This window comes from Eleginops maclovinus, chromosome 12, assembly GCF_036324505.1.
Source record: "Eleginops maclovinus isolate JMC-PN-2008 ecotype Puerto Natales chromosome 12, JC_Emac_rtc_rv5, whole genome shotgun sequence".
Classification (NCBI taxonomy): Eukaryota; Metazoa; Chordata; class Actinopteri; order Perciformes; family Eleginopidae; genus Eleginops; species Eleginops maclovinus.
In genome coordinates this window covers 28,135,162-28,196,109 of record NC_086360.1, presented here as the reverse complement: position 1 = coordinate 28,196,109, position 60,948 = coordinate 28,135,162, and the positions used below count along the sequence as shown (strand labels likewise).

At 41.5% G+C, this 60,948-nt stretch overlaps 4 protein-coding genes across 4 annotated transcripts in view; all 4 read left to right on the top strand.

The window, feature by feature from the left end:
• The first annotated feature begins 6,463 nt into the window (after window positions 1–6,463).
• Window positions 6,464–16,360, top strand: ncaph (non-SMC condensin I complex, subunit H). The gene is made up of 18 exons (XM_063896547.1): window positions 6,464–6,564; window positions 7,643–7,865; window positions 8,016–8,106; window positions 8,411–8,503; window positions 10,376–10,493; window positions 10,615–10,745; window positions 10,898–11,087; window positions 11,750–11,832; window positions 11,921–12,102; window positions 12,194–12,339; window positions 13,432–13,538; window positions 13,647–13,766; window positions 13,992–14,099; window positions 14,204–14,338; window positions 14,642–14,752; window positions 14,883–14,959; window positions 15,569–15,644; window positions 16,043–16,360. Exons 2-18 carry the CDS (start codon window positions 7,648–7,650, stop codon window positions 16,100–16,102), a joined length of 2,046 nt encoding a protein of 681 aa, XP_063752617.1. The 5' UTR covers window positions 6,464–6,564; window positions 7,643–7,647; the 3' UTR covers window positions 16,103–16,360.
• A 1,864-nt stretch (window positions 16,361–18,224) lies between these two features.
• Window positions 18,225–25,902, top strand: vamp8 (vesicle-associated membrane protein 8 (endobrevin)). The gene is made up of 3 exons (XM_063897121.1): window positions 18,225–18,448; window positions 22,471–22,638; window positions 23,466–25,902. The coding sequence occupies exons 1-3, from the start codon at window positions 18,434–18,436 to the stop codon at window positions 23,649–23,651; spliced, it is 369 nt and encodes a 122-aa protein (XP_063753191.1). The 5' UTR covers window positions 18,225–18,433; the 3' UTR covers window positions 23,652–25,902.
• An 8,125-nt stretch (window positions 25,903–34,027) lies between these two features.
• On the top strand, window positions 34,028–41,525 carry vamp5 (vesicle-associated membrane protein 5). Its single transcript, XM_063897571.1, has 3 exons — window positions 34,028–34,344; window positions 37,277–37,420; window positions 39,916–41,525. The coding sequence occupies exons 1-3, from the start codon at window positions 34,342–34,344 to the stop codon at window positions 40,054–40,056; spliced, it is 288 nt and encodes a 95-aa protein (XP_063753641.1). The 5' UTR covers window positions 34,028–34,341; the 3' UTR covers window positions 40,057–41,525.
• A 1,588-nt stretch (window positions 41,526–43,113) lies between these two features.
• gcn1 (GCN1 activator of EIF2AK4) overlaps window positions 43,114–60,948 on the top strand; it is a 30,744-nt gene continuing 12,909 nt past the window's right edge. The window contains exons 1-42 of the mRNA XM_063897960.1: window positions 43,114–43,200; window positions 44,782–44,884; window positions 44,976–45,039; window positions 45,665–45,796; window positions 45,962–46,070; window positions 46,156–46,254; window positions 46,896–47,030; window positions 47,124–47,301; window positions 48,042–48,116; window positions 48,695–48,823; window positions 49,322–49,372; window positions 49,459–49,557; window positions 49,805–49,978; window positions 50,066–50,218; window positions 50,786–50,878; window positions 50,966–51,041; window positions 51,477–51,636; window positions 52,003–52,192; window positions 52,422–52,546; window positions 52,668–52,846; window positions 53,559–53,652; window positions 53,770–53,883; window positions 53,973–54,171; window positions 54,248–54,400; window positions 54,511–54,692; window positions 54,808–54,888; window positions 55,098–55,241; window positions 55,362–55,486; window positions 55,577–55,766; window positions 55,856–55,926; window positions 56,068–56,233; window positions 56,482–56,676; window positions 56,840–57,086; window positions 57,233–57,354; window positions 57,821–57,935; window positions 58,186–58,365; window positions 58,655–58,875; window positions 58,956–59,024; window positions 59,724–59,862; window positions 59,994–60,190; window positions 60,281–60,423; window positions 60,690–60,807. Coding sequence (XP_063754030.1) covers window positions 43,183–43,200; window positions 44,782–44,884; window positions 44,976–45,039; window positions 45,665–45,796; window positions 45,962–46,070; window positions 46,156–46,254; window positions 46,896–47,030; window positions 47,124–47,301; window positions 48,042–48,116; window positions 48,695–48,823; window positions 49,322–49,372; window positions 49,459–49,557; window positions 49,805–49,978; window positions 50,066–50,218; window positions 50,786–50,878; window positions 50,966–51,041; window positions 51,477–51,636; window positions 52,003–52,192; window positions 52,422–52,546; window positions 52,668–52,846; window positions 53,559–53,652; window positions 53,770–53,883; window positions 53,973–54,171; window positions 54,248–54,400; window positions 54,511–54,692; window positions 54,808–54,888; window positions 55,098–55,241; window positions 55,362–55,486; window positions 55,577–55,766; window positions 55,856–55,926; window positions 56,068–56,233; window positions 56,482–56,676; window positions 56,840–57,086; window positions 57,233–57,354; window positions 57,821–57,935; window positions 58,186–58,365; window positions 58,655–58,875; window positions 58,956–59,024; window positions 59,724–59,862; window positions 59,994–60,190; window positions 60,281–60,423; window positions 60,690–60,807 — 5,607 coding nt within the window. The 5' untranslated portion in view covers window positions 43,114–43,182. The remainder of the gene's footprint in view (window positions 43,201–44,781; window positions 44,885–44,975; window positions 45,040–45,664; window positions 45,797–45,961; window positions 46,071–46,155; window positions 46,255–46,895; window positions 47,031–47,123; window positions 47,302–48,041; window positions 48,117–48,694; window positions 48,824–49,321; window positions 49,373–49,458; window positions 49,558–49,804; window positions 49,979–50,065; window positions 50,219–50,785; window positions 50,879–50,965; window positions 51,042–51,476; window positions 51,637–52,002; window positions 52,193–52,421; window positions 52,547–52,667; window positions 52,847–53,558; window positions 53,653–53,769; window positions 53,884–53,972; window positions 54,172–54,247; window positions 54,401–54,510; window positions 54,693–54,807; window positions 54,889–55,097; window positions 55,242–55,361; window positions 55,487–55,576; window positions 55,767–55,855; window positions 55,927–56,067; window positions 56,234–56,481; window positions 56,677–56,839; window positions 57,087–57,232; window positions 57,355–57,820; window positions 57,936–58,185; window positions 58,366–58,654; window positions 58,876–58,955; window positions 59,025–59,723; window positions 59,863–59,993; window positions 60,191–60,280; window positions 60,424–60,689; window positions 60,808–60,948) is intronic.

Here is a 60,948-nt window from a genome sequence, read left to right as displayed (position 1 = left end):
AGACACCCAACAGACAGGATGCAACCCATGTTTCTGGAGGGACCGATTTCACCTGCGCACCTCTAATCAAGCATGGGTATAAAATGTTTGGAGTTAGCTCAGCGAGCCCTCATTGCTCGGTCTCCTCAGCCTACTGGCAGCTCATGTTCAACCACAGACGCAACTGGTATAGACTTCAAATATTTAGTTTGAAAGAATCATTTGTTTGCTGTTTTCTGTTTGAGTTTGATCTGTTTTGAATTTAAATGAGATGTTTAGTTTAATGATCAGGATTGATGCGTACTGATGTGGAATGTAATTTGCCCTTTTGTTTCTTAAAGGTTATCAACCTATTCTTCCTCTGGAATTTCACTTTGTGCCATCAATCTGAAAGAAAACAAATCACCAGAACGGAACAGAGTTGTCCCCTTGCATCATTTGTGTTGAACAAGCCGTTTTCAAGTTTGGGCTGAATCTGAATCTTAACATCTGGATAACTTGACTGTTACTATTTCATCTTATTCTACAAAATGTTGTTGCAGCAGTATAAACCAATGTTGCACATAGAAATAAGCAGTGCTTTATTTTCCCTCTCACTCTGTTGCTGCTTTAACTCCTGAATTTACCCACGGGGAGAAATAAAGGTCCGTCTTTAATGCATCACTAGTTCTAATCCATGCGCTCTCCCTGCTCTCATCCTACCTCAACGATCGCAGCTACAGGGTAACGTGGAGAGGGTCTGACTCTCGTCGACTCCTCACTGGGGTCCCACAGGGTTCTGTCCTGGGACCCTCTTTTTTTCTTTCCGTACACAAACTCTCTTGGTTCTCATTCGCTCTCACGGCTTCTCCTACTACAGCTACGCAGATCACACACAACTAATTCCCTCTTTATTCCTAATACCTTTTTAACCTCGATTCAGATACGATTTTGAATGGAGGGTTTTTGAGGCTCCTACTTGAAAAGGAGTATTTTTACACTGTAGTTTTATTGAGTACTTTTCCCTCTCTACCTCCAAATGGCTTCATCTTCTAGTATGCATTCAAATCAATGGGGAATCAATGATTGACACAAATTGCATCCGGAGAACAAAAGATGCATAATATCTGTCCCATCTCATCGAGGAACTGTGAGCAGCTTCAATTAGTCCTGCATATAGCGTTGTGTAATTATAACATCTCACCAATTTAAACACAGAACACAATTAATATATGACACATGGAGATCAGAGATCAGCTGGAAAACACTGCATCATTCATCATAAAGAAGCATTGATACAAATGCTGTCTGACTGCAGAGTGAATGTGATTAACAAGTGGTAATTGGTATCAAATTGAAATGACTTGGATACACAAACCAATAACACACACGACATGAATGTCAACTATCCTTAATGCTAGAGTGCGGTATTCTACATAAATTAACAATTAAGCACTTGCCAATGATTAAACCTAAATAATTATATATAAAGGAACTACAGCACGGTCACATGACTTCACGTCACCACCGCTAAGCTAAAGGCGGCTAATGTTGGGCTATAGAGGAACTACAGCACGGTCACATGACTTCACGTCACCACCGCTAAGCTAAAGGCGGCTAATGTTGGGCTATAAAGGAACTACAGCACGGTCACATGACTTCACGTCACCACCGCTAAGCTAAAGGAGGCTAATGTTGGGCTATAAAGGAACTACAGCACGGTCACATGACTTCACCTCACCACCGCTAAGCTAAAGGAGGCTAATGTTGGGCTATAAAGGAACTACAGCACGGTCACATGACTTCATGTCTCCACCGCTAAGCTAAAGGAGGCTAATGTTGGCTATAAAGGAACTACAGCCGTCATACTCACCCACCGCTAAGCTAAAGGAGGCTAATGTTGGGCTATACAGGAACTACAGCGCGGTCACATGACTTCACGTCACCACCGCTAAGCTAAAGGCGGCTAATGTTGGGCTATAAAGGAACTACAGCACGGTCACATGACTTCACGTCACCACCGCTAAGCTAAAGGCGGCTAATGTTGGGCTATAAAGGAACTACAGCACGGTCACATGACTTCACGTCACCACCGCTAAGCTAAAGGAGGCTAATGTTGGGCTATAAAGGAACTACAGCACGGTCACATGAATTCACGTCACCACCGCTAAGCTAAAGGAGGCTAATGTTGGGAGTGATGATGTTCAGTCGTCTCACACACAGACGCTTGGCATTACAGTGTCTTGGTGAAGTCTTGTCTTTAATAAAAACAGGTATTCTGTAGGATCCTGCATCAGTGGAGGATGAACGGTGTAAAAGTCATAAACAGATTTCTAACAGCTTCCTGGCTGCATACGCTCTGCATCATCACACCAAGACTCTTTATCGCTCTCTGATTCGAAATTGTGGGGGCTTCATCACTGGCCTTTCCCACACAATCATAGAAACAGGGACGGCCTCTTCCTTCTCCTCTTCCTCTGTTGCTTGGGAACTGAACCTCTGTTCCACTGAGGGGAGGACCTCTATAGGGGATGTAATCTACCCTCATCTCATTTTAAGCATGAGGAATCTTTCCCGTATTCCTTTATCAGAAGACAAATTGGACTGACCCTTAGCCGTTTGTAAAGCATTCTTGTTGTTGTTGTTGTTGTTGTTTCTGGCTACCTGTGTCATGTCTTTGCAATCCCTTGTTGTGTATGAAACATTCACTAGGACTTTGAAACACAGTGGTATAATCTAGCTGTGGTTTGTGTTGAAAGGCGTATGTGATCATTATGAGTTGTATTCCCTTTAACGATGTCTTTTACGTGTTGTTGTATTTCTGTGTTCTTCATGTTGCTGCTCTGCTGCTGTCAACAAATGCGTTTTTGTATTTTGCTTTGTGTTCAATTGTCTATCGACGAATCAACTCGTAAACTGTTAAACAGGATGTTCATTTGTGTGTGCTGTCCTGTTAAATGGTTAGAAACAAAGTAAAGAAACATGTTTTGAAGCAAAAGACTGGATCACTGTTACGTATGAATGTGTTTGACCGAAGAAAAAATGACTTATATCATCAAAAAACTATCATTTTGATATTTAAGCATTATTTCTAGCGCTGTTTTTTGATTGTCGTAACCAGGACTGTTTTAGCTTTAAGGTGAAGTAACGTTAGGGCATCAGGAGGGGGGGGGGCAGTAGATCAGTCCCTCTGTACGGACTTGGCTTGGGAACTGAAGGGTGGCTGGTTGAACTCCTGACCAAAATATTGAGTGTGGACTGGGAGATGGAGAGGTGGTGGTGTCTAGTTCACCTCCTGGGCCCTTCAGCAAGGCACAGAAACCCCCTCACTCTGACACCGTAAAACCTGCAGGTGTATATTCTGACCTAGGTATCTGTACTGCGTATATACATACTCTAACAGGGAAATATCCCCTGGAGGATTTATGAAGCGGCTTATCTTCAAGTTTAGGCAACAAAATTGAAGCCACATTTTGAACTGAGACATGGTGGACTCGGACCATGTTGACAGGATTCTCCATCAGACTGCAGGACAGTAAATAATCTTACGTCAGTCTGGCTGAACACACTTTAAATCAGTAAATCGATAAATCAAATCAGTTTTTCGGCAGGCGCCACCTGCTCTCTGTGATATGAGCCATCAGTATTCATGCAATCACTTTTTATTCTGGAGATGGATCTCTGTGGGGTCATTATCTGCCACTTCCACATCACTACACTGCAAAATATCCCAAATGAGGGTATGGATTTAATGGGAGTCATTTAATTTTTTATGGATTAAAGCTGCCCCCCAACTTAACACTGCATTAACACTAAAGTGGGAAAGTTTGCGTGTGTGGGTGTTAAAATAACAGGGAAACTTTACTTTAAAGAGGCTCTATAATGCTTTTGGGGTTCATCCCCTTCCAGTAGTGTGTTCTGTAGGTTTGTGTGCATGTAAATGGTCTGCAGATGCTAAAATCTCAACGTTCATATCAGTATGTAATGTCTCTTCTGGGACATGTCTCCATATTTTAATGTCCAAAAAGCTTTTCATTTTTCTCTTACTGGCTGTGCTGCAGCTCCTCTTTGATATTTGATACACCACTTAGATGTGTCCCACCCCTTAGCCTATCACGTACAATGTGTTGGAGTACTAGTCAACAGAAGATCGAGTGTTATGTAGTGATGTCGGAAGTAAACAAAGGAGTCCAATGGAGGCGTTTCAGGCAGGGGGAACACAGGGATTTTAGCCTTTGCAGCCCATTTACATGCACACAAACCTATAGAACACACTGCAGGAGAGGAAACACCCAAAATGTGGTTACATCCAAGTGAGCAGTCATTCTTAAAATGGTAAAACGACTCCATTCTGCGGTTTTATATTAATTCCATTCTCATATTCTTTATGACTTCCTCTCCAGACGCTGCACATCACATTCCCTGGTCTCAAATCAAACGGGTCTATTTTTGGTTTGTCTTTGTTTTAACAGCCCCCATGTACCCATTCACACCCTGCTCTGCAATTTCATTAAAAGCATTGGACCTGTGAGAACATATATCTTCTTCGAGGACTTGGACCTCCGCCCGTCGTCGCCTCCACTGGAGATGTCCTCGCAGACCCAATATTCAGAGTGTGCTGGAAGTTAACTGCCACATTAACCCTGAGCGCAGAAAAAGAGGGTCAACCTCAAAGAAAATGTAACCATTAAAAAAGCCTCAAGCCAGAAAGGTTAAGATTGAATTCAATGATGGTTCCTTTAACCTTTAATTATTTTTATTTTAAGTTAGATTAGATCTCAAATAATTACGAACTTACGAAAATCGTTTCATTTCTCAAGGTTTTAACTCTCCCTCAGAGACCAGAGAGGTAAACAATAATCATGGCTGCTTTAAAACATTTGCAGAGGAGAGAAATGTGAGTCATTTATTTGGCTCTGCTGCATGCTGACAATGAGCGTGATGAGCACGTGTGCTTTATACAGATAGAGCCTCATCTTAAAACACAAACTCATTTCAGTTTTAATGCCATAACCATATATCACACTGAAGGGCTTCACTGCAGAGGCAATGGAGATTTCACACACACACACACACACACACACACACACACACACACACACACACACACACACACACACACACACACACACACACACACACACACACACACACACACACACCCTAGGGGGGTTGGTGTGAGTTATTGGTAAATCCACAGGTGATTAACAGAGTGTGCATATATAGAAATCACAACATTAACTTCTACTGTGTGAGGATGAACACACAGTATAGCATACAGTTTTGTCAAAGGACAAATTACATTTAGCAGTAGCTATGCAGAAATATAATCCCTAACTCATACATAACAACATAGGAAAGATTAAGCATTATGCAATCCATGTTATGGGATCCAGTCCACCAATCGTACCTTCTTTACCACTTCAGATAACTTTGGAGAGGTTGTCCCGGGGGGAAAGGATATTTCATTTAACAGCAGACAGGGAAACACACACAGTTTATTAAGACATACATTAAACACACTGTGACGTGCAAGAAGTGTGCCTTATTCTGTACTGCCAGATGTCTGCAATGCATTAGTCATCAAATGATATACTGTGTCTGGATCAGAGCTAATGGAAGCACACTGTGGGGCACAGACCAGCGCTTCATCCTACCTTATCTAGCTGGTCTCTAATAAGTGCAGTTAAGCTATTCCTGTGAATTTTCCACTTGCATAATATTTATGTCTGTACTTTCAAGGGCTTGAAAGAGACATCATTCAATTATCTAATTGTGTCATGGAAATATAGTTTCTGTGTCAAGTGTTTATGATGAGAGACATCAACAGACACTTTCAGGGAGTTCTTTTTAGAAAATATTGAAGAAAATGCAACACCAATGGATGAAGCCTGAAGAGTAATTAAAAAATGTAGGATCATAAAATCAAAAACAAATAATAAAATAAAAAAGTAATGAAATAATAATAATAATAATAATAATAATAATAATAATAATAATTATAATAATAATAATAAAAATAATAATAATAATAATAATTATAATAATTTATAATAATAATAATAATAAAATAATAATAATAATAATAATAATAATAATTATAATAATTATAATAATAATAAAAAAATAATAATAATAATAAAATAATAATAAAAAAAAAATAATAATAATAATAATAATAAAAATAGTAATAATAGAAGTAGCATTAGGAGTAACAGTAAGTGGTTTAAAAAAGTAAAATAATTATTCAAAATTATAAAATAATAATACAAACGTTTTTCTTGATAAAACATAAACTCAAAAAATAAGTGCATACAAATAAATAAATAAAAACATACAGGGGACAGGGGATATTTAAATTGTATTATTAAACTCTATAAGTTTAGATTAAAACAAGTGGGTCTTTTTACGCCCTTATCTGCCTTCCAGTGAGCCATTCAAAAACTGAAGTGGGCGTGGTGTGACGTCATCACGCACAGTGGCATTACGTAAACCGTTCGGCGCAAAAATTCAAACGCAGAACAGGAAGAAGAAGTACAGCCCTGTTCTCTAGATGCGTTATTAAGAATTATTACAAGAGGAAGATCGGGTTTTAGACACTTCGAGGTACGTTGAGTTGAATTGAACTGTGTTTTTCGGTAGAGCTTCTGTGTGTCAGCAGGCCTGTTAGCTAACAATGATAGTGAGAAGACGTGTATATGAGCTAATGCTAATCCAAGCTAATGTTGTTATGCTAAGCTGCGTGTAAAGTAAACGTAGGGTTAGCTCGGCAATGGGTTTTTAGATTGTTTTGTTCGGGATGCATATCTAAGAAAAGGTAGCTTAGCATATGTTGAGTTATGAGGGTTCAGGTTGTCCTAAATCACTTCAAGCTAACTTCAGTTAACTTTTACAAGCTGCTGTAGTCCCTTTGTTTATGTGACGTTAGTACTGATCAAATACTGCACAGATCACAAAAACACAAAGAATGACTTTCTAAACTAAGATGTGTTTTATTTATGAATTGCATTATCAGATATATGCAACATCTGTGGGTGGAAAAGGTCGTTTTTGGTTAAAAGACAGAGACATGTTGTCGGATGTGCATCTTCCTAGGAAACATGTTGGCTCTTTGTTTACTTTAAAATAAATTGGTTGGAAGATTAAAGAAAAACCATGAACTATTAATACTTACACATTTTAATCCGAGTGTTTAACTTGCATAAGGAGTAGTACCTTCCAAATACAGTGTTAATGTTGCCTGTGACAGGTGAACATTTCAGGTCCCCCACCTCAGTTGAACTTAGGTTAACTTTTTTTTGAGCCAAAAAAGATTTAAAGGAATTGGGTCGAATGATATTTCAGCTGTCTGGTACTCCTGAGTGTTTACAGTGCTAAAGCATCCTAGCTAGAACACGTCATTTTGAACCTTAAAACACAACAATTCAGTACATGTTTTATTCTGCTACCTACTTTATTTTTAATAATTCATTTTTGATTTAATGCAATTTCCAAAGATGATCTACAGGGATGCATTAGACGCCTACTGTTTCTGGATTTGTTTTGTCTCGTCTTTGGAGGACAAGTAATAATTATCCACCAATCTTTCTTAAAATTAAAACGTGAATCAATCTATTTTCCTTAGGAGTGAAACTTGATCTGCTTTTTAAGTTACCCTATGTGATGTCCTGTTCCCTGTCTGCAGCTAAGATGAGCACAGTCACCACGCCGGTCTCTCGGATCCGTACGGGGTGGATGTCGTCCTCCCTGAAGAACAAGGGGATGTCTCCAGCAGACTGCAGCACCCCGCTGCTCGCAGCCTTCCCCGGCAACGATGACGAGCAGGAGCGACGTCAGCGCCGAAAGTCAAGAGTCATCGACCTTCAAGCGGCCACCGACTCCTCCTTTAACGACTCTGCCTCTCACAGGTGAGCTGCAGAGATCAACATTTTCCAACGCATGCTTTTGACTCTGGAGCATGACTTTGAGTTATAAAAGCATTTAAAATCATGTCTTTAAAATCCCTTCTGCTTGTATGTATCTTGAAAGCTTAAAGATAATCTCATTTCTGTATGCAGTGCCGCGGGGACTCCTGCTGCCGTGCCCAAGCTGTCCAACGCACAGATCTCAGAGCATTACTCCACCTGCATAAAACTCTCCACTGAGAATGTGAGTATCCGTGCACTGTGTCCATGCCTGTAGATTTATACTGTCTGTATCACAGAGAAATCATCCAGAGTCTCACACCTTGTGCCTCTGAAGCATGTCAATAATTACTCTCTGGTTTAGGATATTTATTTGTTCCCATAGGTAGATTGAGGTAGATTTTTTTTGCAGGTAAAAGACATGGGATCCATTATGACATACATTCCAAAACAACATAGATGTACTGGATATCTATTTCTCTGTAATAGTGTTAAGACTTGAAAGGGAAAATCAAATACTAATGCATTTCCTTTTGTTTGTTTGGCAGAAAATCACCACCAAGAATGCGTTTGGTCTGCATCTGATTGATTACATGGCTGATATTCTCAAACAGAAGGACTCTGAGCTCACAAACTTCAAGGTATGAGGTTTCTTTCTGTCCACTTTGACATTCTTTGGAGGAACTGTGATAGAGGACCTAAAAAGTTCTCCTTTTTAAAGGTCTTGAACCCAGTGAAGTAGAGCATTCATGTGTGAAATGAAGCTGTCAGGCAACGTGTTTTATCTGATTAAAATCGTTCTACTTAATCTGATCAAATCTGCAGCACAGAGTTAAATGAAAGTTAAAGACACGCTGTTACAGAAGTCTGATTATGATCAGGGTTACCAATAAACACACATTTCTAGATTCAGAATTATTATTTTAAGTTATAATTATTTATTTACCCAATTTTTTGTTGTTTCATATTTTACAATCTGCACAATTTACTTTAACCTTTTATGTTCATTTAAATATCATTATCCTATTTTATTTGATCTTTTATAAAGCCTTTTTACAAAACTTATAATTAGGGCTGTCAAACGATTAAACATTTGAATGTAATTAATCACAAGATATTACATCTGTTCTTTATTAATGACAAATCAAAAAAAGTGTTTTAATTCTAAACAATTTTGGGCGAATTAGCCATTGCTGTTTTTCTTTAGCAAAAACAGGATAGGTGAATGGAACGTTTTTCTTTTTGAACAAACAACACTTTCACACAATTACATGTGGCCCTTTTACCTTTTGTGGATTCATCTTTTAGCTTTCTTCTGAATAATATGGCCTGCGACTGAGAAGAGTCGTTTGCACGGAACCGTGGATGCAGGAGTCACTATATATTTGCGGGCAAGCAGGGCCAGCTTGTCATTGTGCTCCTGAATGAGCAGCCCACCACTGCATGGGGCAGTCCTCCATACTTATGACGCTCTTCTGTTTTCATTGCGGTTAAAGCAAACGACTTCAGTTCCCAGGTTTTAGGGATGTGATGCGCTGTCACACCCAGATCGTTGTTGTTACTCACGGAGGTCCAGTGGTCTCCTGTCAAAGCAACATATTCCGCTGAAGTCAAATCCTCTTCCTTCGTTTCCTTTTTAGCATCATATCGTTGGTTGATTTTAGACATCACTGTACCTCTCGACGGTGGCTTGTAGAATGCGTCTAAAGTTGCCACTTTCAAAACTTCTGCGAGGACCGTGTCCTCCACAATACTAACCGGTCTACAGTCCTTGGATATCCATCTGGCAATTGTGTCTGTCAGCTTCTCAGACGTAGACTTACTTAATACCCTGCGTTCAGTGAGGGAGGTCTGACGCATGCCAGGCGTAACACCTGAAGCTGAAGCCCCAACAAATGAATGCTTGGCGCTAAGATGATACTTAAGGCTCGAGGTGCTTCGGTGAAACGAGAAGCCCTTCCTGCAGTGCGAGCAAACCACAACATGTTTGTTTACTGTTCCATCTTTGTTTTTTTTATCCTCGAACTGCCCATCCAGAGGGCCAGCGGGTTCCTCGGACTCCTCCATCTTGCTCGTGTCAGACAATGCCGTTTACGTGACGAGGAATGACGCGGCGGGGGTTTAATTGTGGGCAAATCAGGGCGGGAATGCGTTAAAAAAATGATCGCCGTTAATTCCAGAATGAATCATCTCGCTTTCATTTTGACAGCCCTACTTATAATACTATATTCTATTTTAATATTTTGCACATACCTACTTTTAACTTAATCAATACTGATTTTCTGATTTCTACTATACTCTGTTTTTAATATTATTTTTCTTTAATTATAGATTTTTTTTCTTCTATTGTGTTTATATACATATTTCAGTTCTAATTATTTTATTGACTCATTTTTGTTTTCTCTTGATTCAAATAATTCAGATTTATAACGAGTAGTGTGATGTTGCATTACCCCCTGAAGCAACTGTGTGATGTTGTGCTTTATAAATCAAATGGACCGTTTCTCCTGCAGGTGGCAGCTGGTACTTTAGATGCCAGCACTAAGATCTATGCTGTGAGGGTGGATGCTGTTCATGCCGATGCCTACAGGGTGCTGGGGGGCCTGGGGGCCGAGACCAAACCTGGAGAAGGTGAGACCCTGAATTATTTACTTTCATGTGTTGATTACACTGGAGCTTGGGTGCAGGATGTTTGACTTTTTTTCTACAAATGAATCCAATATTTGACGTTTTTTTGTTCTTTTTTGAACAGACCAGGGTTCAAAGGATGAGGAGAATGACGGGGAGGCCACCAAACAGCCGAAGAAAAAGAGACCCCCGAAGAAGACGGTGGAGCAGAACTTGAGCAACATCAACAGCGCTGAGTCTGAGAGGAAGTGTGAGGTACGCTGGCATCTTTACATCACCTCCTGCTGATCCTCAGATAACCCGAATAGAGGACATTTGACTCTGAAGTCTGTCTGAGTGAATTCTATAATATGTTTGGACCTTGCTCCTGTATTTATATGACTTTATAAACCCCTCCCCCCGCCCAGGTGGACCCCATGTTCCAGCGGATGGCCTCCTCGTTCGATGAGAGCAGCACGGCGGGCGTCTTCCTGTCCGTCCTCTTCTGTGAGAACAGTCGCTGCGAGCTGCTGTTTCCCTCCAACATGACCCTGCTGCAGTCCACGCCCTCCTACTCTCCCCCCCGCCAACTGACTGTCCCTGCATCGCCTTTCATGGGTAAAGAAAACCGTCAAAAGCTTCTAAAAATGTGCAGGGATGACGTATTTCTGTGTTGGACCCTGAAGGCAGCATCTCCCTGATTTTAAATGGGATTTTCCATTGGATTATTGCAGAAAATAATCTCATCGTTTATGATGGTTAAAGGTTTTGTTCAGCAGGATAAAGGAAAGGAATAAAGGAACTACAGCACAGTCACATGACTTCACGTCTCCACCGCTAAGCTAAAGGCGGCTAATGTTGGGCTATAAAGGAACTACAGCACGGTCACATGACTTCACGTCTCCACCGCTAAGCTAAAGGGGGCTAATGTTGGGCTATAAAGGAACTACAGCACGGACACATGACTTCACGTCTCCACCATTAAGCTAAAGGCGGCTAATGTTGGGCTATAGAGGAACTACAGCACGGTCACATGACTTCAGGTCACCACCGCTAAGCTAAAGGAGGCTAATGTTGGGCTATAAAGGAACTACAGCACGGTCACATGACTTCACGTCTCCACCGCTAAGCTAAAGGAGGCTAATGTTGGGCTGAAGAAACTTCTAACAATGGTGCAGGAAATGATAATAAGCTGACTCATTCCCGGGTTTAGGACTCATTCCTGCACCACTCATGTATCTGTCCCTCAGTATAACATCCTCTCTGTGTACTTCTTGCAGCCGGACTGCAGCGCTCCAAAGAGAAAAGCTCCATCTGCCCGTCGCTGCAGGACTTCTCCTTCACCAGCTGGAACCCTGAGCAGGTCAGAGAAACCACCAAACCTAAATATTATAAATGTGCAAAAGTGTTGGAGCATCGTGATAACCCAGAGACTGTGAACCTCCCTGCAGACGATGAACCAGCTGCTGGAGAAGATGAAGCAGGGCGACCACGTGTTCGATGTGAACGCCGAGCCGGAGCACGAGGAGGACGACGGCCCCGACTTCGACGCCGACTACGACGAGGGCGACTGTGAGGAGAGAGGGAAGGAGTACAAGGAGGGTTGCGAGGCGTCCGGCTCCGGCAGGGGGAGGTGAGATCCAGGACTTAATGATTGGAAAGTGAGGGTTCAAATCCAAGCGCTGGTTTTAACGTGTCCTCCTGCTGCTGTGTTGCTCCTGCAGGGACGTGATCCCCATCGGGGAGGGAGACATCGCCACCATGTGTCTGCAGCTGTCCTCTCAGCCCAGAGAGTATTCCTACTTCAGCCCCCGAACCATGGCGGCCTGGGCCGGGCCCGGGTACTGGCAGTTCAAACCCAAACACAAGCGTGAGTGGACATCAGAATACCATCATTCGTCCCACAGAGGATCAATAGATAAATACATCAACCAAATATTAGTTCCTCCTAAGATAGTGAATTGGAGGGTGGGCATTTGGTCTTGTTTGGCTGTTTCTAAGTATAAATCATCACCAGAATGAGTTTTACACCTTCAAAGACAACCTTTTCCCAACTCATTAACATGTTTGACGCTTCTTTCTGGAGTTTATGTAGAATATGCCTCATTTAAACCAAATGAAATGCTAGTTTTGAGTTGAAAACCAAGGGACAAAGTGGCAATTACACCCCTGTGTCAAACATTACAAGTGTTTGAAATGATATAACTCGTGCAAAATGACATACTATACTTCTTATTGTTTTTCTGTTTACTAAGTTACTCTGCTAGTGTCTGTAAGGTGTGGTTTAAGAAGATGTGGGAGTCATTGAGCAAAAAATGTACCTTTTTTAAAAAATGATTATTATTTGTACCTAGAAAAGCACTGTTTAAATGAATCCATTATTATAAATGTAGGCAGACATTAGGAATATTTATTTTAAACATCCTTTTGTTTCCGGGGTCTCTTGTGTTTTGATCAACAGTTAAAGCCGTGAGTTCAGCAGAAATGTACTTGATGCTTTGTTTTATTGCACATGCTCCAAACACTTCTGGATTATCCTGATGTTTGGAGAGGTTGCACTTCACTGTGTCATTGTTTATTGCATTTATATTGTACATTAATATTGTATTCAATATTCCATTCATTGCACTATTATGTAAATAATATCCTGCTTTATATCTAGTTAACCCCAGTAGTGTTTACTTATCTTCATAGTCAACTGTGTATACATATCTTCTCTAAGGCCTACAAGGTCTATTGCTACTTCTATTTCTTCTTTGAGATGTTTGTACTTTAGAATAGTTCATTTCTTTTTCGTTTCTTATTATTTGCTCTGCCTTGTGTTGCTTTATGCTGCTGCAGAAAAAGAAGTCTCAGTTTGGGATTAATAGTCATTCTTCGCAGTGCTTTCGGCGCCCCCTGCTGTAAGTGTGCAGAATAACAAACACGTTTCTCTCTTTAAATCTGCTTCTGTCTTTTACAGTGGACCATTTGCCGGACAAGGAGCCGCGTAAAAGGAAGCCCAAGAAGACGGTGGAGATCGACTTCAACGACGACGTCAACTTCGACACGTTCTTCCGCACCAGTAGAGTAAGATATGATACCAGCATCTTTAAATCTGATCCATCTACAGCCTCTTACCAACGAGGATTCTTGGAAGTTCTTCCATCTGACATTCCCCACTTCCTCTCTTCTCAGGCGGCCACCACCATCAGTAAGTCGGCCCTCAATTCGAGCAACAAGAAGACCACTCTGCCTGCAGACTTCCAGTTCCCCCCAGAGAGCCTCTCCCAGCTCAGCCTCAAGCCCTCCAGCTCGGTGAGTTCAAGGTCAAAGGGAGAGATCCCCTTCAGATATATACGTCAAAAGTGTGACATTTTGTATCGGTTAAGTTCACATTAACACCACATAAGTGCACAGCAGGTACAGAACTCTAACGGTTGCCAGCTTCTCATACTGAATCTGACTTTAATACATGCTAGAGTCATCATGTAATGTGCCCTGAGTCTCTGTAACTGTTTGTCTGTTTTTGTTTACCTATAGTTGACTCAGGAAGGCCAGAAGAGGCTTTCAGGAGAGCTGGGAGAAGGAATCGGAGACTACGACTACAACAACCCCAACGACACGGCAAACTTCTGTCCAGGTCTCCAGGTCTGAACTCCTCCTTATATCTCTTTACGTTCAAACCAGTTACTCCCCAAGCCTGTCTATAATTGTGTGTGTGTGTCTGTCTGTCTCTGTCTCTGTCTCTGCAGGGTGGAGACAGTGATGATGATGCTGAAGGGTTTGCAGGATCAGAAGACCAGCCTTCAGCGGACAGTTTAGCCCCCACCTCTCTGGAGGATATCTCCACCTACGGGGAGCAGGACCTGGTGCCAGAGCCACACCGGGTCAGTGCCGGGCTTCAATACTCAAAAGCTGTTTGAATGATATCTTTAAATCACACGTATCTGATAATACTTCACCGGAGTTATCTCAGAGAATGGATCATGTTACATTTACTGACTGAACTACATGATGAGGTGGTCTTCTCCTAACAAAACTCATCGAAAAAACACTCTGAAAAATCTAGGTCGTTACGTCTGAAAAGTCCTAAAATGTAACGTTAAAGAAGGTGTAAAAAAAACCCAGAAAATACAGTGATGGACATTTCAGATCACGCCACCCTTATGTGTTTGCTTTCTGTATTTCAGGTCAACAAGATCGAGATAAATTACGCCAAGACGGCAAAGAAGATGGACATGAAGCGGCTGAAGAACGGCATGTGGAGTCTCCTGACCGAGAGCCCGGAGAAACCCACGGAGGTAAAGAACACTCAAAGGGTTACCATGCATCTGCAGCTGTATGCGTGATAAATCAGTTCTTCTGCTGGAATTTAGAGATTTAGGTGTGTGTTTCTGTGTATTTATTTAATATTCCCTGCTGTTCCTGCAGGAGACGGATGCTGTGGAGAAAATGGAAGTGTGTGGAGAGAAGGTTTTCAGTCAGACCACGAAGACGCTGCTGCAGAGGTACAGACACCCTCTGACTTTCACAGCACTAACGAGGAATAATACAGACCTCCAAAACAACACGGCATGCAAATATATGTACAGATATCCCTGTTTCTTTGAGGCATCAGGGTTTCTGCTTGGATACTGAAACACTACCTCTTCTCCCGTATGTAGAGAGGATGTTTTATGTGTCTTTGTTTAAAAACTGTAAAACAAGTTTTAATTTAATTAATTTTAACATCAATTAACACTTCCTCATGGGGATAGGCTCTCTATTTATTATGGGATATATCACATGGTAATAACTTTACTGTACTTCATCCCATTTGATTATTCTTTTATTTGCATTTAAAACTCAAAACAGTAGAGCTAGCGGATTTTCAAAATAAAAGCTTACATTTTTCTGAGGATAAAAGAGGTTTAAATGTCCGGAAATGAATACCAGCGGGACTGAATTCATTGCTTTTATGTGAAATAAATCACAGAGTAGTTGTATTATGAGCATGCCAAAAGAAATAGAAGATGTTTCCGGCACATATAAAAAAGGTCTGATTTTCTTGTGTTGTCCTTGAAGGCACCATGTTGGAACTCTTAATTAAAATGCATCCTGTTTCTCTCTTTGTCCAGACTGCCGAACACCATGGCTCAGAATCTGTCGGTGCCGCTGGCCTTTGTTGCTCTGCTTCATCTCGCCAACGAAAAGGTGGGTTTTGTTTTTTTTAATGCAAAAATGTCAGAAAATGCAGATTCTAAAATATAAGATAACATCTGGAGATTTTCTGCTTTTCTCTGTTTTATATCATTTGTGAATATCTTTTGGGTTTTGGACTGAAAACAAGACATTTGAGAGTAAATAATACGCATATAATTGGAGTTATAGCCCTTAAACTATAATCTGTATTCTGCCGTTCACTTTTGAAGACATAACGGGACGTTTATTACACTAAAAACAGGGGGAAATGCTTCCAAACATGCTTATTAACATATAATACAAGGGGATAAACATGTTAATAGACGTCTGGTCATGTATTGAAGAATGTAAAGTATTCATTTCTCTTATTGTAGAGTAAAGAGTGGAATATGTTGGTCTTTTTTTCATAGAATCTTGAGCTGGTGAAGGTGGATGACATGTCGGACATCATCATCAGACAAGGCCATTGAGGAGAAATGAATTATGGGAATATGTTACCTCCACCTTCTCTTTGTCACTCTTCACTGTGTCCCCTCTCTGTGTCTTTTTTTAGGTTTTATAAAGTTTGTATTCATCCTCAAGGAAAAACTCTGCCTGTAACGCTTTGAAAATAGTTTCTCTTTTCCTTTTTTATTCTGCACTGTTCATGATAATCCAGACTGTAGAGGATTTAAACTGCTCAAACACAACACATGTATATTGTCAAAAGAATAAAAACCCTTTTTTTAAAAAAACATCTTCATAAAAAGTTAATGTTGGGCTATAAAGGAACTACAGCACGGTCACATGACTTCACCTCACCACCGCTAAGCTAAAGGCGGCTAATGTTTGGGCTATAAAGGAACTACAGCACGGTCACATGACTTCACCTCACCACCGCTAAGCTAAAGGAGGCTAATGTTGGGCTATAAAGGAACTACAGCACGGTCACATGACTTCACTTCACCACCGCTAAGCTAAAGGAGGCTAAAGTTGGGCTATAAAGGAACTACAGCACGGTCACATGACTTCACCTCACCACCGCTAAGCTAAAGGAGGCTAATGTTGGGCTATAAAGGAACTACAGCACGGTCACATGACTTCACGTCACCACCGCTAAGCTAAAGGAGGCTAATGTTGGGCTATAAAGGAACTACAGCACGGTCACATGACTTCACTTCACCACCGCTAAGCTAAAGGTGGCTAATGTTGGGCTATAGAGGAACTACAGCACGGTCACATGACTTCACTTCCCCACCGCTAAGCTAAAGGCGGCTAATGTTGGGCTATAAAGGAACTACAGCACGGTCACATGACTTCAGGTCACCACCGCTAAGCTAAAGGCGGCTAATGTTGGGCTATAAAGGAACTACAGCACGGTCACATGACTTCACTTCACCACCGCTAAGCTAAAGGAGGCTAATGTTGGGCTATAGAGGAACTACAGCACGGTCACATGTAATTCCCAGCAGTTGTCTGACTGTCAGCATCGAGGTGTCACCCTGCCCTGCTGATGGAGGGGAAACCGGTTGGTGCAGCAGGCAGGGTGACGATGCAAAGCTGCAGGACAGGGAGGAGTCCATCGTCAGCAGAGCAGCACAAAAAACACTTCTCTAACCTTTGGCATAATTTACAGTCTGAGGTGAACAAGTACAGAGATATAAACCTTAATAGAAAGAAAAACAAATACTCTGTTACAGGTGGAAGTCCTGCATTCAAATCTTACTTACAGTAAAGGTACAAACAAAGGTACTTGAGTAAAAGTAGAAGTACACAGATCTTGTACTTGAGTAAAAGTAGAAGTACTCAGATCTTGTACTTGAGTAAAAGTAGAAGTACTTGAGTAAAACTACAAGTACTCAGGTATTGTACTTGAGTAAAAGTAGAAATACTCAGATCTTGTACTTGAGTAAAGTAGAAGTACTCAGATCTTGTACTTGAGTAAAACTATAAGTACTCAGATCTTGTACTTGAGTAAAACAATAAGTACTCAGATATTGTACTTGAGTAAAGTAGAAGTACTCAGATATTGTACTTGAGTAAAGTAAAGTGCTCAGATCTTGTACTTGAGTAAAGTAGAAGTACTCAGATCTTGTACTTGAGTAAAAGTAGAAGTACTCAGATCTTGTACTTGAGTAAAGTAGAAGTCTTAAGGCTCAGATCTTGTACTTGAGTAAAGTAGAAGTGATCAGATCTTGTACTTGAGTAAAAGTAGAAGTACTCATAATTTGTATTTGAGTAAAAGTAGAAGTACACAGATCTTGTATTCAAATCTGTAAAGCAACTAAAGGTATTAAATAAATGTTGTGGAGTAGAAGTACACAGTAGCATGAAATGGAAATACTAAGTTAAGTATTTTCTAAATCAATCTAATAATGAAGATGATCGCTACAGTGAGTTTGTGTGATGCGGCTAACATTATTTTATTTAAACTCCAGATTTGTATAGCTTTTTAATTATTTTTTGTATTAGGTAATATTTATTGACTTAATTAATACGGTGTAAGAAAGGTGGCTTTGTTTCTGAATTTGTTTAGGATTATATATGTATATTATTTTAGTGATACCTGCTTTATTTTGAAAATCAAGAAGTAGTCCCTATGTTATTGGCCGCTTCACACATGACGCGGAGGAATTTACTTTGAAAGGAGAAAAAAACAACAACCAGGAAGTCAAACAGAAGAGGAAACGCTCGCTGTTGTTTGAACATACAACTCTGTAAACTATTAAAAAAGGGGGTTTAAAATACTTATAAACAACAACAATAACTTTAAACAAACTTCATCCTCATTTTGGGGCTCGAACGGGACTATTTCCACCAACATGGACATTGATCCGGTAGGTGATAATGGCGGAAGCTTGTTTGTGTCTGTTGATTCTTCACCGTCACCATGTTTAATGACATTCAACAGGTGGATTTCTGGATGAATTATCCTTATATAATGTCATAAAGTTAGTTCTATAAGTGGGTGTTTTAACTTGCGTTGTTTGAGAGGAAATCCCTTTAAAAATTGGACTTATTTCTCTGTAGAAACCAAACACTCTTTGGTGGAAATGCAGGTATTTTTGTTAATTAACCTGAGGTTTCATTCACTCAATTTAGGCCCAAAAAATACAGTAACTCTTTTATTCGCTTTTACATACAGTCATGCTTTTATTTCACTAACTAAGTGATAATAATGGTCGTTTTCCACATATTTTAAAACTCTCACTAGTTGTCTGTAACCAAACTCCATTCAAACATTGGCAAATTTAACGCTAACCTTCTTTACTTACTGATAGCGGTGAAACAACAGTCAAAAATGCCACATTTCCCTCTCAAATGAACCTTTTTGGGGGTCAAATTCCAACTCTTACATCCTGAGCTAACTTAGATTAGGTACTTGAATAATATAAGTACTCAAAGTCGTAATATTTGGTATAAACCTGAGCTAAGGGAGGGATTTGTAGTCATGTTTCGCTCATATTACCCGAAGTATATATTTTAAAGAATAGTATATACCTTTAACTTCAAGTATACTAGAGACTTAAGGAAGTTTGAAATAGCTAATATGTTTGATTAAGTTCGGATCTCTTTCTTGAGTAAAGTAGAAGTACTCAGATCTTGTACTTGAGTAAAAGTAGAAGTACTCTGATCTTAAGTAAAAGTAGAAGTACTCTGATCTTGTACTTGAGTAAGAGTAGAAGTACTCAGGTCTTGTACTTGAGTAAATGAAGAAGTACTCAGATCTTGTACTTGAGTAAAGTAGAAGTACTCAGGTCTTGTACTTGAGTAAGAGTAGAAGTACTCAGGTCTTGTACTTGAGTAAAGTAGAAGTACTCAGGTCTTGTACTTGAGTAAAGTAGAAGTACTCAGATCTTGTACTTGAGTAAAGTAGAAGTACTCAGATCTTGTACTTGAGTATAGTAGATGTACTCAGGTCACTGTACTTGATTAAAGTAGAATACTCAGGTCTTGTTCTTGAGTAAAGTAGAAGTAATCAGATCTTGTACTTGAGTAAAGTAGAAGTACTCAGATCTTGTACTTGAGTAAAGTAGATGTACTCAGGTCTTGTTCTTGAGTAAAGAAGAAGTACTCAGATATGTACTTGAGTAAAGTAGAAGTCCTCAGGTCTTGTAACTGTGAGTAAAGTAGAAGTACTCAGGTCTTGTTCTTGAGTATCAGTAGAAGTACTCAAGTCTTGTACTTGAGTAAAGTAGAGTACTCAGATCTTGTACTTGAGTAAAGTAGAAGTACTCAAGCTTTTTCTGAGTAAAGTAGAAGTACTCTGATCCTTGTACTGTAGTTAAAAGTAGAAGTACTCAGATCGATACTGAGTAAAGTAGAAGTACTCGGTCTTGTACTTGAGTAAAGTAGAAGTACTCAGATCTTGTACTTGAGTAAAGTAGAAGTACTCAGGTCTTGTACTTGAGTAAAGTAGAAGTACTCAGATCTTGTACTTGAGTAAAGTAGAAGTACTCAGGTCTTGTACTTGAGTAAAGTAGAAGTACTCAGATCTTGTACTTGAGTAAAGTAGAAGTACTCAGATCTTGTACTTGAGTAAAGTAGAAGTACTCAGGTCTTGTACTTGAGTAAAGTAGAAGTACCAGAGTGTAGGAATACTCTGTCACAGTGAAAGTATTCTAAATGTTCCTCCAGTGAAAGTAGAAAGTACTCTCCTCTAAATGTACTTAAAGTAGCGACAGTAAAAGTAGTCATTGTCTGATTGGTCCATTTCAGAATAATATCTCTGATATGTTTTATAATGATTGATCATTAAAGTGTTCTCAGAGCTGGTAAAGGTGCAGCTAGTTCTAATGGCTTTGTATACTGCAGGGTAGCTGCTGGATTTACTGCAGGTGAACTACAGTCTGATTTAAGGGAGATCATATTTCCCTTCATTACTCCAGATCGAGTGTTCGTCTGTTTGAGGTTTTTAACGTGCAAACTTTTGCTTTAGGCTTTAAAAGCTTAAAAGTCCAGAAACCCTTTTTAATGTAAGCTACACTGACTCAGCAGAGAGGAAGAGATAAACCTGCAGAATATTTGAGTGTTTTAACGTAGGCAGCGTAAAATCTCCCTGCCTTTAAACAGAGTAGATTTGTTTCAGATTTCACTCGATAAGGACCGGAGCGGTGAGGATTTACTGCGGCAAATAAAATCCACGCTTTGCATATACAACTGCATTCAAATGAGTTAACCGAGAAGATTTGATTCAACTCTTTATCCTGAATCCTTTATGCACATCTACACGGTGATTTAACCACCAGTAGGAGAGTTTTACTGGGAGACTTTTCATGCAGAGCAACAGGACGTTTCAGGAACTTCTTATAAAGGTTTCTGTGTTCCTCCTTCTGAGAGCTGGTACTTAATATCTGTCAGCCATTCAGAAGGCCTCACCATAAAGGTTAGAGGAGGGAGAGAAGGAGCCTGGTGTACTAGATTAATTGATAGGTTGATAAAAGACGCTGTCAAATATCAAAGGCTTTTCTTCAGTGTGGATTTATACATTTAATGCATAAATACTGCCTCTTTTCACCCTCCGTCTGAAACCAGAGACTGCTCTCATTGGTTAGCTGGCCGGCTCTGTTGTGATTGATCAACCGCGCAGAGATGTCCCGCCCCTTACACCTATCAATGTTTAGGAGCGCTAGCCAATAGAAGGGTGTTCAATAGTGCTGTCATTATGTTCTGGAAGTAAACAATAAGGCCTCTTTAAAGTAGTGACAAAGGAGCAGAGGGAGCCGGTGGAGGGGAGGTAACAGGAGAGCAGACGTCAGGTGACTCAGCAGAACCGGCTCTGTCTCCTGGAGACCGGTGTGTTTGCAGTCCTGCGCTGCCTCACGGGACATGGACGTAACTGCCAGGAGTCAGGAAGCAGGAGGCTGATTACTCAACCTGAATTGTAAAAGCTACAGCGTAACACAAATGTAAAGAGCCAGACTCCTGCAACTCCTACGATAAGCAGGAGTAATTAACAAATGAGGATTTATTTGTGAGTCTTTTGCATTTTCTTAGACAAAGTTATCCCATGTCTCCTCACATTTCCACAGCTCAAGATTCAAAGACGGAAAGGCTTTATTGACCAGCTTAGTTTGTCAATGAAAATCAGAAGTCATAGGCTCCTCAACATGCAGAATACTTAATAGAAAATAACTAACATGAACCAGAATGTAAATTTAAATGAATATGTGGATCTCATTATTGATTTTCCTGGACGAAATGTTTCTCACATCTCTTCGTTCATAAGCTTTATTTTCTATAAGCACCACAGCTCCTTAGTATCAGGCTCCGAATGACATCACCAGGGTTTAGTTCAGTAGAAAGAAAATAGCTCTGAGTTTTACATTGAGTGACCGGGTTGTATTTCTGGCAGGAGACTTTGCTGTTGAGGTTTTAAATTGTATCTTTAGGTGTTTTATCATCAACAACAACAACAACAACAACAACAACAACTGTTTGGATAACCAATTCATTCAGTATTTTTCTTGCAAAAATGTCAGAAAAGGCTTTTTTTTACGTAAAAAATGAAGTTTTCTTTCTGTTAAAGTCATAACAAAGTGAATATCTTTGAGTTTGGGACTGACAAATAAACACCAGATAAGATCAGATAAGATGTGCCTTCATTAATCCCTGTGGGGAAATGTGAGTGTTTATGCAGCAACAGAGAAGAGGAAAAACAGAACAGGTTCAGACCAGGTAGTTATTGATTGATAATCAAGGTTTAATCCCTAATGAAATCCATCTTTAGTTGCAGTCGTTATCTAAAATCTGCTGAATTTGTGTTGTGTTTTTTCTCTCCTTTTTAAGTAGTTTTAATTCAAAGTAAAGCAATGCAATGTTTTTGTTAAACACATATTTTTTTACCATCCGTTCCCAGGAGCGAGGAGGAGCCGAGGCGGCGCCGGAGCCCAAAGACAAGGTTCAGACCCTGAAGGACCAGGTGGACGGGGTGAAGGACATCATGACGCAGAACGTAGACCGGATCCTGGCCCGGGGGGAGAGGCTGGACGACCTGATGGGGAAGTCAGAGGACCTGCAGCAAGGGGTGAGTTCATGCAAACGCTTCTGATACGGTTCAGCAGGATGTCTCCACCGCTAAGCTAAAGGAGGCTAATGTTGGGCTATAAAGGAACTACAGCACGACCACATGACTTCAGGTCACCACCGCTAAGCTAAAGGAGGCTAATGTTGGGCTATAAAGGAACTACAGCACGACCACATGACTTCAGGTCACCACCGCTAAGCTAAAGGAGGCTAATGTTGGGCGTGATGGCGCATTGTTGTCTCCTTTAGACACTTGTTAGCAACCGCTAATTCTAAATTCACCAGTAGGATATTTTCTGACTGTTTTATGTTGTAGAATTAAAATCTCTTCAGCTTGTGTTAACCACAGACCTCGTTTCAGGATAACAACCAAAAATCCTTTCAGGAAACCATTGATTTGTGCTAAAATGCTGACTAACTTCCTGGTTTTAGGACTCATTCCTGCAACAGTGTTGTCTCATAAGTGCAGCGATGCATCTCTGGTGTCTCTGAGTTTGTAAATAAAGATGACCTCAGGGATAATCATCCCGGAAAACCAGTCCAACCAGTCCAGTAGTGAGATAAAGACATTTCAAAACAGAAATGAACCTAACGTCTACTCCACATGGACACGGGAATGTTTCCTCCTTTCTACTAAAAACACATGCAACATACAGTACTTCGTATTTCTGTGTTGGACCCTGAAGGCATCATCTCCTTAGTCCAACGGGATTTCTCTAAGTGACGAACGCTTACCAAAAACACATTCAGAAAAACAGGGGAACAAGATATGCTAAAATGCTGACTCGTGTTAGGGTTTTATGACTCATTCCTGCACTCATTCCTCAGGCTCAGCACTTCAAGCAGACGTCGGTGAAGGTGGCTCGTACCTACTGGTGGAAGAACGTGAAGCTGGTGGTGGTCATCGTGGTGGTCGTCCTCATCATCGTGCTCATCATCATCCTGCTCGCCACCGGAGTCATTCCCATCGGAAGCACCACAACTCCGCCCAGCATCCCCACCAAGGCACCATAAACACACACACACACACACACACAATGTACATACCATCTTACAGTAAAACAGAAAGTAATGTATAGACTGAGAGAATAACCGTTTGGTGAAACTGTTTCTGTCTCGAGCTTATAATGGTACCAGTGCTCCTAGTTTATTGGCAATTTAGTTATTTAGAGTTAATTTGAGAGAAACTGAACAAAAGTGTCATCTGACGGCAGCAAAAACTGTCTCTGCTCAAAAAAAGTCAGCTCCTCTTTGTTAACGATTATTATCCTTAATTATTACCCTGAAAAAAGTCACGTAAAGAGGCCCTGCTGTGCGTATCGGGGGTTTGCTACTCCTGTAGTGTGTTCTATAGTGTTGGGACTCCTTTGTTTCCTTACGGGCCAAAGTGACATCACTACGTAACACTCACGCTACAACACATTGTACCTGATAGGCTAAGGGGTGGGACATCTCTAAGCGGCGGACCAATCAATCACAGCAGAGCTATCTGGGCAGTATCCGGGCCTCTTTTTTAAAAGTGGATTTCTGCAATCCTTTACCAGGCATTATCAGTCTTGAATGTAAACCCCCCCCCATATGCACCTTTACAACGGGGCGTTTGTCTAGTTTAAAAGATAAAAATGCAGTTTAAAAAACATGTTTTCTGACAAATCTTTAACTGTTAGGTCAGTGGAAGGTTTAATTGTATATTGGATATGTTACTGTCTGTGGGCTTATTAGTATTAGTAGAAGTATTCCTGCTGTCACTTTTCTCTGTAGTCAGACAATCTAGAAAAGGGAATCATGTTAGAAGTTATATTTAAATTGTAGGAACATTTGTGCAATCAGATACTTGTTGGTTTGAGGAGAGGTTTGCGATATTAATAATACAGAGTCTTAAAAACTGTTATCAGGCACAGAAATCTAATAATTAACCTGTGGTGAGTTTCAAAACACTTTAACGCAATCTGTGAATGCACATCAGAGTCTGATTAGAGCTAGCAAATAGAAAGCGGGGTAAAGCTAACAACCAAAGTTAGAAATTGTCGAACATTTCAAGGTTAAAAAACAACATTTGCAGCTCTTTCGGATTCCCCCCACCAATACCAAATGTCTAAATAAATGTCCCAGATATTGTCGCTGTGTGACTCCCCCTGACACACAAATAGACTTACACACTTTTCAGTAGGTTTTGTACAAAGTAAGCTACGAAAGACAACTGTTTTGTCTGTCCGTTGAGTGTTTCCAGTGTTTAAGCTAGGCTAGGCTAGGCTAGGCTTGGCTTACCCGTGGCTAGCTGTAGCTTCATATCAAGCATACAGACCGGCAAATAACCCAAAGTGAACCGTGAAGAATCTGCCAGTGGTCAACACAAACTGTAGTAGGTTCACATTGACAAAAAGATGTGTCTTTCTCATCGGGGTTTGCACAAATCAAGCAAATGAGATAGGAACTATTTTTTAAAATTGCTGTTTGTTTGGTGTTTTCGCTCTTTAAGCTAAGCTAACCAGTGGCTAGCTGTAGTGTATATTTACTGTAGAGACTCACAAACGCAGAAAAGGTAAAGAAAGGGTTTTATTTCTAATGTTTTCAGACACTTATAATACAAATCGGAGCCTAAAACAAAAACGCTAGTGGATTTACGTTGATTAAAAAAAAAAGTTTACACTTCAGCCGATTTTCTATCCTTGACAATCGACGGGTTTTTTTAATCGCAAATTGGTAAATGTGAAAATGAAAAAGCTACTATTTTCAAATCTGTTCCCACACATCAGGTTCTTCCATTAATTAAATAGTAATATACATGGTATAAATACCCTGTGTCCTCCCTGCGGTTACAGTACCGGTTTATCTCCTAAAAGGTCAAAATAGTTCCCGTCCTGAACTGTAAATAGTCGGCACAGTCTCTCCTCTTGTATTGCAAAGTGTTAACGTGTTCTTAACGAGGCTGTTTATTTAACGCTTCCTGTCTTCTTTCTTCTAAGCCTCAATGAATCAATGGAGTGATTTTTCATTAGTCAGGTTGATAATCGTCCTAGAAGAAGCTGTGTTTTTGCGATGCTCTGGGTGGAGTAGTTCTCCCAGTTCTCCCACTGACCGGGTTCATGATCACGTTCCTGTTGCACCAGGAGCGTCTGATTTGATCTGGAAACAGAGGAAATATGAAGAATAAATCCTGCTCAGCTGATCAGTGTAACCTGAATGTTTCACCAGCAGGGTTTTATCGCAATGACTTGTGATGTTTAATGGTTTTAATGGTCCGGTAATAAATGAATAGTATTTACCTCTGCTCTGGTCGTGCTGTTTCTTGGTCCGCCACTAGATGGAGCCACGGAGTCACGATCCTCAGTGAATAGAGCAAAGGTCGATGTGGTTTTTAAAAAGTTCTTCAGTGCTCTTTTCTCAGTTTCTATTCACATTTTCATGCAGACAGTTTACCAGTGGTGGAAAGTAATTAAGTTCCTTTTCAAGAACTCTACTTATGTGCAATTTTGAGGAACTTGTACTTGAGTTTATCTTTTTTATAATATTGTATACTTCTACTGATTCAAGATTCAAAGGGTTTAATGTCCTATGCACAGTAACTAGAGTGTAAGATATCTACACAGACCCGAGCTCCTCCAACAATGCAACATGAATATATATATATTTGAAATATAACAATAAAACTAATTGGTGCAGATTATCTTGCAAGACCAATGTGAGTAGTGCAGATAAAGTAAACTATATGAATGTCAGAAAATAAATGAATACAATAAATGAAATGATGCAGAGAATGTTGTAAGTGATTGAGTAAATGCAGGAGTCTATGTACAGATACATATAATAAGATAAACAAGAACAGAATGTAAAATGACATGTTGCACGGTGAAATTAAATACTGTTTATTGTGCTGATGAAGTAATACTTTCTCAGACAGAGTTTGAGCGGAGGTGTTATTATCCAACATGTTCTAACTGTTTCCAGATTCCCTCTCTTTCTCAATTCTGTGAAAACTTTCTCCAGCTGTGGCACGACACACACACACACACACACAGACACACACACACACACACACACACACACACAGTCACACACAGACACAGTCACACACAGACACACTGTGAGTCAGCTGTTTCACTCTTATAGTCATGGAAGGTCACCAGCTGAGGGATCAGTTACAGACAGAGCCCCCCCCCCCACACACACACACACACACACACACACACACACACATGCTGGGTCCATGTCAACCAATACCCCTCAGAAACCCCATACTCAAAAAACACTGTCGTTTTTCAAAATAAAAGTCTATTGGGATTATTAAGGGTTTTTATTAAGGGGTTTTTATAAAGGGTTTTTATTATCACGGTATATTTAAATATATAATTATTATTCCCTCGTTAATTTTATTTATTTTTTTCAGCTTTGGTTTGTAAAATAGCCCTTACATTTTTTACTTTAATCCTTATTATTATTATTATTTGTGTGTGTGTGTGTGTGTGTGTGTGTGTGTGTGTGTGTGTGTGTGTGTGTGTGTGTGTGTGTGTGTGTGTGTGTGTGTGTGTATTAAGGGTTTTTAATTATTATGATATGATTATCATTGAATTGTTTCTTTTGTTTATTTTTTATCAGCTTTGGTTTGTAAAATAGCTCTTTAAATAGAATTTCTATCTTTATTATTTTATTGTATTTTAATTATCCCCCCTAGATAAACATATTACATGTCCTGATTAAACACATTTCTCCTCCTCCTCCTCTCTGACGTCGACCCATTACATTTAAAGCCCCAGGCCAGATGATTATTTTGAATCCAGTTTTGCAGAGACATGATTGAATGAAATCAGAGGGACTTCCCCACATTCCTCTGATAGAACTCAGATTACATCACTCCGTCTCACACACATTTTCTGTTATCAAAAACACAAACACAACCCGGAAGTGTGTGTGTGGAGAATTTGAAATATGCTCCTTCACTCAGAGCACAGAAACTCTGCAAACTGTGAAACTGAAGTAGGTCACATCGAGCCCTGTGAAGAAGAGGGTGGTACTGAGAACCAGGTGCTGAGGCCAACACACTTCACTGTGCACATCTGGTTTTAAACCTCGGGTATTAAAGAGGTTTGCATGAAACCTTGGAGGCTTTTATCTGACATGCTTGTTCCTCCATTTGTATTAAATACTGTTGAGCAACTCTTTGACGTCAATGTCTTTCATGCACAATAATAATACTATTATTGATTCAAGAATGGATGTAATAGAGATGATTCTTGTCCTTGTTTATCCTGAAGTATGCACACCAAATATTTCGACATGCATTCAAGCCAAACGAGCTGCAGGAGGAGTTCAGATAAAATCCAAACTGAAAACAGGCCGACTGCTGGACGAGTCTCAACAGATATGGAAAAACCTGTTGATTCAACGACTCTACAATACCACAAAGGATCCCAGGTGCATGCTGGGTAATAGAACCACTGAGACAGTCGTGTACAGGAACATCAGCTGGAGAGGACTCTTTAAAGTAGAGACTACATACTGATATACACCTGAACATCAGCAGGAGAGGACTCTTTAAAGTAGAGACACTTCATACTGATATACACCTGAACATCAGCAGGAGAGGACTCTTTAAAGTAGAGACACTACATACTGATATACACCTGAACATCAGCAGGAGAGGACTCTTTAAAGTAGAGACTCTACATACTGATATACACCTGAACATCAACAGGAGAGGACTCTTTAAAGTAGAGACTCTACATACTGATATACACCTGAACATCAGCAGGAGAGGACTCTTTAAAGTAGAGACGCTACATACTGATATACACCTGAACATCAGCAGGAGAGGACTCTTTAAAGTAGAGACACTACATACTGATATACACCTGAACATCAGCAGGAGAGGACTCTTTAAAGTAGAGACTCTACATACTGATATACACCTGAACATCAACAGGAGAGGACTCTTTAAAGTAGAGACTCTACATACTGATATACACCTGAACATCAGCAGGAGAGGACTCTTTAAAGTAGAGACGCTACATACTGAAATACACCTGAACATCAGCAGGAGAGGACTCTTTAAAGTAGAGACGCTACATACTGATATACACCTGAACATCAGCAGGAGAGGACTCTTTAAAGTAGAGACGCTACATACTGATATACACCTGAACATCAGCAGGAGAGGACTCTTTAAAGTAGAGACTCTACGTACTGATACACACCTGAACATCAGCAGGAGAGGACTCTTTAAAGTAGAGACACTACATACTGATATACACCTGAACATCAGCAGGAGAGGACTCTTTAAAGTAGAGATACTACATACTGATATACACCTGAACATCAGCAGGAGAGGACTCTTTAAAGTAGAGACTCTACATACTGATATACACCTGAACATCAGCAGGAGAGGACTCTTTAAAGTAGAGACTCTACATACTGATATACACCTGAACATCAGCAGGAGAGGACTCTTTAAAGTAGAGACACTACATACTGATATACACCTGAACATCAGCAGGAGAGGACTCTTTAAAGTAGAGACGCTACATACTGATATACACCTGAACATCAGCAGGAGAGGACTCTTTAAAGTAGAGACTCTACATACTGATATACACCTGAACATCAGCAGGAGAGGACTCTTTAAAGTAGAGACACTACATACTGATATACACCTGAACATCAGCAGGAGAGGACTCTTTAAAGTAGAGACACTACATACTGATATACACCTGAACATCAACAGGAGAGGACTCTTTAAAGTAGAGACACTACCTCAAAGTTGTTCTTGATTTCTCAGCCTCAGTGACCCTCTGTGTCAGAGCTGCTAGTCAGCGAGCTGTGACTGAATTGGTAAATGTTCCCCGGGACTGAAGCCCGGACGAGTTCAGGAACAACATCCTTTCACACAAACACAAACAATCATATGATAAAGAGACCCAGTGAACGGCCTGCTGGGAAACCAGGACGGCTGTGGTCATGTGATGTGAGTTCACCAGACAAGGATCTCATTATAGTCTTTGTGTTGGCCGCTGTTTCTCTGAAGAGGCCTTTTGTTGCTCCCACAAATCTCCCAGGCCGGTCAATACTCCACTGAATGCTGAATGCTATCACCCAGAGGTGTGAGCGTCACAGGGGTCATTCGCTCGCTGCTTTCTGGAGTATCATTCGTTTAAAAGTCCCTAAAGATGCTGTGTGCAAAGAGATGTAATAACACTGAAATGAAGGCCTTCAGGAAATATGTTATTGATCATTAGAATAATACTGTATTAATATACAGTACATCAGCATGCTGTCAACTCTGAGTTATTAAAAAAAGGTTTTGATTTATTAATATTATTATTATTTATGTGTTTTTAATTTCTGTGCATATTAACCTAAATTAAATTTCTAATAATTATTGAAAATTGTATTTTTTGTTTAATTTCTTTTTGTTTTAATTCAATAATTTCATTTTTTGATTTTAATCTTTCTTTATATAGAATAATTCCTAGAATAATAACAATATAATAGAATTTAAATGAACCAATAGATACGCTAATGGTACTTCCTTTATCTCAGGATTTTGTTCATCATTTTATCATTTTTATGGCTGTTTATTAAACCATTTGTTTCTATTAATATTTCTTAATTTGGTTTTTTATGTATTTATTTATTTATACATTTTTTAATAAATGACTTCCAAGAAATATTATTAGATTCATCATTTATAATTACCATCCTTCAGCCGTTTAACCATGTTTTCACTTCTCCATCTGAGGGACATTTTGGGGATTTCTTCAACAATATTCACGTTGAAAAGTTTAAAATTAACACACTTCCTCTTCCTTTACCTTCCCTCCTCTGTTACCTCTTTTTACATCATCTTTCTGATCCCCATAGTTCAGTGTGTGATGAATGAATTACAGGTGAGTTCATGTAATTTAATTTGTCTTTATTTATCTTTGTACTTTCTTTAGATTCACATTTGATCGTGTAATATTTCATTTATTTAAAGGACAGTGTGCATTGATCAACATGTCTGTAAACGTGCCAGTTTCCCTGTAGTCCTTTGGCAAGATGTTCGAATAACCACAAAAAGACCAGAGAAATAAAAACAAACTTCACACAACAACACAACCATAAATAGGAACAGACAAACATGCAGATGAAATACTAAACACTGTGCAGTTAAAAGCGTTCACATTTGCGATTGCTTAAAGAGTGCGGTGTGATAGGGGGTGCTGTTCCTGATCTGTATTGTGTTCCAAAGCCGTCACTGCGCCCTCAACATGTTTAGGTTTTTGTTACTAAAATAACGTTGCTCATGAAACTTTGTGGATTTTGACCTTTAACAATATTCACATTCGTCTTCAGGAAGAAAAATCTCAAATGACCCCACTTCCTGTTTTTCATTGTCTTCCCTTTCGAGGCTTTTCTGAACTGTTTTCAGTTTCACATACTGGAAAATATGGAATCTGCCTTATCGTTCCATAAACACATCAGATTAAACTGTGGATTATTAGCAGGATTACAGAGTTATTAAACAGATCATCTAGTTTTCCCGGAAGGATCCGGTGTAACAGTGTGGCCCTAATTACCTGCTTTTGAACATTCTCACTTTTCTACAAAAAAAGTCTAAAAAAATCTTATTTTCTAAATATCTACTTTTTCAAAATTCAGATTTATTTTTGATATTCGGAGTTATTTACTAAATTCTCACTTATTCCTAAAAAATCTGACTTTTTTCCTAAATGTCCGACTTTTTCAGAGTTTCGACTTTTTCAAAATCCCAACTTTTTTCCCCCAAATCTGAAGTTGTTCTCAAAATTCTCTTTTTATAAATGTACAATATGACACTTGATTAAATGTACTCAGTAACTTCCCGCCGCTGCTTGGATCAGATCCAAACCCTGGTTGAAAGACGTCATACAGGCTGAACGAGTCTGTCCTCTCTCTGTTCGACGCTCGCTGAATGAATCAAAGACGGATGGAAAGAATTTAAATCGGCTGTTAGTGACAATACAGACGTGTTGTCTGGCTGTCAGCTCCCTATCATAAGTGCACACACACACACACACACACACACACACACACACACACACACACACACACACACACACACACACACACACACACACACACACACACACACACACACACACACGTTTTTTATTCCTACTATAGTAGAACGAAAACACCCAAAAAACACATTAAGGACTTGTATGCATATTTGTGCATGACATTGGTCTGCAAAAGCCTCCATTGGACTCTTTTGTTTACTTCCATAACATAGTGACATCACTACGGAACACACTCGGACTCGCTTCTATTGGCGAGCGCTCCAACACATTGTACGTGATAGGCTGAGGGGCGGGACATCTCTAAGCGATTTTAAAACATTCAATCTGTCAAAACTTGCGATACAAAAAGTAATTCTCTTAGTGTGAGTGATCCACTCTGGAAGTTTCATGGTGGTATCTGTAAGTTGTTTTTGTCACCCTGTTCACCTGCAGTGTAAAAAAAGGCCGCCATTGTTTTTCATTTTGATGAACGTTAAAGTATGCTTCACAGATATCACAACCAGCGTTTAAAAGATATACAAAAGCACGATTTAAAGTGCAATGAGGTTCAAATAAATGTACTTTTATCGCCTCAGAGACTCTGAGTCCCTGAGGGGAACATTACACAAGTCTCACAGGGTGGAGTAAACCCTGCACCGCCTGAAGAAGAAGAGCACAAGCTGCTCTGCAAAAAGATCTGCTGCAATCACAATACAACACGTAGAAGTACTCAAGTACTTTGGATACTATTTTCCATTTGTTTTCTACTCTACGGTCCAGCAGTGGCTCAGTCAGTAGGGGCTTGGACTGGGAATCGTAGGGTCGCCGGTTCAAGTCCCCGAACACACTTGAAAATATGGAAGGTGGACTGCTACTTGGAGAGGTCCCAGTTCAGCTCCTAGGCCCTGCTGTGGTGCCCTTGAGCAAGGCACTGGACACCTCCAATCCCCCCTCCCTATTGCTCGCCGGGTGCTGCACACTGCTCCTAGTACTAGGATGGGTTAAATGCAGAGGACACATTTCACTGTGTGTGCTCTGCTGTGTGGGTTTCATCCTCCATTCTATCTGACTCCTACATCTCAGAGGAGAAGACTTTTACTCCAGTATGTTGTTTTTTACACTTAAAGTTACTTTTTACTTCAATTAGATGATGTCTCTGTGTGGTGTATATACTACTTATATACCCAGTATTACACAAAGTATACAAAATATATTCCACAGAGACAAATGACTACATAGAAATACTCATGTCATTTTAAATGATAATGAGAATAATAACTGAAATAAATAATTAAATACATAAGTAAATGATAAAACCACAAATAAATACATAAATTCATGAATAAATAAGAAAATGAAATAATTGAAAATAGCTATTCTGCATAATGAGTGCTTTAAAAACAATAACAACCTTAACCTCAATCTCAAAAGTAACTACATTTGTCAAAAAATGATATATAACAACAATGTTTCCCCTATTGTATAAATTAAATGTATAATAGTTATTTTCCGAATCTTTTTGTACTTTTACTTAAATCACATAACGAAGGCAGGACTTTCCCTGGTTATGGAGTACTTGTAGACTGTTGTAGTACTACTTAAACTTAAGTAAAGCATCTAAGTGCTGCACAGACATTAGGAATATGATAAAGATGTAGGGAAAGTAAAATTTAAAGCTGATTAAAGTTATATCGGTGTGTTTCTGCTGGTCTGTTTCCTGCTGGATTCTGGAGATAGGGAAATGTCACTGGAGAGGTCGATTGACGATGCATTCACGGACTCCTGGTTATTAAGAGCACTTTGAGATTGCTGAAATGGAAAGGGCAATACAAATAAAATGTATTGTTGTTGTTGTTGTTGTTGTTGTTGTTGAAGTAGCAGGAGGAGCAAAATACTATAAAACATTTAAAGTAAATAAATAGAATCAAATTCTCTATATTGTTGGTAGAGAAAGAGGGAGCATATTTAGTGTATGTTATAGCAAAACTATGCACCATCATCTAAATAATAAATACCTAAATAAATAAAAACATTTACTGTGGGAGAATAAAAATATTAACAATTGTATAAAAATTGTATGAGTGAAATATTGTTACGATATTTAATTAAATGGAGAAAAAAATGAACAACATTTAAATTTGGACAAAAAGTTTGAAAATAAATAAACATTCACTAAAACAAAACCTAGTTTACAATTGAGGGAGTGCAGTAGAAATATCTCATCGTACAAACAGAACTTAATGAATAGAAAGGGGAAATGCAAAGTAGTATTCTCCTACTCAATAAGTAAAAGAATCACACAGATCCGGGGAAGTCCAGAATATAAGCGTCACAGCTTTTAGTAACTGTAATATTTCCGGGAATACCCTGAACGCATCACACAGCACAAAGTCCAACAGCCTGAAGGACGACACACACAAACACACACAAACACGCAGCAGTATGCAAAAGTGAAAGTGTCAGAGCAAAGGGACAGAGAAGAGACGAAGACAGAGAGAAGAGACGAAGACAGAGAGAAGAGACGAAGACGGACCGCAAACCCCTCTCTGGTTCTCTCCGGTGGAACTGTGTTTCAGGTTTGGAGCTGCAGAGCTGCTTTCTGAGTTTCCTGTTTCAGACCTGAGACGCATAAGAAGTGCATTGGATCCTGTGACAGCCCAGGCACAGATACAGCAACACCCCCCCCAGACATGGTAAGTTCATATCTATCTTGTATGACTTTTAGTTCATAGATAACATGTCAAATAACGAGCGAGGGAACTTTTTTAAAACTAAGAATCAATGTACCTTCACAAACCCGCAGGTAAAGTCCCAAAGGTGGGTAGACTAGTGTCTGCCATTATACGTGATGATTATCTAAGCAGAAACTAACAAAACAAAAGGTTTAAATGCTGTTTTATTTAGTTGGAAACACGTGAGTTTGATGTCAGGTAGACATCGAGGTGAATCGGAGATAATTACCAAAATAAAAGCAAGAAAATACAAATATATTCCAAATGTTGATAATATGTGGGCAAGTGTCTTCCATTGTAATTGATGATTATTTAACCAGAACACAACAATGAGGTTCACAGGGCTTTTTATTTGATTGTTAACACGTGAATTTGAAGTCAGGTTAAAATACATTGAGGGGAACGAACTCTACCAAAATAAAAGCACCATATTGTTTTCAAAATGTTGGCTGAATATCACACAACACTGACATGATTTGAAACATGGTCAGGTTCAAACATACTGAGGTGAAAATGACCAAAGTGAAAGCATACATTAATGAACACTCATAGATGGGAAAGTGTTTTTCACTTTAAGTAATGATTATTTATCATTAGATTTTTTATAAATACATTCTGTTATTTATCCATAAAAACAAAGCAGAAATGAGATTTAAAATGCACAAGCAATTCAATTATATACCCACACAATAATCCTGATCACATTACATCTCTCCTCATATTTTCATAACTGATGAATCATTAACATATCTTTCACACCAAAATAAAATGCTGTTTTTTTCCTCTCAAATATGGAGCAAGAAAGACAAGAAATACAAAGACTAGGACATTTTAGATGCAGCATATCATTTGAATTCAGACATACTGTATGTACATACAGATTTAAAATATTTTTGACATTTAAATTCAGATTTCTTTTCTTCATATTTATAATATTTCCTATTTTAAAGTATTTTTCACATTTTCGATTTTTATTACAAATCTTTTCTTTTCTTTATTTACTTGATTTTATTTCATGTACATACTTCTGCTCCCAAACAAACAACATTTTTTTCAGAGTTTTCTGGCAATGTTTTGCAGTTAACAACAGCAATGTTTGAATCCCACAACCTCCGTACACCCTTAGATATAAATCTACTCGATACTGATCATTAATATCTATTTTATCAGCTCCAAAGGCAGCATTGTGTTCACAGTAACGAGCAGAATCTGATCTGATAGGTGTGGTTTCCCCGGATAATGCCAGTTACATTAAGGAAGGAGGGAGGGAGGGAAGGGGGTGAACTGGAATGGGCAGCACTTCCTGTCTGAAGAGGCAAGGAGTGGAAGGAGTAAAAATCCAATAGAAAAAATCCATTGATTGTTGCTGGACGATGCTGCCTTCAGGGTCCATTAGGAAAATACGACATCTCGGAACCGCTCTATGACAAAGGGATAATACTGATACAAATAACATTAATTTCAGAGTAGAGCTTGTTCAAAGTCCTCCTCTTTAGTGTTTTCAAGCTCAGAAAAAATGAGATAAAATAAACCTTTTAAATCAAAAAATAAATGAAGGAAATTATTAATATTTTAAATATGTCCATTCTGAAGTGGAAGTCCAAAGTGGGTTCATTGTGGTGCTAGCCATACAGTGTGATAACAAGAGCAACTGCTGCCTTTTCAAAGCCAGATAAATACTTTATTTTTTCACCTCAGCTATTCTTAGCCTACAGTGAACTTGTGCAGCAACAGGAAGTGAAATATGTGAGGTATGAAATGGAGTCACGGAGGCAGAACTTGTTTTCTCTGTCTGTCGGTTTCCTGTTGCTGCAGCCTTCCTCTCGGGGGGTCGGAGGTGAAGGATGCTTTAAACTCCTCTCTGAATGTCTTCCAAATATCCTGCCGGCCTCCTGTCACCCTGTGCCCCCCCCCCCCTGTATTTTATTTTGAAAATACTCTTTGAAGTAGAGGTTATATCTTTATATTTGAACTGCGTTTTATTTGCACCTTTCTGTTTATTTTCTATGTCTTCAATATATCCGGTGTTGAGAGAGCTGTGGAGTTTCTGAAAGTGATCACATTTCTTATGACATTATTGAAAGGGTACCTATAACATTTCATAAATACCCTCTCGACGCAGTTTTAAAACCCTTATTCCATTTCTAAATTAACTCACTGTTGCTTCAATCTACTCGGTTCCTGGGAACAGTCCCGTCGCAGCAGAAGGAAATGCTCTGTCTGTGTGTTTATGAAACAGCCTGATCGTATCAAGCGACAACAAGTCTGCATAACTACAGGCAAGACGTGCAAACTGCGCTCCCAAAAAACATGAATCAATTACAGATTTAATCCACAATATAATTCATGCAAACGATGCATTGATGAGAGCAAAGACTTCTTCAACCCGTAGAAATGTTTCCCATTACTAAGCCTCGCTTCATTGGACTCTCTCTTGGGTTAATGCCCACGTTTTTTAAATTCCCACGACCCCAGAGCCACAGAAACAATAAACACAGGTTTCACCGGCTGAGTTTTACTCTCTTTGACTGCTGCACTGGCCTTGATGAGGAAGAGTGGGGGCTTTGTGGAGAAAAACAACTTCTACTCCGCTCAGGACGACTGAAACATGGAACCTGTCCACTCTTGGGGTTTGGGCAAAAAGGCTCCACAGCGGCCCCTCAAAAGTCACTAAATTCAGCCTCTCGTTCGGCTTTGACCTACAAGGTTGAAAATTGGTAAGTGAATGGGGCATGGTGAGACGCACAAGAAAGCCTCAACGCAACAGGAAGTCAGAGATTTTAGATTTCACATCCACAACCACGAGAGATTTTTTTGTGAATATTTGACGTGAATATGTTGTCTTCTCTGAAGCGTCTCTGCGTTCCCTGTGTAACCGTGTTGTGTGTTGCAGGAGAACGGGAAGAGCCGCCTGCAGCAGGCCCAGGACGACGCCGAGGAGGTGAAGGTCATCATGCTGGACAACATGAACAAGGTCGACGAGAGGTCGGAGAAACTGGGAGACCTGGAGGACCGAGCCGAGGAGCTGCATGTACAGGTGAGGAAAATGAATCTCTCCATCAGTCAGAAAACACGTCTGCTTCAGAAAGCTCTTTTCACCCTCTGTCTGAAACCAGAGCCCGGTCTGCTCTGATTGGTTAGCTGGCTGGCTCTGTTGTGATTGGTCTACTCATTAGAGATGCTCCGCCCCTTAGCCGATCACATACAATGTGTTGGAGTGCTAGCCAATAGGAGCGCAAGTGTTCCAGAAGTAAACAAATCCAATGGAGGTGAGAGGAACTCCCTCTGGAGAGAACACAGGGATTTTAGCCTTTGCAGACCATTTACATGCACTAAAACCTACAGAACACACCACAGGAGCGAGTAATATCATTTAATGAGTATTTTGGATGTTTGTTTCCCCCATACTCTAAAATAAGACCCTATAAATAATTCAGAACAAGAACACTATTGGAAGATGTGCTGATCTTCTACCTTATCTTTTAAGTCAAAGTAAATCCCAAAGAAGAAATCTGCCATTATTCATTTTACTTTGGTAAAAGTGACAACACTACTTAAGGTCTAGGAATGGCAGAATAATATTTATCCAGAATATAGGAGCTAACGTGATGACTTTCAGAGGAGTAAAAGCTTCCAAATGGCAGTGGAGTAGAAGTATAACGTGGCATAGATTGGACTTAAGCACTGTACTCTGGTCTGCAGTGTCTCACATTAAAACATGGAGAGATTCATAACTCCACATGTGTTAGATCCAAGACATGTATTAATAACTTCCACTCATAATGAATCACCAGAGGTAAACACAGAAACACAGATATCACAATAAGTGTTTCTGTGAGGCAAACGGCACTAACGTTCCGCTCCCGCACGACCAACAGGAGGAAATGTCATATTGCTGTCTATAAATACTGCTGAGGTGGAGCCGGAGAGGAAAACACATTTACAATTTACTTCCTGATTGTGTTTTATGGTGCTATGTTTAGAAAGGTATTTCCTATTGTTTCCTAAGATGAATGAAGCTGCAGCGTCCCTGGGTACGGCGGAGCGAGTGCAGGACATGCCGCGAGGCCAGTGACCGTCCGGGGATCAGCGGGTGGGGGTCGCGTCGCTCCCACGTCGGCCCCAGTGAAAAAGCAAACATGTAGAAAAACTGTTATAAGGGAGGAGTCCTTTCAGTCCTGCTGCCAGCACCCGGACATGCTGAGCTGCAGATGTTGGACAATCTGCACAATTAGCATAAAACATGAGCTGTAATGGCGTTAAAGGCGATGTGGACAATAGGAGGCTTGGCCGATTGGGACAACTGGTTTTGGGGATTATTGAAGAGGCTGAGTACATTTATGACATTTTCAGGATCAAAAATAACCGTTTTAAGCAGAAAGTGGACATATTTTCCACTCGACTGCACACAAAAACTTCCAAATCGACCCCAAATGAATCGCAGAGAGTAGAATATGACTTTCGATTGATGCAATGGAAAGAAAACATTTAAAGAGGCCCTCTTCTGAGGTTTCGGGGCACTGTGTTATATGGGTTTTAGTGCATGTAAATGGTGACTGGTGTGCAAATGTGGTGTCTTCTTCTGGTGTTTAGTTTCCTGGTGTTTATATGTCTGTGTGCAACAGAGTGCCTCCTGCTTCCCCCTGCCTTCACTGTGTCAGGTGCTCTGCTCATAATGCAAGTTTTCCCAAAGTTTATTATCTTTTATAATCTGGTTTGTCGGATAAAGGCTCAACAGTGAGCTGTAACAACGCTGTGGTAACTTTGTGACCTGCTTGAATACATCTCCGTAATGTGGTACAAACATATTGGATATAACCCCTGGAGCTGAGGAAATACAGAATACGATTTCTGGATTGATACGTTTTCTCTTTGTAGGATTCAGAGTTTTATAGGCGTTAGTATTCTGGCTCAAAAAGAAACAACAATCCGTATTAAAAGTTGTGAATCAACCTTTGTTTATTTTCTAATCATTACCCGTGCCTCTGCCAGGACCAGTGTGCAGTTCACCGAGAGAACATCCTAGTTGTGTTGCTCGGGCGTTAAGAAAGCCCTCTCATCCCGTCATGGCTTCTATATTTTGATCTTTTCAGGACATGTTTCGTTTGATATAGAGATATAATATATATATATTTTTAAATGCTTGGTCATGAAAATGTGTTCTTAATGAATCTTTATTTCTCGCTTATTTCTCAAAATAACTGCTGGTGTGTTTATTTTATTAGTCGCTTCCTGATTCCCTCTTAGGATAAAACACATTTAAAGAATCTGGAACTTAGTGACTTAAATCCATCCCATGTTTGGCTTATTTTCATGTGTTCAAGGCGTGTAATCTTTAATTATGCTTACCTACTTCTTACTGACTTCGGATGTGTACTGGAATTAAGATTCAACGTTTCTCATTCCTCTTGTATCTGCTCTGTCCCCCCCCCCCCCCCGCTGTGGGACGTATATGAAGGGTCTCTAACTCTGATTTCAATAACACAGCATGTGAAATGTAACATGCTCTTTCTGTGTGTGTTTCCTCCCCAGGCTGGAAAGTTTGAGAAGAACGCCAAAGTGCTGATGCAAAAGAAGCGATGTGCGAACCAGAAGATGCGCTACGTGTTTATCGGCGTCGGAGTGCTGGTCGTCGTCATCATCATCGGAGCCATAATCATCGCCTGCGTTTAACGGTTCTCCTGCAGGAAGAAGCTTTTCCGCTCATGAAAAGATCAAATATCAGGACTGAGGAATAAACCACGGGACGTCTCTCCTGCCCGGCTCGGTGTGAAAGGTTTCTGGGCGATATTTATGGGACGATGCATCCCACTCTTCAGTTGATATGGTACCATTCATTGCTTTGCTGCTTTTTACAACCACTTCTCAAACATCAGGCCCGAAGTACTTTAAAACGGGGGGTGCTTTTTCACAAGCCACAGTCTGAATATGTATCTGTATAACATCGAAGTTCCATTTGGATGTGAGGAATAATGTATAATGGATTATTATTAAATGTATTTTGGGATTAAGGACTCCCAAACGAAGCAGAGGGTGCAACCTTATAGGGAATTGGAACCGTGGTGCATTCAGGGGCGACTGGCCATCTCTGGAGGACAAGGTCTAAAGCAACAGCTGATTATATAGCAGCGTTTCCCGCTCATCTGTCAGAGGTTTTGCATCCAAATTTGATAAAGAATGCAAGAACTATTAATGTCCTGACAGAGAAGCTCTTATTGGAGCGTTAATTACAATGAAGTTAATTAAAGACATCTCTACTTATGAATTAAGGGGAGAACGGACCGATCAGAGGTCCACTCTACCATATATTTAGAGTTAAATATATACTTTTCATTTGTTTTGTATTTAATGTGGTTTAATTTCACAGTGCACAAATCAAAGTGGACCAAATGTAAGATCGACTGTGCATTAAATCCCCCTTTAACTATCAAGGATGTCTTCATACACAGAGGGATTGAAGGGTTTTACAGCCAGAATCTGATTTTTACATAAAGTAAAATAAATCAAAATAAAAAAAATCCAGCAAATATTTAATAAAAAATGTGCAAGAAACATAAACATATAACAGTTCAAATATATTGAAATATATATTAAGAATACAGTATATCTTCATTGAAAATGGAAGAGCTATGCAGTTGTAGAATTGGAAGTATCGTGCAGAAATGTGCAAAATAATCATATTTGAAAAGCCAAAAACAGCAGAAATGAATCAGTTCTTTTGTAAAGTCGCAATTATTGGGGAATTTATTTAGGAAATTCTGTATGTGCACTTTGTCATTGAATCAGTCCCACTCATGTTCACCTGTACTTTACCTGTGTCTTTCCTGTGTGGATCGGGTTGTATTACTTTACAGAAAATGGTTGTTTGCCTGCAGTTTGATTAAAAATGATTTAATGTTGTCTTGTGAAAGCGCTCTTAGAGGCGCTCAGGCACAAACAACACGATCAGACTGCTCATTCTTTTACTGTTTTGTTTGTACATTGTGCCGTCTGTGGTGTCTGAACTGAGGGAATACAGAGGAGAGTGGGTTCACACTGGGTAAATATAGTATATGCAGCTTCAGAAAACTTGCATTGAAAACATGATGTGATTTATTGTCATGTACATTTTCTCTGATTCATTAAAATGTGTTTAAAGGAAACCAACGACTCCTGTGAGCATTTGTTGGAGGAAATTGGATGAAAATTGATTTTTGAGAGTGTTTTTAGTGGAATGACTACTTTGTATCTCAACTGGTAATAGTCCAACTGGTACAGATGTCACAATTTGTCGAAATCCAATAGAAAAGTCCCACTTGTTGTTGATGCTGCCTTCAGGGTCCATTTCAGAAATACGACAGCACTGCAATTCTCTATAAACAGGGACCTACTGTATGACAAAGGGATAAACTGGTACAAATGAACGGTCATTTAGAAGTAGAGCTGCAACCATTTGTCCATAGACTGAAAAAATAATCCACTTATTAGCTTTTTCGACTCATATTTAAGGTAATTTTTCATGCCAAAAATGTCAGAAATTGCTGTTTTCAGCCTCTCAGAAATGAAGATTCCATGCTTTTCTAAATATCAAACTAAAGTGAATATCTTGGTTATTATTTCATAAAACAAGGCATTTAAAGACTTTCACTTGGATTTTTAGGAACTGGAATGGACATTTTTTCAAAGTTTTCCAGGACAAATAATCGGTCCATTAAGCGATAATGAAAACAGTTGTAAATTGAACCCCAACTCTGAAGTGAGTGTACCTGAAGTTGAGTGTTAACAGTGCCTGCCTCCTGCTGGCCAATGTTTCTACTTTGGATATACAGTATATGCAGTAAGGGGGGAACATTTCATATGGTCCAGCAGTGGCCCAGTCAGTCCAGCAGTGGCCCAGTCAGTAGGCTTGGACTGGGAATCGTAGGGTCGCCGGTTCAAGTCCCCGAACAGACTTGAAATATGGAAAGTGGACTGCTACTTGGAGAGGTCCCAGTTCACCTCCTAGGCCCTGCTGTGGTGCCCCTTGAGCAAGGCACCGGACACCTCCTATCCCCCCTCCTCATTGCTCCCCGGGCGCTGCACGATAGCTGCCCACTGCTCCTAGTACTAGGATGGGTTAAATGCAGAGGACACATTTCACTGTGTGTGCTCTGCTGTGTGCATGTATGTGATTAATAACGAGGGTTTCATCCTCCATTCTATCTTCTATATCAGGTATATTGTGTAATGAGTTTAAACATTTGACTTTTATGTAAACAGACTTGCATTTTCCTTCCTATTTAACTCATCTTTCTATCTATATAACGGAAAATGATCAGATAACATTATTATTATTATTATTGACATAGATATATAAAAATATTCCGACATGTAGCTCAAGGTAAACCATTTAAATAATAAATATCAGCAAATAATACTTTTATGTAAAATATTTGAAAGAATAAAATATTGCTAAACTTTTTTCCCTGATTTTAATGTTTATTAAACCACTTCTTGTGCCTTCTGTATTTATATGTAAAACTAAAGTAATCTTCTTATTTTATTCATCTTAATCAACGGTTTTTGTTTCGATTTTATTTATTTATTTACATATAAACGTATACACATTTCAGACATGTAACTGCAGGTAAACGTTGCAAATAAATCAATAAAACAACAAATACATGAAAGCGTATGATACGGTTGTGTAAAGCCTAAAAATAGGGATGAATACAATAAAATACATACTAAAATACAACTGGAACAAAAAAAGTCTACGTTCGTAGCATTTGTGACCCGGAAGTGACCTCACCAAGTTCTTCCTGCAGCAAGACCGGCAAGATGGCGGCCGACACGCAGGTTTGTGAGGCTGGTTTTTAAAACATTATCCGCTTTCGTTCATGAATTCAAGTACGCTACAAAAACCATATATATTTCTATGCCTACTTCCGCTTCTTAAACACACTGCTGTGTTTCGGGATTTAAAGACAACGTTACACGAAAGCTGTTAGCAGGCTGTTAGCTTGTTGCTAACGTGGTGTGACGTCACCATGCTAACGATAGCATTGAGATGAGGCTTTAATGTCCTATTATTGTTTTGTAATCTGTGTTTTCTTGGGTTTAACTTAATGTCATTGGTGTAAAATAGTCTGAATTCACCTTACATTAAGCAGACGAGCGACTCATGTGATGATACATCAAACCACGCCTTCTATAAGCAGTTTAATGATAAAACCTGGGGCTTTAAATCTACTGTAGTGAGCAGCATGGGAGGTGTGGACAAAGAGAGGGTTCAGAGGAGGAACAAGTACTCAGATATACTTGAGTATAAGTACAAGTACTCAGATCTGTACTGGAGTTAAAGTACACGTACTCAGATCTGTACTTGAGTTAAAGTAGAAGTACTCAGATCTTGTACTTGAGTAAAGTAGAAGTACTCAGATCTTGTACTTGAGTAAAGTAGAAGTACTCAGGTCTTGTACTTGAGTAAAGTAGAAGTACTCAGGTCTTTTACTTGAGTAAAGTAGAAGTACTCAGATCTTGTACTTGAGTAAAGTAGAAGTACTCAGGTCTTGTACTTGAGTAAAGTAGAAGTACTCAGGTCTTGTACTTGAGTAAAGTAGAAGTACCAGAGTGTAGGAATACTCTGTCACAGTGAAAGTATTCTAAATGTTCCTCCAGTGAAAGTAGAAAGTACTCTCCTCTAAATGTACTTAAAGTAGCGACAGTAAAAGTAGTCATTGTCTGATTGGTCCATTTCAGAATAATATCTCTGATATGTTTTATAATGATTGATCATTAAAGTGTTCTCAGAGCTGGTAAAGGTGCAGCTAGTTCTAATGGCTTTGTATACTGCAGGGTAGCTGCTGGATTTACTGCAGGTGGGAGCTAGGTAAATGGTAAGAAATGGATTAAAAAACGAAGCCTTCGTTATCTACTGCTATTCACTTTTTACGCAGAACATTTCCCCTATAAAAGCTAAATTGTGTTTAAGGTAATTTCATTCCCACCCACCCTGTTCAACTGAAGACAAAACCTAGAACTGACATCATCAAAATATGCCAATATGAATTAAATCTTCCTGCTAATTTATGTCAAATTAGCAGCCATCTGCACCCCCCAAAGTATATATTTCAGATCTGTGGGAAACACTGTACTGTATACCAAACATGTTTATTACTCTATTCTATATTTATTATTTGTGTCTACATTTAGTCCAAATGTTTAAAATGTCCTGTATTTTATAAACTGATTTAATGAGCATTTTTAAAAGAAGCCTGAAATCCAAGATTGTTTGTATTTTGTCAACAGTATTTTAATGTTGTACACATGATAGTATCACATTTTAAGCCACAAATTGCTCTGAAACGAAAGTAAAATCAGCCCTTCCTTCCCCCTCATGTGATCATGAACTGAGCATCTTGATGTTCCTTCCTCCAGGTTTCAGACACACTGAAGAAATTTGCTGCCAATGTGACCACAGCCAGTGTGAAGGAGCGCAAGGAGATCTTCGGGGCGCTGAAACGGTGCACAAAGGGCAAAGGTGAGGGGACTTTATGATGCCTTATTTTCCAAGTGTAAAATGTATTCCATAATCACCGCTAATGCTTCCTTAAAATCTCTCCTTTCTCCAGAGTTACCGGAGCCGGCCATCAAAGGATTATGCAAGCTCTTCTGTCTCACGCCGCACAGATACCGGTCAGTGGAAGCAGGATAATGTGCTCATTCAACTTTAATTTGTGTGGTTGTTAAATGATATGTTTGCTTTACATATAGAGGAGGCTTCCTGTAAATGAGCCTTTCATAAAGGAATGGAAACATCTGGAAGTTCGACGCATTTCAGGTTAACATTAACGGTGTTAATCGTTAGCGTGCGATGACTTGATTACATTTGGTGGTGTGTGAAATGACGGCGGAGTAAAGTGTGTTTAGCATTATAGAGTTTTTATATTTGAAGAAGTGTTAGTAACTGATTGCAATAATGTAAAAAAGGCACATTTAGACCAAAAATACATGATTTATTCATGAAAACTTGGACAAATAATCACTAATAACAAAAAGTGTTTCTCAGTTTTAATTAATATAACAACAACATGTTTTACACACGTGCACGCTAGATCTTTCATTCATCAGAATATTCCCAAATCTGTAAGGAATTTTATGCAAAATAACAACTCAGCACAATATTTAGTATAATGAACACATGTTTCTATGACCTGCAGCAAGATCTAGCTGGAGCAGGAGTGTTGACTACGCCTCCAGAGTGTATCTTACAGACTCGAATCTGAGTGTGTGTTGACCTGGATGTGTGTGTTCTCCTCAGAGATGCCGCATCCCGCAGAGAGCTGCTCTCCGTCATCTCCCAGCTGGCTGAAACCCAGCCGGACGTCCTGGTGACGAGCCTCCTCCACAGCCTGCTGAACAGCGGCGTCATCAGCAAGACCGGGCAGCCCAGGTACCCCACTCTATGATGTGCAGATCTATAACGCACCAAAAACAAATGTGATCCATTTAAGGTCGTTGATTTCACCCTGTGTGCTCTACTGTGTTGCTTTCTAGTCCATTTCACCTCGCTGTGTTTTTAAAGCTGCCCTATTAAAAGTATTGTTTATATTTGCAGTAAAAGCGCCGGTTCTGCTGCCTTCATCGGGCTGTCCTGGACCTGTCTGTTGGTCCCCGCTGTGTTCTCAACCCCAGAGAAAAAAGAAGGACCGGTCTGGAAGAAGATGGTCCGTAAATTCAGTTTTTAACACGCCCACATTTCCCCAGCTTCAGTGCTATATTTCAGGATGTTCTGCATCACCTCTCTTCCAGGTGGAGGTTCAGAGCCTCCTCGTGGCGGAGGTGGTGGGCGGTGCCAAGACCACGGCCCAGAAATCCAGCCTCAAGAACCTCAGCAACCTCTGGAAGCAAGTGAGTAATAAACCTGTGGAGATGGATGTAATTGTTGAACGCTTCACAGACCGTAGGTATTAAATATCCAGAGGCTTTCTGATCAGATGTCCTGTCTGACGATCAGAGTGGGTCACAGATATGGAGCCGGTTGGAGCATATAAGATGGTAGTAGTGAATTGGACAGTTTAAACTGGTTTGGTTACTCACCATCAGCAGAACAACCCTGTTAATATCTTACAATAACTATAATGTATTTTAATATATATTTTGATGTACACATGAGGAAAGCAGCTTTTACTTTCATTTCTTATTTTTACATAAACATTTGTCTTTCATTTTGTGTCTTTTATTGGATATTATTCTTATGTTTATTCAACTATCTTTATTTTATCACATTTTTATTTTAACTTCATTTTGTACACGTTTTATTTTATTGGTGTTTTTGCCTCTATGTGAATTTTAGACCCCTTGTTTTTTCATTTGATCTCCACTGTCCCTTTGTTTGTTTGTATAGATATAGATATGTTTGCTAGTGCTGTTTTTATTCATCATGTGCTGTATTCTCTGTAGTTGTAGTACTGACTTTGTGTGAAGGACCCCCTTGAAAACGTTGCTTCATCCTCTAAATAAACGCCCTGACGGTGTGTGTTCTCTCTCAGAACCCGGGTCTGGTGGATCAGTACGTCGGCACCCTGCTGAGCCTGGATCAGAGCCCCACCACTCTGGCCATGCTGGGCGTGTGTCTGGACTTCTGCACCGCGCAGAAAGAGAAGGCTACCATAGAGAAGCACAAGGTGAGACGCCACAAGGTTTTTCATACGGCACATTCCCAACTCCCAGAATAATCCTGACATATAGTGTGTGTGTGTGTGTGTTGTGTCTCTCAGAGTGCCGTGTTGGACCTGTACATCAAGTCAGTCCTCATGAGTAAAACCAAACCCCAGCTGCACATCCTGGACCGAAGCAGCTCCTTCCTGCGTCACGTGTCCCACTCGGAGTTCAAGGACCTGCTGCTCCCGGCTCTGCAGAAGACCATGCTGCGCAGCCCGGAGAACGCCATGCAGAGTGAGACCGCTTTACACCACACTCAGCTGAGGCTTTCATCCAAAGAGACTTACAACACGTGCAATAAAGCATGAACAAACCACCGTAGAACAACAAGAGAAGTGCAGGAATATTAGCTTCAAACCATTGCAGGTGCATTCAGTCACATGAGCTAAAGATACCCCGACCCAGGGTAACACAAAGTTGTCCCATAACTGAAAAAGGAGACTTTGCTGACTGTTTCTCTGGAAACAATGACCAGAAAGTCACCAAATTTGGACTGAATGTTCACAGAGAGGCAAACCACACAATAAAGCAAAGCGTTCCTCAACATCTTTTACCATCTTTGTTATATTTACACTTAAACACGCGTGATTTGAAGGCGGAGAAATGGAGTGGGAAATAAAAATATCCCAAATTACGTTTTTACCTTTCTGTCATTATTAAAGTCAACTCATCCATGTGTATTTATTTATATGTATCAGAGACTTTTATCTGGTCATAAAAGTAGGTTATTTGACTTTTCACTGCATCCTTCACTGTCAGTAGCTGCTAACAGCTAACCTGCAGCCAACACCGAACGAAAGAATGCTGCTACCTATTTCTTACCATAGATTTGTAATTATTGCTTATAAGAATGTGTGTTTGTCTCTTTATTTAACATGTTCTCCTCTCATCTTTGCACATCTGTATGTAAACATCCTGTGGGACAAACAATGGATATACGCTTCTGATTTAAACATGTTCTGCTCTCTCTCCAGCTGTTTCCTGCCTGCTGTCGGCTCTCACTCTGGACCTCAGTCAGTACGCCATGGATATCGGAAAAGCCATCGCAAGTAAGACCCTAAAGGGCTCATTTATTTAGTTCTGTTCGCATCCTCTTCAACATATCCCTAAAGCATGCACTCATGTCCCTAAAGCATGCACTGGTGTCCCTAAAGCATGCACTGGTGTCCCTGAAGCATGCACTGGTGTCCTAAAGCATGCACTGGTGTCCCTAAAGCATGCACTGATGTCCCTAAAGCATGCACTCATGTCTCTAAAGCATGCACTGATGTCTTTAAAGCATGCACTGTGTCTTTAAAGCATGCACTGGTGTCCCTAAAGCATGCACTCATTTCCCTAAAGCATGCACTAGTGTCTGTAAAGCATGCACTCTAAATCATGCACTGATGTCTTTAAAGCATGCACTGATGTCTTTAAAGCATGCACTGATTTCCCTAAAGCATGCACTGATTTCCCTAAAGCATGCACTCATGTCCCTAAAGCATGCACTAGTGTCCCTAAAGCATGCACTCATTTCCCTAAAGCATGCACCAGTGTCTGTAAAGCATGCACTCATGTCCCCAAAGCATGCACTGATTTCCCTAAAGCATGCACTGATGTCCCTAAAGCATGCACTCGTGTGTTTCAGGCCAGCTGAAGGCTAACAACGTGCAGCTGATGGAGGAGGCGGTGCAGGCCATGCAGAACTTGGCGCAGCAGTGCAGTGATCCGTCTGCCGTGCAGGACATTGTCACACACCTGTTCAAGATCCTCGGAGGTAAGCTTGTTTAAAACCAGTGCTGTTTGCAATAGTGTCCTGTCTCCTGTGCCAGTGGACCAGTATGTCTTTGTGGGGTACACTCCAGGTTTATAAAAGGTGATAATTACCAAGAATTGTTTTGGTTTTTTATCCGTTTCTCATTAAGTCTTTCTTTTAAACTCTCAAAGTAAACTAATAGCTGAATAATACTCAAACAATAACGTATAATGCACCTTTTCCCACCCAAGTAACTGCTCTATATGCAGGTTTTAAACAGAAGTGTGATGCATTTGTCCTGGGAAGAAAAGGCCCATTATAATCTTATCCAAACTCTGAGAACTACATGTTTTGTTGGTGGTTTTTACTGTCTCTATACTGTGTTGACATTATTTCAGCTTGGTTTATTGTAGGATACCTCTCTTGGCTTTTTAATTCCTGTTACTAAAAGTCATTTCTTGTGTTGAAATGATTTAAATAAACTTGCCTAACAATGTTTTTCCAATTCCTGTGTTGCAGGGTCCGAGGGAAAGCTCACAATTGTTGCCCAGAAGATGAGTGTGTTGTCGGGTAAGAGTCCCTGCATTGCAAACACTTATTATTATAGGATGTCTATGAGATGCAGCTCATTGTAAACGTGAATATTTTCCCCTCAGGCATCTCCAGCTGCAGCCATCACGCCGTGTCAGGAACCTCCAGCCAGACGCTGAGCGCCGCCGTTGCTGTGATGTTCATCCCTTACCTGCAGCAGGAAGGTATATATTCTCTGTGCTTACTGGAAGACACACATACTAACTCAATGGAAACTATAAGAGCTACGGTTTCCATTAAAGATTAGTGTCATTATTGATTATTGATGTCATCCCGGTTTCTCTTTGTCCATAGTGACATCTTGGCTTGCATGAGCATTCATCTACCTGCATATTGCATTGTGCATCCCTGAGCTTCCCTCAGGAGACCCGTGTTTACTCTCAGCACTCACTCCTCTGTGTCTCTCTGCAGTTCACGAGGGAACCCTGGTGCATGCGGTGTCGGTGCTCTCTCAGTGGAGCGTCCGCCTCACCGTGGAAGTTCCCTCCGCTCTGCTGGACTGGCTGAAGAAAGCATTCAGCCTGAAGACCTCCACCTCGGCCGTGAGACACGCCTACCTGCAGACCCTGCTGGGCGCCTTCAGAGGTCAGTCGCTCGTTAAGCTGCAGACAGACAGAAGAATCCTTTAATTGAACTGCAGCTAAATCCAGCTTTCCTCCGTCTATTGTTCAGGAGACACTCTGGCTCAGGCCTCCGACCTCGTGCCGCTGCTCCTGCAGACCGTGGAGAAAGCTGCGGCACAAAACTCCCAGCATGCTCTGCTCTCAGAAGCTGTGGCAGCTTCGGTTCTGCTGAGTCGACTCGCACTGCTGGAGACACAGACGGGTGAGGCAATATATATATATATTAATGTTAGGATAAGAGACTAGATGTCGTCGTGTTTTTATCCGTGTTTTAAAGGCCGCATTTCAGTAAAGGAAGTCAGATCAGAAGTAAGTTTAGAAAAGGAGTTTGCTCTGGTGTCTAATTATGCATAAATAAACACAATAAAATTAAAACGGTTTTAAATAAAAAGGAGCAAATATTAAAAAAAACGTATCAAATAAAATAAAAATGTTAGCAAGTATAATGTATATGCATGTATAAATATACAAAAAAATATTAAAAAATAAACACAGGAATATGAGAAATTACCCAGAATTATAAAATCATATATTTCAGTTATAAAATAGGACGCAATAAACCAAAATGTGCAAAATATACAGAGAAATGTGCACAGTCTGTTTTTCCATTTTTTATTATCATTTAAAAATAATTTGTGCAAATATTAAAATCAGGAACCCATTTTCTTTATGTCCCACTGGCCTACTGGCATCTAAAAATGTAATTTCTCACTTATTGGAACATCCAAGTCAGTAAAGTCATTTTATCTTCTGTATTTTCTCTCTGCAGAGGCGAAGTACTCCAACTTCTGGAGCCTGATCTTGGATGAGAAGAAGCCGCTGTTCACCACGGAGAAGTTTCTCTCTCAGGCCAACGACGAAAGTAAGAAACTTTCAAGTTATCCACGAGAGCATTTCTAGATCTGAAGACGATGAAATGACATCCCTGTGTTTCTCCCTGGTTCTGCAGCTCTGCTCACCATGCTGCAGCTCTGTGAGAGGCTCTTCCTGGATCACGCTCACAGGTTCAACAACAGCAAATCACAGTGAGTCCCTGGGTGTGCATCATCAACACGTCGAGTGCATTAATTATTAGATAAGAGACTTGAATCATATTGCACGAGTTGTGTGAGAGTTTCTGAATTAATGTTTTGATTGTTGTAAAAAATAAGGATATACTAGAAGGGGATCGGGACCAAAAGTTCCCTCCATAACTCCAAAAGACGTGCCTTTCAGCTTCCTATTTAAATACATAGTATACTCACTGATTCTATGCATGCATTGGCCTTCTGAAAGGATTTTTGTGCAGAAAAAGCTGATCTTCACTACAGATCTGTCTCATTTACCTTAATCCTTTCATGCTTCAATCCGTCTCTGTCTCCCCCCCTCTCTCTTCCTCTGTTCCTCTGTCTCTCCCTCTGTCTCCTCCTCTGTCTCTTCCTCTGTCTTCCTCCCCCCCCCCCCCCGTCTTCCTCCCGCAGCATGTATCATCGCGCCACGGTCGCCGTCATTCTGTCTCACAGCTATCGAGTGAGGAAGCGAGCGCAGCAGACCGTCAGGAAGCTCCTCTCCTCTCTGGGTGGGTCCGGCCTGGCGCACGGCCTTCTGGGAGAACTGCGCGTGGTCATCAACAAACACAAAGTAAACACATGTTATAATTTACCGTAGAAACCTAAAAAAAGTTGGCGGTGATTCAGTTTATTTTAGTCCTCAGTAGCTCAGTCTGCAGGGGCTTTGCTTAGGAATCTGAGGGTTGCCGGTTCAAGTCCCTAAATGGACAAATTAGTAATAATTGATTTAGTATGGACTGGTAGAGGTGCCCTATAGAAAGGCACCGGACCCCCACATTACTCCCCAGCAAGTGTGTGTCGATATAGAAAAAACGCCCAAAACTGCCATAAAAATAGGTCGAAAATCTTAATTGATTACCACATTTTTAAATTAAAGCACACGCACACACACACACACATGCGCGATAGCTACTGACGGTGTGATGTCATTTCTCAGGTGTTGCCGCAGGACGCCCTGGTGTCTGACTCCGGAGAGCTGACGGAGGTCGGGCGCAGCTACATCCCCCCCCGGGTGCTGCTGGACGCCCTGTGTTTGGTCTGCTCCTCCGCCAGCCAATGGGGCGACGCCAACGAAGCCGAAAACATGGCCATGGAGACCCTCATAGTCACCCATCATCCATCCATAGGTGAGAGAAAAAAGTTTAGCACTTCTATTGACTAGCGCTCCAACATATTGAGCGTGATAGGCTAAGGGGCGGGACATCTGTAAGCAATTGACCAATCACAACAGAGGAAATGGCATCAGCATGAATATTAGGTTAGAAATGACTGATTCATCCTGACTTCCGGACAGGTTTAAAACCCAGCCACCTACCTCCAATATTTGACATGTTATCTGCTCCTCGTCTCCTCCAGTCCAGGTGCGCAGCGGACTCTGGCCCTTCCTGCTGCGCTCCATGAACTTAAAGACAGGAGAGTTCATAGAGAAGAATCTGGAGGATATTTTGCCACGACTCCTAGAGGTCAACGCTGAGAACCAGGTCTGAAAATAACACACACACACACACACACACACACACACACACACACACACACACACACACACACACACACACACCGCTATCGGGATTTATTCATCATGTTACGTTTTTTCCTCCTCAGGCGGTGAAAAATGCAGTCGGTGCCCTCTGTGGTCTCTCCCCAACCAAACTGTTACCCAGAGTCATGAGTCATGTGATCGACGGGCTCAGCCGCCCCGCTCTGCTCCACGTCACCAGGGAGGAGTACGCCATCATGCTGACCCCCGAGGGAGAGCTGTACGACAACAGCATCATGGAGAGGTAACGTCATGTGACCGTGCTGTAGTTCCTTTATAGCCCAACATTAGCCTCCTTTAGCTTAGCGGTGGTGACGTGAAGTCATGTGACCGTGCTGTAGTTCCTTTATAGCCCAACATTAGCCGCCGTTAGCTTAGCGGTGGTGACGTGAAGTCATGTGACCGTGCTGTAGTTCCTTTATAGCCCAACATTAGCCGCCTTTAGCTTAGCGGTGGTGACGTGAAGTCATGTGACTGTGCTGTAGTTCCTTTATAGCCCAACATTAGCCGCCTTTAGCTTAGCGGTGGTGACGTGAAGTCATGTGACTGTACTGTAGTTCCTTTATAGCCCAACATTAGCCGCCGTTAGCTTAGCGGTGGTGACGTGAAGTCATGTGACTGTGCTGTAGTTCCTTTATAGCCCAACATTAGCCGCCTTTAGCTTAGCGGTGGTGACGTGAAGTCATGTGACTGTACTGTAGTTCCTTTATAGCCCAATATTAGCCGCCTTTAGCTTAGCGGTGGTGACGTGAAGTCATGTGACCGTACTGTAGTTCCTTTATAGCCCAATATTAGCCTCCTTTAGCTTAGCGGTGGTGACGTGAAGTCATGTGACCGTGCTATAGTTCCTTTATAGCCCAACATTAGCCGCCTTTAGCTTAGCTTTATTACTGCTCCACTCTTATTTGGCATTAATTAACCTCTGTCTTCCTCCTCTACGCTCTCTCTCTCTGCAGTGCCCAGAAGGAAACCTCCAATAAGGGTAACATGAAGAGAGAGAACAAGGCGTACTCCTACAAAGAGCAGATCATCGAGCTGGAGCTACAGGCGGTAAAGTCACTAACCATCCTCTCTTTGTTCTTATATTTTTGAGACATTCATCAGCATTCTTAGTCTTACTCTGTAGTTGAAAATTACTCCTTCTGACCTCTTTTTCTTCTCTTGCAGGAGCTGAAGAAGAAGAAGGGCATCAAAGAGGAGCTGCAGCTGAGCAGCAAACAGAAGGAGATGATCCAGATCCAGCAGGACAGGGAGGCCGCCATCCGCAAGAGGCTCCAGCTGGTACGAACCAAAGCCACCAGATAAACATCTCCAATTCTGACCGTACTGATTCCTCCTCTGTTGATCCGTGGTGTGTTTCCCCCCCCCAGCTGGACACTGAGCTGCAGAGTGCCGTGGGTCTGCTGGAAGCCGCTCTGATAGAGAGACCCGCTCAGATCACCGTTGAGCTGCCGGCCGTGCTGCAGGTCCTCCTCCCCCTGCTGCCCTCCCCCCTCGCTGCCCCACGCATCCTGCAGGTGTACCTGGACATTGCCGTGTGCCTCATGCCCAAAAACTTCCGCTCCCTAGGTACTGCACGCCTCCTTTATTCTCTTAGTGTGTGGATAGTATTGAAATGAAGTCACTTTTTGATGCTTCCTTCCAGCTGAGCTTGTGGGTCATGTGACTCTGCGCCTGCTGAAGCCGGAGTGTGATCTGGACCCGGCCTGGGAGCAGGAGGATCTGGACACGGCAGCAAACAGAACCATAATGCTGCTGCACCATCATACCGTCCCTCAGAGAGACTCCAAGGCAGCCGGTGAGCTCACACACGGACTCTTGATGAAGCTCCATGTTAAGACCCACTGTCGTTCTGATACTGCGTCTGTTTCCGGCCAATAATGATTTCTGTACTGTTGTTTTCTTCAGATGTGGCTCCACTGTCGGCTCCTGCGTTCTGCATCTGCTTCCCCCTCCTGAACGCGGTGGTCAGGAAGTCTTCGGGCAGCACCGAGGAAGAGGAGAGCCTGGTGATCCGAGCGCTGCAGGTCATAAGCGAGCACTGCCAGCTCCGCTCAGCCGCAGACAGCGACGACATGCAGATAGACGAGGTAGACGAGGACGCATGTTTTCTTTGGGATAAATGTGTTGTTTATGGTGTTTACTGACAGTTTGTTCATTTTATTTTGTATATTTCCGTCCTGACTGTGTGTGTTCTTGTCTCAGACCGGCCCAGAGCTGCTTCCTCGTGTGAGCATGCTGCTGCTGCTCATCAGAGTTATTTCCACAGCCACCCCCAGACTCCAGGTAAACAACACACACATGCATTTAAAGGTTAAAGGCAAGAGGGTAAATACAATCAAATATAACGTATACATTGCTAACTAAAAACGTCCTGCTCTCCTGTTCATTAACACTTCATTAACTTTGTTATATGCCTACGATAAAGGGTAGAATTGCTGCCTTTTTGTTTGTTGTTTATAATGTACCATACGATCTTCCTGTGTGTGCTTTAGGTGTTGGCGTCTCAGTGTCTGACAGCGCTGTGTTCGAGTGCCGGAGGAGAGGACGGCTGCACGGTGGCCGAGCAGCAGGAGATCGACGTCCTGCTCGACGGCCTCCTGTCGCCCTGCTTCTCTGTGCGCGACGCGGCCCTCAGGGTGAGCCGAGTGCTGCACAGATATTGAGTGGTGATCTGGGTGACGTTACAAATACAATGTGTGTGTTCCTGTGAGACATGCCTTTAAGCCCCTGTGTGTGTGTGTGTGTGTGTGTGTCAGGGGTTGTGTGAGATGGAGTTCGCTCTGCCCACAGAGAGCACGGAGGACAGCGGGCTGAGTTTGCTGCGCAGACTGTGGGTCACCAAGTTCGATGTGGAGGAGGAGTGCCGAGCCCTGTCTGAAAAGTATGTATTGTGTTTTATTTTATTACTTTTCTCTTGAAAAATGTGACCTTTTTCCACCAAATCTGTGTCTCTGTGTCTCTGTCTGTCCAGGCTGTGGGAGTCTCTGGGTCTGGAGCTGGTGCCCGACCTCTGCTCGCTGCTGATCGGAGACGTCACTCACCACGAGGAGGCGGTCCGCTCCGCTGCAGCCGAGGCTCTGTCCAGCGCCGTGTCCCAGTACAGGGATCAGGCCCCCTCTGTGTTAGCGCTGCTCACAGAGCTCTACCACGAGAAACTCTATGTGAGACCCTCCTCCTAAACACTGGTTTTATTTATTCATTTGTATTTTTTATTTTATTAATCAAATATTTTTATCTTCCATTTGTACAGAGACCCCCTCCTGTACTGGATGCCCTCGGCAGAGTCATCTCTGAAGCTCCACCCGACCAATGGGAGGCCAGGTACAGCTGCAGAGGGTTTAAACCTGTTAATAGGCTTTCAATAAATAAAGAAATGTGCCTGAAATAATGCAGCAATAAATCAATGATATAAGGTACACACACACACACACACACACTCACTCTCTCTCTGTTTGCCTTCAGGGGGGGCATTGCTCTGGCTCTGAACAAGTTGTCTCAGTACCTGGATGAACCTCAGGTGACGCCTCTCTTCCTCTTCTTCGTTCCGGACGCTCTGAACGACCGGCACCCCGAGGTGCGGCGCTGCATGCTGGACGCCGCGCTCTCTGCGCTCAACACACACGGAAAGGTACGAAGTGCTTATTTTTCAGAGGTGGAAGAAGAACTCGCTGTAGCTGCAGCCAGACACAAGAACTACAACTTCACCGGCAAACGGAACTTAAAGTAGTTTCTTTTCTCTAATTTCGTTCTCGTTCCACCACCTGACAATAAGAGCTGAAAGTATTTGTTCATCACTAATTAATAGGACATTTATTGTTAAAGCACATTTTTGAATATGCACCTCTAATATGACCCTGTATCTGATTCATGTTACAGGACAACGTGAGCTCCCTGCTGCCGGTGTTCGAGGAGTTCCTGAAGAACGCTCCGCAGGACGCCAGCTACGACTCCGTGCGTCAGAGCGTCGTCATCCTGATGGGATCCCTCGCCAAACATCTGGATAAAAACGACCCCAAAGTCAAACCCATCGTGGCCAAGCTCATCACGGCTCTCTCGACACCCTCACAGCAGGTAAATGACTTTATGACTCTTCCCTGCATCATTTAGTATCTGTTCTGACAGTCTGCTGCCATAAAAGCGTGCCATAGTTGATGTAAAAATTCTTGGTCAGTGCTAAAATGCTGACTCTCTTGCATCCCTTCATCCTCTCATGCCTTCTCCTCTCCCTCTCCAGGTGCAGGAGTCTGTCGCCGGCTGCTTGCCTCCGTTGGTCCCGGCCATCAAGGAGGACGCTGCAGGCATCGTGAGGAACCTGCTGCAGCTGCTGCTCGAGAGCGACAAGTACGCCGAGAGGAAAGGCGCCGCCTACGGACTGGCCGGACTCGTCAAGGGTCTCGGCATCCTGGCGCTCAAACAGCAGGACATCATGACCACGCTGACCGACGGCATCCAGGACAAGAAGAACTTCAGACGCAGGGAAGGTCAGTGTTTTACTCTGAGGGGGCGAGTGGTTTATTTTTTCGTCTTTACATCATATAAAAGTGAATATTTTGCAAACCAAACCAACCATTTGGTGTGTTGGAATACAAGTATTCTCCTCACTGACGAGCTGTTTGTGTCTCTATAGGATCGCTGTTTGCCTTCGAGATGCTGTGCAACATGTTGGGGAAGCTGTTCGAGCCGTACGTCGTCCACGTGCTGCCTCACCTCCTGCTCTGCTTTGGAGACGGAAACCAATACGTCAGAGAGGTGAGCAGAACATAATAATATCCAGAGCCTCATTCAATATCTGCTAGTTACATTATTTACCCAATTTCAACCTTTGACTGTAACAGGTTTGTATGATAAAACACATTTTAAACGAGATTTTATAAAATAATCAGCTTTTTTCTGATTAAATGCTTGCAAATGTAACCAGAAAATGCATATTGAAAGCATACTAGTTCATATAACTTGTAATACAAAAAAGTATTGTCTTAATGTCAGTAATGAACCGGGGAAGTTTCATAGTGATATCTATCAGTTTCATTTTCCAACCTATCCACTTGCAGTGTCTCCAATAAAAATGGAAGACGTCGTCTTTTCTAACATCCATTAAACAGAGCAAGCTTTCTGCAGCATGTGATGAACAGGAACTCATTTAGGAAACTTCAATAAATCCTGTCATACTTTGTGTTCAAGCATTTCTAAAGTTATCCCCCTCCTCCTCCTCCAGGCTGCAGATGACTGTGCGAAGGCGGTGATGAGGAACCTGAGCGCCCACGGGGTGAAGCTGGTCCTGCCCTCCCTGCTGGTGGCCCTGGAGGAGGAGTCGTGGCGAACCAAAGCAGGTGAGCCCCAACACGCACAGGAGTCCTGAGCATCACTGTGAGAAGGAGCTCTATGCGAGACCCTCGTCCTTAACAGTGTTTTGTTATGTTTATTATTTTATTTGTTGTATTATATTTTATTTATTTAAAAAAGCATCACTGCCATGTCTCAAACACAAGCAATCTGTACTGGTGAGTGTCAAATATGGGTAGAGTACCCATCTAACTTCCTGTTCACTCCCCCCCCCCCCCACACCTCTCTCTCCTGCAGGTTCGGTGGAGTTGCTCGGTGCGATGGCGTTCTGCGCCCCCAAGCAGCTGTCCTCCTGTCTACCCAGCATCGTGCCCAAGCTGACCGAGGTGCTGACCGACTCCCACGTGAAGGTGCAGAAGGCCGGCCAGCAGGCGCTGCGCCTCATCGGCTCCGTCATCCGCAACCCCGAAATCCTGGGTAAGTGTCCCTGCGATCTTGCGTAAGAAACCCCAATAATCCTGGCTGAATAAACCTGGGTAAGAGACCCTGAAACTCCTGAGTAAGTGGCTCCCAGATCCTGGGTAAATAACCCCAACATATTTGAGCTAAGTGGCCCCCTAAACCTAGATTAGTAACAAAGAAATCATGGGTAGGTGACCCCTAAATCAGGGTAAAAACACAGAAATCTTGGCTAATTAACCCCCAAATATCCTGGGTATCTGTCCCTCCAGTATTTAAAACCACTATGTTTGTTTCTCCCCGTCAGCGATCACCCCCATCCTGCTGGACGCCCTCACCGAGCCGTCCCGCCGGACTCAGACGTGTCTGCAGACGCTGCTCGACACCAAGTTCGTCCACTTCATCGACGCCCCGTCCCTCGCCCTCATCATGCCCATCGTGCAGAGAGCCTTCCAGGACCGCTCCACCGACACCCGCAAGATGGCGGCGCAGATCATCGGCAACATGTACTCCCTCACCGACCAGAAGGTAAACAGCTCGACTTACAGCAGGACTTCACCCACAGAAAGATCAGTTGTTTCTCTATTACTCATGTCATGTTTCTATAGGATCTGTCCCCCTACCTGCCGAGTGTTATTCCTGGACTGAAGGCCTCTCTGCTGGATCCTGTTCCTGAGGTATGTTAAATGATTATGAACGTCCATATGGAGTAGTGAATTTAATACTGAGGTGGCTAACAAGGGTCTAAATGAGACGACTCAATGTCAACACACCCAACATTAACTGCCTTTAGCTTAGCGGTGGAGACGTGAAGTCATGTGACTGTGCTGTAGTTCCTTTATAACCCAACATTAGCCGCCTTTAGCTTAGCGGTGGTGACGTGAAGTCATGTGACCGTGCTGTAGTTCCTTTATAACCCAACATTAGCCGCCTTTAGCTTAGCGGTGGTGACGTGAAGTCATGTGACTGTGCTGTAGTTCCTTTATAGCCCAACATTAGCCTCCTTTAGCTTAGCGGTGGTGACGTGAAGTCATGTGACCGTGCTGTAGTTGCTTTATAGCCCAACATTAGCCGCCTTTAGCTTAGCGGTGGTGACGTGAAGTCATGTGACCGTGCTGTAGTTCCTTTATAGCCCAACATTAGCCTCCTTTAGCTTAGCGGTGGTGACGTGAAGTCATGTGACCATGCTGTAGTTCCTTTATAGCCCAACATTAGCCGCCTTTAGCTTAGCGGTGGAGACGTGAAGTCATGTGACCGTGCTGTAGTTCCTTTATAGCCCAACGTTAACTGCCTTTAGCTTAGAAATACCACCTTGCTGCCTGCTGCACAGTGTCCTATGCTCTGTGTGAAGCTGTAACCACTCTTCTCTTCTGCAGGTGCGTACAGTTTCGGCTAAAGCTCTGGGAGCGATGGTGAAGGGGATGGGAGAGTCGGCCTTCGACGACCTGCTACCATGGCTCATGGAGACCCTCGCCTCGGAGCAGAGCTCTGTGGATCGCTCCGGAGCCGCACAAGGTCTGTGCTTTCTCCCTGTGTTGTTTCTGATTTACTCTTGAATCAAACATTGGGGTCGAGCTAAAATCCAAAGCATCCCTTTAATCTCGTCGGTAAAACGTCTTCCTGACTGATGTGTTTCGTGTGTTCAGGTCTGGCGGAGGTGATGGCCGGCCTCGGGGTGGAAAAGTTGGACAAGCTGATGCCGGACGTTGTGAACACAGCCAGCAAGGTGGACATCGCCTCCCACGTGAGAGACGGCTACATCATGATGTTCATCTACCTGCCGCTTACCTTCGGGGACAGATTCACGCCCTACGTCGGGCCCATCATCCCCTGCATCCTCAAGGTACGGGACCTTTAGTGTTGAGTTAAAGCCCTTTGATAAAAAAGTGTCAGCTGGATAAAAGGTAATCTGTTCCTCTGTGCTCTCCTCCAGGCTCTGGCGGATGAAAACGAGTACGTGAGGGACACGGCGCTGAGAGCCGGTCAGCGAATCATCAGCATGTACGCCGAGACCGCCATCGCTCTGCTGCTGCCAGAGCTGGAGCAGGGTCTGTTCGACGACCTGTGGAGAATCAGGTCAGATAAAACTCCCTTTGTTTACTCGCAGAACATCACATTCACGCTCTATTGGCTAGCGCTCCAACCCATTGTACGTGATAGGCTAAGGGGCGGGACATCTCTAAGCGGTTGACCAATCACAACAGAGCGAGTGCCAACCATTCAAAATAAAATTCTCCAATTCGTTGGCAATACTGTACGCCATGATGGTCTTACCAATGAAGTTGTTTGAGTTTCAATACTTGCTCTCTCAGGTGTTAACTGTTGTTGTTGTTGTTGTGCAGGTTCAGCTCCGTGCAGCTGCTGGGAGATCTGCTGTTCCACATCTCCGGAGTGACGGGCAAGATGACGACAGAGACGGCCTGCGAGGACGACAACTTCGGAACGGCTGCGTCCAACAAGGTAGGAGAACAAGGCTCAGAAGAATGGCATTATGGGATGTAGAATTTAAAGAAGAGTTTAGTGTCTGTTGTATAATAAAGAAGAGGCAGGCTGTCTGTCACTCCAGAACAAAGGATTTGGAAGATATAATGGGATGCTTAA

What these genes read in the sequence shown, in the direction of transcription:
- vamp8 (XM_063897121.1), top strand. An exon ending in CAGAGGACCTGCAGCAAGGG is followed by an intron (nt 22,639 to 23,465) that starts GTGAGTTCATGC and finishes CTCATTCCTCAG; the next exon opens with GCTCAGCACTTCAAGCAGAC.
- vamp5 (XM_063897571.1), top strand. An exon ending in CCGAGGAGCTGCATGTACAG is followed by an intron (nt 37,421 to 39,915) that starts GTGAGGAAAATG and finishes TTTCCTCCCCAG; the next exon opens with GCTGGAAAGTTTGAGAAGAA.
- ncaph (XM_063896547.1), top strand. Translation starts at nt 7,648, where the DNA reads ATGAGCACAGTCACCACGCCGGTCTCTCGGATCCGTACGGGGTGGATG. An exon ending in AGTCTGAGAGGAAGTGTGAG is followed by an intron (nt 10,746 to 10,897) that starts GTACGCTGGCAT and finishes CCCCCCGCCCAG; the next exon opens with GTGGACCCCATGTTCCAGCG. An exon ending in CGTTCTTCCGCACCAGTAGA is followed by an intron (nt 13,539 to 13,646) that starts GTAAGATATGAT and finishes CTCTCTTCTCAG; the next exon opens with GCGGCCACCACCATCAGTAA.